The sequence below is a fragment of the Pseudophryne corroboree genome (assembly GCF_028390025.1).
Source record: "Pseudophryne corroboree isolate aPseCor3 chromosome 3 unlocalized genomic scaffold, aPseCor3.hap2 SUPER_3_unloc_3, whole genome shotgun sequence".
Taxonomy (NCBI): Eukaryota; Metazoa; Chordata; class Amphibia; order Anura; family Myobatrachidae; genus Pseudophryne; species Pseudophryne corroboree.
In genome coordinates, this window is record NW_026967519.1 from 2,811,386 (window position 1) to 2,883,474 (window position 72,089).

Consider the following 72,089-nt stretch of genomic DNA (forward strand, 5'->3'; position numbering starts at 1 on the left):
AAAAATGGGGTTTTCGTGTCTTGCAGAAGTCACGGCCTAGCCGATCTGCACAAGGTTCCAGCCAATTGAAGCAGAACATAAACACACAACGGGAAAAAGCAAAATAATATAAGGAAAATAAACGGGGGGGGGGGGGGGTATAAAATGGGAACAAACATGTAAGAACTCAGCTGGAGGTGAAAGCGTAAAAACCTGCTGAGGGACTTTGATTTGAACTGATCAGCCGAATTGTAGATTAGAATTCAGTCCGTCAAGTCAGGCAAAAAATCGCAAAAGAACTCCAGACCCCCACTGTCAGCAGCTGCGAGTAGCTAATCCCTGAGTAGGATAAACAGGGGAGACAAACAGACACACTACACAAGGACGTTCTGAACTTTACGACATGAACTTATACAACTACAATTAAACAGAACCGTTAGTCAAACAAACAAATCATGTAACGGGGCGAATATATCGTCTGTAACTCGACGACTTCCATCGCCCCACGGCCTGGATTTCCGCCACGGAAAGCCCTGCCGTCACAGCCCCGATGCGGAAGGAATGTGTCCCGAAAGCAGCGGGTGGAAGCCCAAGCTCGCCAGACAGCGACCCAGCATCCAACGAAACTGATATTTCGTCAAGGGCAGACCGTCATAATGCAGCAACCACGACCCCCGCCCACCGGGCCGAACTGCCGCATATTTCGATGCCAACCTCACCGGGCAAATGCTCTCCTCCAGCGACGAAACCAAGGTGACCCATCGACCTCTACCTACTTGGTCCGTCTTAGAGCAACGCAATCTGCACAGCAAGGACCTCTCACCCACTACCACGTCCTCGAGAAGCATGCGCGAATCTGCCCGCTTAGATGGCGCTACCAGCTCCGAAACCCGAAAGGCTCCGTGGTAAGCCATGGAGAACGCCAACCGGAACAGAAGCGATTCAAAAATAGACGACGCGATACCGCCAACCGCCTTGATGTCAGCCGGTAGCAAGGCCGCATTGATGGGCCGCCGCCTATCAGGCGGCATTGGCGCCATGCGTGCCCACCCCTTCATCGCCTTAAGCAGAAGCCCGCTCTTAGTCACGTCAGGGACACCTTTGATTTTATTAAAGAACGAAATTCCGGCTAAGTACCGGGACACCACCGCTCTGGACCTACCCGTAACAAACAGCTGCCAAATAAAAGAAAGCATCATCCGATGCCCGCTCTTACCTGCTTGACTTCGTCCTCGGACAAACTCCTCCCACTCGCTCCAAGCTTGTCCGTAAGCCTTGAGCGTGTTCGGAGCCACTGACCGCATCGCTAGACCCTCCAGTCCGGTCCGATCACCTGCCAGACATAACCGGGACATTGAAACCCCTGCTCATCGGCCTCTAGTGCCAACAAACGAAATCTCTCCCACTGACCTCTGGACAACGCGTTGGCAATTCCGTTCTCCAGACCAGGCACATGCTGCACGCGGAACCATACATTCTTATGTAAGCATGTGAGCAGCAACCGCCCCAGCACCCTCAGAACCACCAGCGCCTTCGCCCTCTGGTTATTGATCGCATGCACCACGCCCAGATTGTCACATCTAAACAAGATGCTGCGATGAGCCAGACGATCGCCCCAAACCTCCAGCGCCACCATAATGGGGAAAAGCTCCAGCAGCAAAAGGTCCTTAGTTAAACCCTCGCGATGCCATTCCTCCGGCCACGAGGCTACGTCCCAAGATCCCTCAAGGTAGCAACCGAACCCAGAGGAACCCGCCGCGTCGGTAAACAGCTGCAGCCGAGCGCTGTCGACCGTTGGGGCCTGCCAGATATGCACCCCGTTGAAGTCCCCCAGGAACGAGGCCCATACGGCCAAATCCCTCTTAATCTCGGAAGACAAGCGAATGAAATGATGCGGCCTGGCACACCCCGCAGTCGCCCTCTCCAGCTTCCGGCAGAACACCCTGCCCATCGGGATTACCCGACAAGCAAAGTTCAAAAGGCCCAGCAAGGACTGCGCCTGCCGCAGTGTGACTTTGCGCGACCTTACGAACTGGCAGATAGCCTCGCGGAGCTTCGCAACCTTGGCCTGAGGCAGGCGACACGATCCCGCTACCGTGTCGATTTCGATCCCCAAGAATGACAAACGGGAAACCGGCCCCTCCGTTTTATCCTCGGTCACAGGAACGCCAAAGTGAAAAAACAGAGCTCGGATGCTGAACAGCAAGTCGCTGCAGCGTGGCGAATTCGCTGGACCCACACACAGGAAATCATCGAGGTAATGCGCAACTCCATGACCCCCTGACGAAGACTCCGCACACCAATGTAAAAATATGCTAAACCGTTCAAAAAGCGAGCAGGAAACGGAACAACCCATCGGCAAACATTTGTCGATGAAATACTCCGCTCCGATCCGAAAACCCATAAAACGGAATGAGTCTGGATGCAACGGGAGCAACCGAAACGCGGATTCCACATCGATCTTAGCCATCAGGGCCCCAGGGCCGTAACTACGGACCAACTCTAGCGCCTCATCAAACGACTGGTACACCACCGAGCAATGAGCCGGTGGTATCGCGTCGTTGACCGATGACCCTGACGGGTAAGAAAGATGCTGAATGAGCCGAAAGGCACCTGGAGTCTTCTTGGGGACTACCCCCACTGGGGAGATGACCAAGTCATCCACCGGGGGTGAGCTAAACGGGCCCTCCATCCTACCCAGCCGTACCTCCTTATCCACTTTCTCGCACAGAACCGACGGCAAGGTGCGAGCAGACTGGAGGTTCCGGTGAGCCCGGACCGATACCTCGCTCGCAACAGGCAAGCGAAAACCAAACTGAAAACCCTGAAACAAAAACTGAGCATCTGCACTATTTGGATACCAATCCAAATTAATTGGCGTTGGTGCCCTGCAGAGCGCTCGCGCCGGGTCTTGCGTAACTTTGCTTACCCCGCACAGCCTGGCAACTGCCTTTAAAACAGGTAGAGGCTGGGTGGGAGCCGCCACATTGCAAGCACAAATGTCGAAACCGACACTGCTTGCCGAAGGAACAGGACGCATTGTTAAATGCGAAGCACTTCCCCTTCGCGGCGGCCTCCCCCCCCCCCCCCACGGACGGCCAATCCACCTGTCTTGCCCGATCCGCCGTCCGCGCCGTTCCCTTGGGCGGACGATCCTGCGCGGTGCTCGTCCGCCCCCGGATTCCGGGGCTCCCTAGCGGGTTGAGAAGTCCGGGTGACCTGGAGCCAGACTTCCACATCCTTGCAACCAAAGTCAATCACCAGCAAGCAGTCCTGTTTCTCCCGGAATTTCTCATCATATATCCGCCATTCGATGCCTGATGATGTGCGCTGCATATCGTGTATTTAGTGCAGGTATCTAATGACGTTCATATGTTCGTCAGGCCTATCTTCTAGGTAACAAGCCGCAAAGACGCAAAAACCGGCCAGCCAGTTGTCGAAGGTATGGAAGCCTCAGCTCCGATGCCCTTCTTAGCTGCCGCTGACTTATAGTCCTTCTTTGCGTCCTTCGTCAGGACGAACATATCAACGTAATCACCCCTGCAGATCTTCCTACGGCAGCTATCCCGCAACCCCCGCAGCACGGCAGTCTAATCGCAGTGGACTACCCCAGGCAAATCGCGGCGCTTCTTGGCCCTGCGAGCGTCCTCGCTAAGCCGCTTACGTCTTTTCCACCTCTCCTGCTGCCCCGCCGCCCTCTTGGCGTATTTTGTTGCGCGCTTTTTCGCCCTAGTTGTGCTACTGACTTCGGATGCCGGCGACGACAGGGAAGAAGAAGAGGAAGAACTGAGAGAACTGGAGCGCGTGCTAGAGCCAGACACCGACTGCTCAACCTCACCTAATGCTGTCGACTACGTGGACTGGGAATCCTCCGGTGTGGAAACTGCGAAATCCTCCTCGTCGCTCCCAACCACCTCAACTTCACCGCGATCACCTGAAGAAGAAGACGGAGCAAAGGACGCAGAAACTACTCGGGGCGCATGCCTAGCACTCTGGGGCGAAGGTGTCCCCACCTTGCGCCCCCGCTCGTCCCGCACGGGACGGTGTCCCAGCTGCGCCGCGGCCGCCCCCAGATCACGGCAAGCGCAAGCAATTCGCTGAGCCGCCGACCCCGGCCGCGCACCGGACATGCCCACTACCGCGCGCGTGCCGGAACGCCTTGCCGCCCCCGGGGATGCGGCAGCGGCCAGCGGGCCCAATGCCGCCACCACCCCGTTGACAGGGCCGACGCCAACTCTCCGGAGGGGTCCTGACCCCCCCAAAAGTCACTGCCGGCACCCGCGGGAGCCCCCGCAGATGCCGGCGCGCGCCTCCTTGCCCGGCACCCGGCAGGCGCCAACACGGGGCCTGATGGCCGAAGCTCCGACTGGCCCCCTGGGGAACCGCTGGCGCCCCTGACCACAAGCGGCGCGGTCCCCCACCAGTCATTGCCCCCAACTTGTGCCTGCTGCTCGTAGCTGGCGCTGCTCCTGCCGCTATCGGCCCCCCCGCGCGCCCTCCCTCCGCAGGGAGGGCGCCTCGGCGGGGCTCCATGCTGCCTTGCTCGCCCCCGTTACGTCCCCCCCGCCGCCGCTCCCCGCCGGGCTCCGGCTGCAAGGGAGGCAGCAGGGGAGATGAGGATACCAGTGGCGCTGCTGCGCGCCCACGTGCGCGAACGGCGCCACCTGTTGAGAGCGCGGGCGTGCGCGCACCCTGTGTGCGCGGCCCGCCGCTTACCGCCACTAACCCTCCACTACTGGGCCCCGCTGAGAGGATCGTCGGACGAGACCCCGCGACAGGCCTCGTCCGACTCGCCGCCGCCGTCTGCCCGCTCCGCCCCCCTCGCCCGGCACCACCTCGCGGCCACGACAAGGGGGAATAGAGGGGAGGCGAACCGGCAGCGTCCCGAAACCAGCACCGGAGCCGCGAACACTGCACCCGGAGGTGAGGGCCGAAGCCCGGGCACCTCCGGGCGTCCTGCCCGTGCCCCCAGCCCTCCCCGCCGCCCGCGCCCGGCTGGTAACACTGGACCGGAAACCAGCGGCAAGGAAGACCGAGTCCGCCGAGCCACGGCCGCACTGGCGCCCGCATCGGCCCCGGAAGATGGGTAGCCGGCAGCAGGGCCAGCCAGCCCATCCTCGGGCCCAGCCCCACCGCCTGATGAGCGGTAGCGAGCTGGGGTCCCGGCGGCACAGCGAGAGCGAGAGGCGGCCATCTCAAGCAGTGTGTGAATTGAAGGAGGGTAAAAGAGAAAACAGTGCAATGCAAAGCTAAAGTAAAACTAGCTAAAAGTCTAGTGATTCTGCAATGCAGCACTCACCAGAGGCAATTCAGCAGCAAGAGAGACCAAGCTGGCCTAGCAGTCCCTATATATATACTGAACCCTCCCCTCTCTAACATGTGCTGTACTTTTCCTCACAGTTAGGTCCACCCCTCACAGGAGGTTTAACTCTCTCTATTCCTATGCAGTCATTTCGCTTTCCATCTGTATTTTGAAATTTTGGATATGGGAGACACAACCTGTATAGGCCTACCATAAAACATGCACATCTGGGTAAATCCAAGGAAATATTTAAAAAAAATAAGGGGGTAAATTTACTAACTGTTGGTTTGGTTTCTTAAACTGTAAGCCACAATCAGAATTATAACAAATAAAGACTTGAAATATCTCATTTTGCATGTAATGAGTCTCTATATAATATATTAGTTTCACCTTTTAAGTTGAATTACTGAAATAAATTAACTATTGCACAATATTCTAATTTTCTGAGTTCCACCTGTATATAGGAGACTCAACCTGTATAATGTTTTATATATACAATATTTTATAATATGTGTTCCTAAAGCTGACGGTAGTATCCGCCTTTGTGTAGACTTCAACAAGAAACCCTGGTTTCCATGTTTGATGTATCTTCTATGCCACTGGTAGATAAACCTCATGATCAGCTGGGCTCTGGCAGATATACTCTCACCCTTGATCTTACAAAAAGCTAAAGGCAGATTGAATAGATTGGGAAGACCAAGTGTACTATGACGTGTTTTACTTTTTACATTTGCATAATTTTGTAACTTAGCGCCTAATTCAGACCCCATCGCTTGAGGTGCGAAAATCACTATGAAGCGATTTATACACATCTGCGCATGTGCGTACGCCGGTACGTGCAAGGTCCTAAACCTTGGAGGGGGGGCGGGAACTGGGTGTTGACACTGCATTTTGTGTGTGTTTTGACGCTCTGTTTAAGTGGCGCAGTCCGGACAGCGGAGACTGTATGCACAACCCTTGGGATGCAGTCCCTGTGCGACTCTGTATACACACCCCGTGGGACGCAGTCCCCGTGCGACTCTGTATACACACCCCGTGGGACCCAGGCCCTGTGTGACTCTGTATGCACACCCCTTGGGATGCAGTCCCTGTGCGACTCTGTATACACACCCCGTGGGACCCAGGCCCTGTGTGACTCTGTATGCACACCCCGTGGGACCCAGGCCCTGTGTGACTCTGTATGCACACCCCGTGGGACCCAGGCCCTGTGTGACTCTGTATGCACACCCCATGGGACCCGGGCCCTGTGTGAAGTTTTAGCTGCTTATACACATGTGCACTTGAAAATCATTGATAATTTGCACAATTATTTGCATTGCGTCTGACCCAGAATCAGGCCCTGCAGATCGCCATTGCTTACCGCAAGTGATTGCTACGCCTCAGCTGGTGTCACAGTACCAGGTGCCGCTTCACCCAACAGTAGCACTGTGTCCTGTAGTAACGCCAAGCGATAAGTCAGGAATATTTGTGATGCCCAATACAAGGGTAACAGCAGTAGTAATGGCCAGTACAGTGCACAGTAGTAGTGGAGCTGAGTAATGTGTCAGTGATAACCGTAATAAGCTGTCTGCTAGATATAGAATATAGTCATCAGTGCCGCAGCTTCCCACTACCGGACTACGGACTTGATAAATCTGGGCCATAATGATATATAATTAAGGAGGTCACCCCCGATCTGATGATGATGATGAGTTGCTAAACAGACGACACATCCAGCAAGTCCAACACTTCCTCCTATCTGTTAGTGAAGGTTCTACGTCAGAGCTCAATGACAGAGTAGGTCAATGGTAAATACGTTTTATTAATTTTTTTTCACAAAAGAAATAAATGGTGTGGCAATAGCAGCAACAGTAATAGAAGGTGAGTACACAAGCAGGTAATGTGGAACCACTGGTAACAGTAGAAAACACAAGTAATATAACAGCAACATTTCTTTAATGCTATGTGTTAATGCTGGAGCACAGAACAGATTATATAGTATTACAAAAAACAAACAGAAGTAAATAAAAAGGCACGTTCAATCAAGATGCCAGGGTTGAAGACAAAAAGACAGCAAGAATTAATATGAGCATCAAGCATATAGGTCAATGACCCAAAAATAGCGGCATAAACATGGTAACGCTAAAATAGAATGCTTCAGATTATCACTTTTTCCAAACATTTCTTATCAAGCAAACTAACGGGGGAAACCAAGGAACATATTGGTGCTTCATGACAACATAAGAGGACAAGGAGTAAATGGACAAGCATTAGCAATACATATGCACTAAAAGGCCCTCTAAGTGATGGAGAAAGGGAGGTGGGTGGATAAGTAGTTTATTGTCCTCTATGATCAGTCATATGAATGTGTACGGAACCTTGTCAGTGGCTGAGTATAGGTTAGGACGCCAGTCCTTTAGGATGCTAGGGTGTCTAGTATATGAAGTGTCTAGTTATAAAGGGCCAGTTTAAAGTCAATAGTAACGTGTTATTAATTAGATCTTCAACTGATTAGTTATATCTTCATCTGTTATCGATTCTGAATTGATTCCTCCTCTCTCCTTCTCATCAACAAGTAAACGTATTCAGATCACTATTGCAGACTATCTCACCTGCTCGTACTGAAGTATTACTAGGCATATGTATTCAGATTGCTGTCACAGACTATCTCACCTGCTTGTACTGGAGTATTACTAGGTGTTTTGATCAATTACTCCTTTCATTGGGTTTAAGTGATCTGTGCTTTTATAGCATAGCAGTGATTACATTACATAGGAAGCATTTTAGGAAGCTGTTATAAGCACAAGTATCAGTTTTCCCATGTATGCATTGGGCCGTTGTTTGACTCGCCTTCCACAGTGTATCCTTCGTAGTGCACCCAACATGGCTGCCTCATCTGGGTCGCTTGTGGATGGGATGAAAAATACATGGACCTGACTTTTGTTGACCCTGTTCTGAGCGTTAGGATGCTGCAACTACCCCATTTTGTACCATCTCTTCTAGGTGTAGACTGTTTCACCCAGGGTAATCCTACACAGTGCACCCAAGATGGCTGACTCACCTGGTGCCTTGTAAGGGTGGAAAACACAACTTGTGGAAGTTATTACCCAAAATTCCTACACCAAATACTGCATTATGCTTTCTGTGCGCTCTAGGTTTACTTTTTAGGTCTGTGTGGCTTCCTCTATTGCTGTATTACATTGTTTTTGATGTCTGTAAAGTGCCTTGAGTCCTGTTGGAGTAAGAGCGCTATTTTAAATAAAACTATTATTAGTATTATTAGTGTAAAAATGTTGCACTCACAAGACAAAGTCTGCAATAGCCTGGCCTTCTCTCAATTGATTGGTAAAAAGCTTTGTAGTGCGCCTAGCTCAACAGGTAGTGCCAAGCTCATGTACGAAGTAGTATCAAAAAAGTCAAAAAGGATCTGACTTAAGATAATGTAAAAAAACAAAACCCTACAGTAAGTAAATTAGTACTGCTGAGGAAAGGGGACTATGCAGTCACAGGGGCGGCTACTTATCACTGGAAGTCCAACAGGCAATTTTCACTGATGGAGAAGAGAAATGCTATAGCTCTGGAACACCTCCAGGTCTTGAGCAGCTGGAAGAACCTCCCGTCAAAGCCCTTACATGAGCCGCCGCTCTGTCCATCTAGGACACAGGTTCTCAAACTCGGTCCTCAGGACCCCACGCGGTGCATGTTTTGCAGGTCTCACAGAATCACAAGTGACATAACTAGCTCCACCTGCAGACCTTTTAAAATGTGTCAGTGAGTAATTAATACGCCTGTGCACTTGCTGGGTTACCTGCAACACATGCACTGTGTGGGGACCTGAGGACCGAGTTTGAGAACCACTGATCTAGGATATCTGCCCATCAATAGTCAACAACAATGTTTTTATGGGGAAAAAAAGCGTGTGTGGGGGAGCAGGAAGATTGTGTAATCAACTTTGAGGGGGAGATAGCTAGCTTACATTTGGTCATATTAAGTTTGAAGTTGAATTGGGTAAATCAGGTGGGGTGGCAGAGGAGCAGTTGGACACATGGCTGCAAGAGAAGGAGAAAGGGCAAGGTATAGTAATCAGGTGGTGTAGCAGTGACCCACCAAAACCATTAAGGCCCATTATATTCTGACTCTACTAATGGCACCAGTATCCGATAAGTATCAGTGGTCATTTTACTAAGAAATGGACACTATAATATGATCTTGCCATGTATTTCTAAAATAAGTGAAGGAACAAGAGTATAGAGCCTGGACATATTCGTGTTCAGACCGATCTCCCTTCCCAGGATGCGAAACTGGTAGTGATTCTCTCAGCGGTAGGCAGGAAAGCTATACTTCAACAATGGATCCACGACTCACGTCCCACATTACCTTTAGTGACCTCTAGGCTCCTTTTCCTGTTCACAATGGACTGGTTGGAAACATCTCTCAATAAGGAAATACTGACTCCTGCACTATTTCAATGCTGGGGTCGATTCATACACAAGCTACCTACTCTGACAAAATTAGCTATTCAGCAGTGTTTCAGCTGCACCGCATGGTATGGCCTACAACTCCTGACTGATGACCCCCCGATCTCTCTCCCATAGCCACCTCGCTCCCTCTGCTCTCCCATCTTTCCCCCTTCTTCTTATCAACTTCTTATCCCTTTCACGCACTAGTCTCCACTACCCACCGTTGCCGTATACACCCCTCTTCTCATCCCGTTTTCTGTTTCTCCATCAACCTCATATTTTCTCTGGCTCTGATGATGTCTCCATGGATGGGTCGGCGGTCCCTTAGCCTAGGCAGGTACTATTTTATTTTATTTTAATTTTTCTGTTTGTTTACGGGTTGTTGTTTTTTTGTGTTCCCTGACGAGGACACATTAGAATGTTATACTGTTTGTATTTTTGTTCTATTCTTATATCTGATGGGCGATTGTTTATACTGCAAAGTAATTTTTATACGATTTGTATAATTTTATTGTCCACAATTTTGGTATGTTGTATCAGAAAATGGAAAATGTGAGGTTTTACCTCGGGCTCCACCATTTTTGCTTATGGTTAATCTATGGTGTAACTGGGATTGGTGTATTGACTGGACCCCATGCTATTTTTTGCTACTTCCTTTTTCTTTCTCTGTACTTTGCAAACCTCAATAAAATATATATTGGGGGGGGGGGGGGGGGGGAAGAGTATAGAGCCTGGATGAAGCTTCTTCTGAAGAGGCCGGGTGATAACCTTGGTCAGTGTATTAAGTCCTTCATCTGATTGAAAATAGCATGTCATTTGTTGGGCTATAATCATGTAGCCTGGAACAGACCACTGTGACTGTTGACATCTTGATCTGTAAGTCTATACATTATCCAAATAATCAGAGAGCCAGAAACCCCTGGGTGTTTTCAGATGAGGCTTCTTCTTTTCCTGGGACAATGGCAGAATCTTATTCCTGTCTCTGAAATTAGAGAGTAATAAGATTCTGGTGACCTGGATGATGTTCTCAGAGCAAAGATAAGCTGGCCACACTCAGCCCAAACCTGCCTCTCTGGACAGCTACAGTATCCAATGTGGCCCAACAAGTAGAACATCTGGTGGTTCGGCAGATGCAGAGAATGTTTCTCTGGTGACCACCTGAATTTTAGACATGAACATCACATCACCAGGTAAGTCTATGGGGTGTCTAATACGCACAGATTTTTGGGAATCTTTTCATCTAAATTCATGGTAATAATTCAACAAGGCTCAATACAGAAACATCTACTTCTGCAGATTTTAACCTAATATGGAGAGAAAATTACCCAGATTCCATGTTAAATACGGGGAATACAATAGCCTCAGCCTCGCAGGACTTCAGACTGCAGTTATATAGCTGATGTTTATTGTGTGACTAGCCAGATGTCAGAAGACAGCTAAAGCTCCCTGGGAACCACACCTTATTCAACAAAGCTGAATGAGATGTATTGTCTGAATAGTATATGTAGCTAAGTATTACTCTGCTTCTAAGAATACATAAAGTGTAAGCTGATTTTATTCATTCCACTGGTCACATGTATCTCTATTCACTTCAATAAAGAAAGTCCCACCATTAACAAGATCACTCAACCTCTTCTCCATAGTGAGTCTTCATGTGAGCCTTGAGAAAGCAATTCCGTCGGAAACTTTGACCACACTCAGAACATGGGAACGGCTTTTCCCCCGTGTGAAGTGTTTGGTGTAACTGAAGATTGAATTTATTGGCAAAATAATTCCCGCACTCTAAACACAAGTAAGGTTTGTGCCCTATGTGCGTTTTCTGGTGCTGACGTAAACCTATCTGATCGTGGAAGCATTTTCCACACTCAGAACAAGAAACCGGTTTCTCTCCTGTGTGAATTAATTTGTGACGTTGTAGAGTTGAGTTGTCTGTAAAACATTTCCCACACTCAGGACATGAGTACGGTTTCTCACCAGTGTGGGTCTTTTTATGCCGGTTAAGATGGGACATACAGTTGAAAGCCTTCATGCACTCCGAACACTCAAATGGTTTCTCTCCAGTGTGAGTCCTCTCATGCCGAATGAGATTTGATGTCATACTGAAGCACTTCCCACATTCAGAGCATGAATATGGCTTCTCGCCTGTGTGAGTTTTTCTGTGCGCATACAGACATGACCGAGAAGGGAATGATTTCCCACATTCTGAGCATATAATTGTTTTACCAGTATGAACTGCTTGATGCACTAAAAGCTGAGGACGGCTGGAAAATCGCTCCTCACACTCAGAGCATGGAAACGGCTTCTCACCTGTATGTGTTCTTAAATGTCTGTCAAGGTTTGGTCTATGATTGAATGTTTTTCCACACTCAGAACATGAAAACAGATTTCTCCCAGTGTGATATGCATGATGTCTCGTGAGGGTTTTTTTGCTGGTAAAATACTTCCCACACTCAGAACATGGAAATGGCTTCTCTCCGGTGTGACTTCTTCCATGCTCCACCAATGTCTGACTACTAGTAAACTGTTTCCCACATTCCGCACATGAGTAAGGCTTCTCGCCCGTGTGGCTTCTCTCATGCCGGATTAGAGAGCATTTCCTGGGAAAACACTTTTTGCATTCAGAGCACTGAAATGGCTTCTCGCCTGTGTGGGATCTCTGATGTCTTATTAGATAGGCCTTACCGGAAAAACATCTCCCACATTCAGGACATTTGATCTTTCTGTTGTGGTGTCGCTCATGTCTGGTCAACTTTGTTTTTGAATCAAAGCATTTCCCGCAGTGACTACACTTATACGCACCTCCGGCTCTGTGACTCTGCTTATGTCTGACAAGGTCGGAGTTGCTAGGAAACCTTACATCACAGTCAGGACACGCGTACCCTCTCTCTGTGCCCGGTCTTGCTTTATCAGCAGTCCTCTTTCTCTGCTTAGTTACGGATGTGTCTTTGGTAGCAGCCTCTCGGGGGTTTCCTTCTTCAGAAGACTCTCCATTTGATGCTGTTGGACTTCCACCTTCGTATGACCATTCTGTATCCAAATCTGTGGGATTTTCATCTCCACATGACTCTTCTGTATCAGAGCCTGGGAGATTTCCATCTTCAGGAGAAGACATGTCTGTGAGATCTTCTACGTATGTTTCTGTGACGGCAGAATCTCCGCCGTCCGATACGTGTTCTGAATCAGAGAGACCTGGGTCTTTATGTGATATTGAATCCCCGTTTTTATTTTCCTCACACTTTCTTGTTCATGCTTTATACTGTATTTACTATGTGACTTTAGATCTGAACTGTTGGATCAGACTATTGATGACACTCAATGAAGAAATAGCGGCGGGAAATGTTTTGGGTTTATTCCTGATCTCCGATAAATCTGTTGGGAGAAACAATCATTAAGCAATCATGTTAGTGACTATATTCCATCACAGCAAAGTCACACAGCCGTCTGCCACTGTCACTATTATACCGACAGCGCCATCCCATCTGCTGGAATCTCAGCAGTGAATCCCCTCGCTGGCTCAATGTGCTCGCCATGCATCAGGCCACAAGATCTATTCTCATTCGGTTGGTGGCGTGGGCCCACCAACTGAGTGGGAATACAGAGTGTTTGTCGGGATTCTGGGCGTCGGTATTTCACTGGCTGACGGTATTCCGGTGTTGGTCTCCTGAATGCCGGGATCCCAACAGCCGGTGTATTGACTGCATCCCCTGTTATGCATGGGTACAGAACAGAGATGAAGGAATGTCAGTTTTACGGATTGTGCTGACAAACTCTACTGAGGCACATAAAATGGATATAGAAGGTAATTTACCAGAAGTGCAGTGATACGCATTAAAAATAAGATTTTACTCACCGGTAAATCTATTTCTCGTAGTCCGTAGTGGATGCTGGGAACTCCGTAAGGACTATGGGGAATAGACGGGCTCCGCAGGAGACTGGGCACTCTAAAGAAAGATTTAAGACTATCTGGTGTGCACTGGCTCCTCCCCCTATGACCCTCCTCCAAGCCTCAGTTAGGATACTGTGCCTGGAAGAGCTGACACAATAAGGAAGGATTTTGAATCCCGGGTAAGACTCATACCAGCCACACCAATCACACCATATAACACGTGATAGGAACCCCGGTTAACAGTATGATAACAATGGAGCCTCTGAATATATGGCTCGCAATAACAACCCGATTTTTGTAACAATAACTATGTACAAGTATTGCAGACAATCCATACTTGGGATGGGCACCCAGCATCCACTACGGACTACGAGAAATAGATTTACTGGTGAGTAAAATCTTATTTTCTCTGACATCCTAGTGGATGCTGGGGACTCCGTAAGGACCATGGGGATTATACCAAAGCTCCCAAACGGGCGGGAGAGTGCGGATGACTCTGCAGCACCGAATGAGAGAACTCCAGGTCCTCCTCAGCCAGGGTATCAAATTTGTAGAATTTTGCAAACGTGTTTGCCCCTGACCAAGTAGCTGCTTGGCAAAGTTGTAAAGCCGAGACCCCTCGGGCAGCCGCCCAAGATGAGCCCACCTTCCTTGTGGAAAGGGCTTTTTATTGATTTAGGCTGCGGTAATCCCACCGCAGAATGCGCCAGCTGAATAGTGCTACAAATCCAGCGCGTAATAGACTGCTTAGAAGCAGGAGCACCCAGCTTGTTGGGTGCATACAGGATAAACAGCGAGTCAGTCTTTCTGACTCCAGCCGTCCTGGAAACATAAATTTTCAGGGCCCTGACTACGTCCAGTAACTTGGAATCCTCCAAGACCCTAGTAGCCGCAGGCACCACAATAGGATGGTTCAAGTGAAAAGCTGAGACCACCTTCGGGAGAAACTGAGGACGAGTCCTCAACTCTGCCCTATCCATATGGAAAATCAGATAAGGACTTTTACAAGACAAAGCCGCCAATTCTGATACCCATCTGGCCGAAGCCAGGGCCAACAACATGACCACTTTCCACGTGAGATATTTTAAATTCACGGTCTTAAGTGGCTCGAACCAATGTGATTTCAGGAATTCCAAAACCACATTTTGATCCCAAGGTGCCACTGGGGGCACAAAAGGAGGCTGACTATGCAGAACTCCTTTGACAAAGTCTGAACTACAGGCAGTGAAGCCAGTTCTTTCTGGAAGAAAATTGACAGAGCCGAAATCTGGACCTTAATGGACCCCAATTTGAGGCCCAACGTCACTCCTGTTTGCAGGAATTGTAGGAATCGACCCAGCTGAAATTCCTCCGTCGGGGCCTTCTTGGCCTCACACCACGCAACATTTTGTCGGCAAATGCGGTGATAATGTTTTGCGGTGACATCCTTCCTGGCTTTGATCAGGGTAGGGATGACTTCCTCCGGAATGCCCTTTAGGATCCGGTGTTCAACCGTCATGCCGTCCAACGTAGCCGCGGAAAGTCTTGGAACAGACAGGGTCCCAGCTGCAGCAGGTCTTGTCTGAGCGGCAGAGGCCAAGGGTCCTCTGCAAGCATCTCTTGAAGTTCCGGGTACCAATCTCTTCTTGGCCAATCCGGAACCACGAGTATAGTTTTCACTCCCCGCTTTCTTATTATTCTCAGTACCTTGGGAATGAGAGGCAGAGGAGGAAACACATAAACCGACTGGTACACCCACGGTGTCACTAGAGCGTCCACAGCGATCGTCTGAGGGTCCCTTGACCTGGCGCAATATCTTTTCAACTTTTTGTTGAGGCGGGACGCCATCATGTCCACCTGTGGTCATTCCCAACAGTTTACCCGTATATGGAAAACTTCTGGATGAAGTCCCCATTCTCCCGGGTGGAGGTCGCCCGTCGGAGAATCCTTGTGGCTTCTGCCATCGCCATCCTGCTTCTTGTGCCGCCCTGTCTGTTTACATGGGCAACCGCCGTGATGTTGTCTGATTGGATCAGTACCGGCTGGTTTTTAAGCAGGGGCCTTGCTTGGCTTAGGGCATTGTAAATGGCCCTTAGCTCCAGAATATTTATGTGAAGCGAAATCTCCTGATTTGACCACAGTCCTTGGAAATTTCTTCCCTGTGTGACTGCACCCCAGCCCCAAAGGCTGGCATCCGTGGTCACCAGGACCCAGTTCTGTATTCCGAATCTGCGGCCCTCTAGTAGATGAGCCCTCTGCAGCCACCACAGCAGCGACACCCAGGTTCTTGTCGACAGGGTTATCTGCTGTTGCATCTGGAGATGGGACCTGGACCCTCTGTCCAACAGGTCCCACTGGAACGTCCTTGCGTGGAACCTACCGAATGGAATTTGCTTCGTACGAAGCTACCATTTTTCCCAGGACTCGTGTGCATTGATGTACCGACACCTGTCCTGGTTTGAGGATGTCTCTGACTAGAGATGACAACTCCTCTGCTTTTTCCACTGGAAGAAACACTCTTTTCTGGTCTGTGTCCAGAATCATTCCCAGGAACAGAAGACGTGTCGTCGGGATCAGCTGTGACTTTGGAATATTTGAGAATCCAGCCCTGCTGTTGTAGCACTTCCCGAGAAAGTGCCACCCCCACTACCAACTGTTCTTTGGACCTCGCCTTTATCAGGAGATCGTCCAAGTATGGGAAAATTAAAACTCCCTTCTTGCGAAGGAGTAACATCATTTCGGCCATTACCTTGGTAAAGACCCTCGGTGCCGTGGATAACTCAAACGGCAACGTCTAGGAACTGATAGTGACAGTCCTGTACCACACATCTGAGGTACTCCTGGTTCGGAGGGTAAATAGGGACATGCAGGTACGCATCCTTGATGTCCAGGGAGACCATGTAATCCCCCTCGTCCAGGCTCGCAATAACCGCCCTGAGCGATTCCATCTTGAACCTTTTGATATAAGTGTTCAAGGCTTTTAAATTTAAGATGGGTCTCACCGAACCGTCCGGTTTCGGTACCACAAACGTTGTGGAATAGTAACCCTTTTCCTGTTGAAGGAGGAGTACCTTGACAATCACTTGCTGTGAATAAAGTTTTTGAATAGCCACCAACACTTCCTCCCTGGCAGAGGGAGTTGCCGGTAAGGCAGATTTTAAAAAACGGCGGGGGAGAGACGTCTCGAATTCCAGCCTGTACCCCTGAGATACTACTTGAAGGACCCAGGGATCCACCTGTGAGAGAGCCCACTGTGCGCTGAAATGTCTGAGACGGGCCCCCACCGTTCCCGGGTCTGCCTGAGCAGCCCCAGCATCATGCCGTGGACTTACCGGACGCAGGGGAGGACTTCTGCTCTTGGGAACTAGCTGTGTGCTGCAGCTTTGTCCCTCTACCTCTGCTTCTCGGCAGAAAGGATGAGCCTGTAGCCCTCTTGCTTTTCTGGGGCCGAAAGGACTGCACCTGATAATACAGTGCTTTCTTTTGTTGTGGGGTAGCCTGTGGCAAAAAAGTCGATTTCCCAGCAGTAGCTGTGGAAACGAGGTCTGAAAGACCATCCCCAAAAAGTTCCACCCCTTTATATGGCAAAACTTCCATGTGCCGATTCGAGTCGGCATCGCCTGACCATTGCAGAGTCCAAACTCCCGTCTGGCGGCAATGGACACAGCGCTTATTTTTTATGCCAGCCGGCAAATATCCCTCTGTGCATCACGCATTATAAGACTGCGTCTTTTATATGCTCTATTGTCAGCAAAATATTGTCCCTATCCATAGTATCAATATTATCCGACAGGGAATCTGACCACGCATCGGGAGCACTGCACATCCATGCCGAAGCAATGGCTTTGGTCGCAATATAATGCCCGTGTGTGTGTATATAGCTTTTAGGGTAGCCTCCTGCTTTTTATCAGCAGGTTCCTTCAGGGCGGCCGTATCCGGAGACGGTAGTGCCACCTTTTTTGATAAGCGTGTAAGCGCTTTATCTACCCTATGGGGTGTTTCCCAACGTGACCTATCCTCTGGCGGAAAAGGGTACGCTGCCAATAACCGTTTAGAAATGATCAATTTCTTATCGGGGGAAGTCCACGCTTCCTCACACACCTCATTTAATTCCTCAGATGCAGGAAAAACTACTGGTAGATTTTTCTCACCAAACATAATACCCTTTATTGTGGTACTTGGGGTATTATCAGAAATGTGTAATACATTTTTTATTGCCTCAATCATGTAACAGGTGGACCTATTGGAGGGTACACTAGTCTCATCGACGTCGACACTGGAGTCGATATCCGTGTCGACATTTGTGTCTGCCATCTGAGATAGCGGGCGTTTTAAAGCCCCTGATGACATATGAGACGCTGGAACAGGCACAAGCTGAGTAGCCGGCTGTCCTATGTCGTCAATCTTTTGTGTAAGGAGTCGACACTTTTACGTAACTCCTTCCATAAGTCCAACCACACAGGTGTCGACCCCGCAGGGGGTGACATCACATTCACAGGCATTCGCTCCGCCTCCACATCATTTTCCTCATCATACATGTCGACACAGCAGTACCGACACACAGCACACACACAGGGAATGCTCTGACAGAGGACAGGACCCCACAAAGCCCTTTGGGGAGACAGAGGGAGAGTATGCCAGCACACACCAGAGCGCTATATACCACAGGGATATCACTATACAGAGTGTTTTCCCTTATAGCTGCATATATATATATACTATACTGCGCCTAAATGTGTGCCCCTCCTCTCTTTTTAACCCTTTCTGTAGTGCAGGACTGCATGGGAGAGCTAGGGAGCGATCCCTCCAGCGGAGCTGTGAGGGAAAATGGCGCCAGTGTGCTGAGGGAGATGGCTCCGCCCCTTTCTCGGCGGGCTTTCTCCCGCTTTTTTAGTAATTCTGGCAGGGGTATTTTTACACCTATATAGCCCCTGGGGTTATATATGGTGTTATTTTTTGCCAGCCAAGGTGTAAATATTGCTGCTTAGGGCGCTCCCCCCCCCCCCCCCCCCCCCGCGCCCTGCACCCATCAGTGACCGGAGTGTGTGGTGTGCATGAGGAGCAATGGCGCACAGCTGCAGTGCTGTGCGCTACCTTGGAGAAGACAGAAGTCTTCAGCCGCCGATTTTCCGGACCTTCGTGCTTCTGGCTCTGTAAGGGGGATGGCGGCGCGGCTCCGGGAACGGACGACGAGGTCGGGTCCTGTGTTCGATCCCTCTGGAGCTAATGGTGTCCAGTAGCCTAAGAAGCCCAAGCTACCACCAGTTAGGTAGGTTCGCTTCTTCTCCCCTTAGTCCCTCGCTGCAGTGAGCCTGTTGCCAGCAGGTCTCACTGTAAAATAAAAAACCTAAACTATACTTTCTTTCTAGGAGCTCAGGAGAGCCCCTAGTGTGCAACCAGCTCGGCCGGGCACAGAAATCTCACTGAGGCTTGGAGGAGGGTCATAGGGGGAGGAGCCAGTGCACACCAGATAGTCCTAAATCTTTCTTTAGAGTGCCCAGTCTCCTGCGGAGCCTGTCTATTCCCCATGGTCCTTACGGAGTCCCCAGCATCCACTAGGACGTCAGAGAAATAATGATTTAATTGAGACTGGGGTAACTTTAGTACCATGGGGTATAGATTGGGTCCATTGGAGCCTGGGCACTTTAAGAAAATCAGTAGTGACAAGGAAGTGGAGCCAGAGGAGGAATTATATTTTAATGTAAAACCCAAATCCTCTGCCATGTTTCCTGTCTCTAAGGAATTGGATACCCTTGCTAAAGGAGCGTGGGTTAATCCTGATAAAAAGTTTCAAACCCCTAAACGTTTATTGAATTCCTGTCCTTTCCCTCTCGAGTATAGGAAAGTGTGGTAACATCCCCCGTCTGCAGACCCCTCTGTTTCCAGGTTGTCACGTAAAATTGTACTACCTGTACCTGGGGCTCTCTCTCTCAAAGACCCAGCTGACCGCAAAATTGAGACTACACTCAAGTCAATTTATACTGCAGTAGGAGTGGCACATAGGCCCACTATAGGTTGCGGCTAGATCTCCAGAGCCATAGTAAATTGGTCTGAGAATATTATATGGGGATTTGACACACTGCCTCAAGATGAGATCATGACGCTTCTGCATCATATACAAGATGCTGTAAATTTTATGAGTGAGGCTGTTAAGGACTTATGTCTCATCAATGGCCGTACTACAGCTATGGCTGTTTCAGCCCTCTGGGCTCTATGGCTATGACAATGGTCAGTGGATGCTGACTCAAAGAATGGGGTGGAAAATCTTCCCTTTACAGGAGAGGCCTTGTTCGGCGATTAACTGAACAATTGGATGTCCCAGGCAACAGCGGGTAAGTCTACATAGCTACCATCCGTTGCGCCTTTTGCTAGACTTTCCTACACTGGGCCTTCTCTGCAGTCCTTTCGTGCGGCCAGATTCAGAGGCAGAGCCAGAGGTGCCTCAAATGCTGCTAGAGGAAATTGCAGTAAGTACCGTAGACCAGCGGCTGCTGAATATCCTGAATCAGGCTTCTGGATCCTCCTCCACTAAGCCCTCTGCATGACGGCCTCAGCAGCAAGGCAACTTTCAGGTAGGTGCTCGCCTTCATCACTTCGCCCACGTGTAGGCACAGTCCTGTCAGGATCCTTGGGTGAGAGACCCAAGGATCCCAGGGTTACCGATTAGAATTTTAAGCACCACCTCCTCACAGATTCCTCAAGTCAAGCTTACCAGCTTCGCCCTTAACAAGGGCTACCTTGCAGGTCGCCATTCAAAAACTGGTACAAACGGGGGTTGTGGTCCTAGTGCCTCCTCCATTGCATCGCAGGGGTTCCTACTCCAGTCTGTTCGTTGTACTGAAACCGGATGGTTCGGTGCAGCCCATTTTGAGCCTAAAATCTCTGAACCCGTATCTACGGTTGTTCAAGTTCAAGATGGAGTCCCTAAGAGCCCTGATCTCCGGTTTGGAGGAGGGGGAATTCCTGGTGTCTCTGGATATCAAGGACGCTTACCTACATATCCCGATATGGCCTCCTCATCAGGCTTACCTCTGGTTTGCCATAATGGACCACCACTTACAGTTCCAAGTCTTGCCCTTTGGTCTCTCAACAGCTCCGAGGGTGTTCACGAAGGTCATGGCAGAGATGATGCTGCAATTATGCAGGATTGGCGTTAACATAGTCCCCTACTTGGACGATCTCCTGATGAAGGCGGTGTCCAGGGAGCGTCTGTTACACAGCATCGACTTGGCTACCCGCCTTCTTACAGAACATGGGTGAATCCTACATTTTCAGAAATCGCACATGGAACCGTCTCAGAGAATTCAGTTCCTGGGAATGATCTTGGACACGGTGTCTCAGAAGATCTGCTTTCCACTGGACAAGGCCCTGAAAATCCAGGCCATGGTCCGATCCGTACTCAGACCCCGCAGGGTCTCAATTCATTTCTGCATCCACCTACTGTTCAAGATGGTAGCCTCTTATGAGGCAATCCAGTACGACAGATTCCATGCATGTCCGTTCCAACTGGATCTGCTGCACAACTGCTTCGGGGTCTCACCTGCACATGAATCAGAGTGTTACTCTGTCGCCAAAAGCAGAGATCTCCCTGCTATGGTGGCTACAAGTCTCTCACCTCGTGGAGGGTCGGAGTTTTGCTTCCCACTCTTGGGTTTTACTAACAACGGATGCCAGCCTCCGAGGTTGGGGGACTGTGACACAGGGGGCTCAGTTCCAGGGAACGTGGTCGAGTCAGGAATCTGCAGTCCAGATAAATGTTCTGGAACTCGGGGTGATTTGCAATGCTCTTCGGCAAGCCTCCTATCTTGTCCGAGGTCAAGCCATCCAGGTGCAGTCGGACAACGCCACGGCTGTGGTGCACATAAACTGACAAGGAGGAACAAAAAGCAGGGCCACCATGCGAGAAGTGTTGCGGTGTCTCCTCTGGGTAGAAGCCAACGGAAGGGCCATCTCCGCCATATTCATTCCAGGAGTGGACAACTGGGAAGCGGACCTCCTCTGCAGGCCCGTCCGCCATCCGGGGTAATCACTGTCAGGTGTTTCAACGGTTCACCAGTGGGGATGTCCGCAGATCGATCTCATGGCTTCTCGTCTCAACAAGCTTCGCCGTAGCTGTTCCAGAATGAGAGATCCGCAGGCTGCAGCAGTGGACGCTCTGACGGCACCATGGTCTTACCAGTTCGTATACCTGTTTCCTCCAATCCCTCTCATTCCAAGAGTTCTAAACAGACTCAAAAGGGAAAGCGTTCAAGCAATTCTAATTGACCCGGATAGGCCTCGACGGGCTTGGTACGCAGACCTCCTGGCCCTGCCTCTGGAGGATCCCTGGCCTCTGCCGCTTCGCAAGGACCTTCTGCAGCAGGGACCGTTCGTCTATCCAGACTTACTGCTGCTACGTTTGATGACTTGGAAGTTGAGAGGGAGATTTTAGCCAGAAAAAGTCTCCCGTCTCGGGTTATTTCCACTATGGTCCAGGCCCGTAAGGTGGTTACATCTAAGCATTACCACTGCATCTGGAAGAAATATGTTTCTTGGTGTAAGGGTAAAAAATATCCTCCTGTGGAGTTTCAACTTGGCCGGTTTCTGCTCTTCCTGCAAGCAGGTGTGGATACGGGCCTACAGTTAGGCTCCATCAAGGTTCAGATTTCGGCTTTCTCCATCTTCTTCCAGAGACAACTGGCGGTTCTACCGGAAGTACAGACTTTCCTGAAGGGGGTTCTTCGCATTCAACCGCACTTTGTCCCTCCCACGGCTCCATGGGATCTCTCTGTGGTCTTGACCTTTCTCCAGTCAGACTGGTTTGAACCTTTACACAAGGTGGACTTGAAGTATCTTACCTGGAAGACTGTCATGCTGCTGTCTCTAGCTTCTGCGTCAGAATTGGGGCCTTATCTTGTAAGAGCCCATATTTGATAATTCATGAGGATAGGGCGGAGCTCAGGACTAGCCCGCGGTTTTTGCCGAAGGTGGTTTCGGCCTTTCACATCGATCAACCGATAGTGGTTTGGATCAATCGGTTGCTCTAAACGTGGTGAGGGCTTTCAGGATTTACGTCAAAAGGACAGCTCATCACAGGAAGTCTGACTCGCTGTTTGTCCTTTATGATGCTACCAAAATTGGATGTCCTGCTTCTAAGCAGTCCATTGCTCATTGGCTCAGATTGACTATCCAACAAGCCTATTTCTCGGCAGCGTTGCCACTGCCGACTTCTGTTCAGGCCCACTCCACAAGGTCGGTGGGTTCTTCCTGGGAATCTGCCCAGGGCGTCACGGCCTTACAGTTGTGCCGTGCAGCTACTTGGTCTGGTTCGAACATGTTCGTTAAGTTCTGTGGGTTCGACACCTTGGCCAAAGATGACCTTCAGCTTGGTCAGGCGGTTTTGCAGGGGTCTCTGCACTCTCCCACCCATTCTGGGAGCTTTGGGACTTCCCCATGGTACTAAAGTTACCCCAGTATCCACTAGGACAGTAGAGAAAATAGGAATTTAATACCCACCAGTAATTCCTTTTCTCGTAGTCCGTAGTGGATACTGGGCGCCAACCTCAGTGCTTCGTTTTCCTGCTTACTTGGCTATAAGTGTTCTTGGTTGGGTCTGCTATTGCGGTCCCAGTTCCATGCTTGATTAACGTTGTTATCCTTGTATGGTTAGCGTTGCTCTCCTCTGTTCTGGTGTGCTTTGCTATCATTTTCACTGTTGTGTGTTGGTTCGTTGCCTCACCGCTTTCATGTTATTCCTTCTCTCATGGTATGTCCGTCTCATCGGGCACAGTGTAGTCTAGACTGAGTCTGCTAGGAGGGGCATAGAGGGAGGAGCCAGCACACACTATTGATTTCTTAAAGTGCCCAGGCTCCAATGGACCCAATCTATACCCCATGGTACTAAAGCTACCCCAGTATCCGCTACGGACTGCGAGAAAAGGAATTACCGGTAGGTATTAAATGACTATTTTTTTATATAACACTGAAATAAAACTACTGCATTGGTAATTGTATGATATTGATGTTGAAGTGTGACGAGCGCCAAAGTTGAAAAATGGGCTCAGCACAGGACTATTCCCACTTGTGGACCCCCACTAGTGGGAATAGCCCTTGGCCCTCTGCCAGCATTCTGGCTACATCTACAGTGATTATGCCCTTTTGTATCATATAGTGGTGCCCATTATGTTGGAATCTTATCTCCAGACACAGTACAGCAGGGAGTCTTAGTATACGTGAGAGATGAGACATACCAGAAGATACGGGGCTACCAGTGGAGATAAATACTATCATCTAATGCCTTCCCAACACCCGCTCACATAACTCTGGGAACCGAGCTGGGCCTCCAAGAACAGCTGCTCAGACACAATGCAGTGAAGACGGACGGTCCTGACTGAGAGTTACTGCTCCCAATTGGACTGTCAAGAGCTGTCTACTTATCCCTCCTGGGCTGCTGCCATAGACGTGTGCAGCTAATTTTATTAGGGGGTGCACCGCAGGAGTGGCGTACTTAGCACCGCAGGAGGGGAGTGCTTAGCACCGCAGGAAGGGCGTGTTTAGCACCGCAGGAAGGGCGTGTTTAGCACCGCAGGAAGGGCGTGTTTAACACCACAGGAAGGGCGTGTTTAACACTGCAGGAGGGCGTGTTTAGCACCACAGGAAGGGCGTGTTTAGCACCGCAGGAAGGGCGTGTTTAGCACCGCAGGAAGGGCGTGTTTAACACCACAGGAAGGGCGTGTTTAGCACCACAGGAAGGGCGTGTTTAACACTGCAGGAAGGGCGTGCTTAGCACCACAGGAGGGCGTGTTTAGCACCACAGGAAGGGCGTGTTTAGCACCGCATGAAGGGCGTGTTTAACACTGCAGGAAGGGCGTGTTTAGCACTGCAGGAAGGGCGTGTCTAGCACTGCAGGAGAGGCGTGTCTAGCACGATTTTACATTCAGTAACATCACATGGCTTTCTCCCTAGTTCCTAATGAAAAAGTAGATATAATACCCCCCAGAGAAATATAATAATAATAATAATAATTTTATTTATATAGCGCTCTTTCTCCAACAGGACTCAAGGCAATGAACATAATGGTGCGACCACCGGCCAGCACTGACTGTCTGCACCCTATTCCTGTTTTCACTTCCCCAACCTATCCCTGACCCAGTGGCGGTACTAAAGAGTGCTATGTACATGTGCATCCCCCCCACCACACACACACACACACACACACACACACACAAGCCACCCCTTGCACTCCCAAGCACCAACACCCTGATTTTGAGTGGGCCACTCTGAAAAGTATGGGAGATTTAGTGGGCCGTATATTTGAGTTTTACTATAACACAAGTAAAATGTACACATGTGCCATCAGAGCCACATCTGCCTCTTTCTATGCCATCAGACTTCTCCTCTGCAGGACACCAGCATTTGTCACACTTGTACCCATGCTCACCAACTGCTGACAGAAGTGACCCTTATTCACATTACGCCACACCGTATGAGCCGAAATTCACATTACCCCAAAGCATGAGCTGAAATTCTCATTATGCCACACTGAGCTGAAGCTTACATTATGGCGCACAGTATGCTGCCAACAGGGCCAGATAAAAGTAATGCCCCCAGTGGTGCCGGATACACATAATGCCCCCAGTGATGCCAGATACACTTAATTCCTCCGGCAGTGCAAGACACATGTAATACCCCCAGCATTGCTAGATACACGTAATACCCCCAGCGGTGCCAGATACACGTAATACCCCCAGCGGTGCCAGATACACATAATGCACCCAGAGGTGCCAGATATACGAAATGCCCCCAGCGGTGCCAGATACATGTAATACCCCCTCCAATGAATGCCAGATACATGTAATACCCCCTCCAATGAATGCCAGATACACGTAATACCCCCAGCAGTGCCAGATACACTTAATACTCCCAGCAGTGCCAGATACATGTAACACCCCCAGCGGTGCCAGATACATGTAATACCCCCAGCGGTGCCAGCTACAGGTAATGCTCTCAGCTGTTGGGCTGCTGGGCTTCTGGCTGCTGCTACCACTGCTGGTCCTGTATGAGGGGAGGAGAGTGCAGCGCACATCTCTCCTGAGTCCTGCCCCTCACTGAAGTCCTCTGGTGGTGGTGGCCATTTGAAACATGGCGCTAGCTCGTGAACCGATCAAAGCTCACAGTCCAGCAGCAGCAGATCCTATTTGGCTGCCAGACCGCGAGCAATTTTGAAATGGCCAGGCACAGCATTGGGTTTGGAATCAATTGGCACGCAAGGGAGGGTTGGACATTAGCGGGTGCTTGTGCACACCAAGAACCCTCCGTACGCATGGGTGTGTATCGCGTTATCGGCATCCTGGATCCCGGGGGTCAGAATCCCGACGCCGGGATCTCAGCCGCAGAATGCCTGTGTGGGGATGGGGCAAAACAAGCCCCTTGCAGGCTTGCTACGCTCGCCACACAATGGGCTCTGTGGTGACCTGTGGTCACCACGGGTTCTATTCCCACTCTCTATGGGTGTTGTAGACACCCACCAGTGGGAATAGTCCCTGTTGGTTGGCATGCCGACCGTCAGGATTGTGAGGGGGCGGGATGTAGGGAGTAGTCATGTGACCGGCAGTCTCCTGACCGCCGGTCACATAACTACATCCCGTTCGCCCGCCTATGGCTTCTACAAGTGAAAACTCGTGTTTGCAAGTACATGCCTCATGCAGAGTGACACTGGGCTTAGCCACTGGCAGAGAGAGTGGAAGTGATTGTCAGGAGAAATGTAGATATTATATTTCTATAATGTAGTCCTGTTTGTAGCACATTCTCTTTAGGGGTGCAGTTATTTGTGGCGTAGACTGACATCAATTTGGTAAAAGTATTATGGACACTTGGTGATAATTGTTAATAAGATTATACCATATATAGTTTAGCATATATATTTGCCGGGATGCCGTCAGGATACCGGCTGTCAGGATTTTGACAGCGGGATCCCAATGGTCAAAATACCAATTGTAAGTACAGTGGTTAGGGTTAGGCTGCGGGGCCGCTTAGGGTTAGGCTGCAGAGGGGTGGCGGGCGGTTAGGGTTAGCCTGGAGAAGTAGGTTAGGCCTAGGGTTAAAATACTTAATGGAATCCATTGGGGGTTTTGACCATCGGGATGCCTCTGCCGGCATTCTGAAAGTTGGGATAGTGACTCCAAGAATTTCAATACCAGTCCCTATTTTTGGGTGGTCTTCAGTATGCCGGCTGTCGGGATCCCGGCGCACAGTATACCGGCGCCGGGATCCCGGCAGCCGGCATACCGACACTTATTCTCCCTCATGACCCCCCTGGAGGGAGAATAAAATAGTGTCGCGCGCCACCGTGCCCGCAGCGTGGCGAGCGCAGCGAGCCCGCAAGGGGCTTATTTGCGCTCGCCACACTGTCGGTATGCCGGCGGTCGGGTTCCCGGCACCGGTATGCTGGTCGCCGGGAGGCCGGCCGCCGGCATACCATACTACACCCCTATTTTTTGTCACCATCTAATGCATACTTGCCTACCTGACCCTCTCCATGAGGGAGAAAATGCTCTGTTCCTGGACTTTCCTGGTAATGTATGATTGCCATCACCTGTGGTGAGCTAGTTAATTGATAAGAAAGGTGTTTCACCACAGGTGATGGCAATCATACATTACCAGGAAAGTCCAGGAACAGAGCATTTTCTCCCTCATGGAGAGGGTCAGGTAGGCAAGTATGATCTAATGCATAGGTCTGCAAACTCGTGCTCATTACACCACACAGTGCATGTTTTCCAGGTCTCCTCACAGAATCACTAGTGACATAATTAACTCCACCTGCGGATCTTTTAAAATGTGTCTGTGAGTAATTAATACACCTGTGCACCTGCTGGGTGACCTGCAAAATATGCTCTGTGTGGGGTAATGAGGACCGAGTTTGCAGACCTATGATCTAATGCAGTGGTTCACGTTTTCCATGTCTCCCAGCAGCTGCACTGTGTATCACCAACTGTCACATTTTAAAAATCTACAGGTGACCTGCAAAACATGAACCGTGTGGGGTCCTGAGGACCGAGTTTGAGAACCACTGATCTAATATCTACGTTCACATGCATTAATGTTAATTAAACGCCATCTAGTGGTCAACCCAGAATTAGCTGGATTCTGAACTTCACAGCGATAAGTAGCAGATTTTGCAGTCCTTAGGGTGGCATACTGGGGGCCGCCCATCGCAGGGTAAGGCCGCCCAATATGCTACCTTGTGTCTTTTGCAGCAGTTGCATCTGTGACTTTCTGATAATGCCGCACTCCCCTGGTGTATATCCGTGCGTACGAATATGCAAGGACTGAGTATGCAAGGACTGAGAAGCCCACTGTCAATGTCTATACTGTAAAGCTCTGAGCGTTATTAAAGTGTAGATCATCCAACTGAGTATGGCCTCCAATGTGAGCATTTCTGCGTCTTTGTACACAACCCGAGTCACTACAATAACACTGTACCTCTGTAACTACCCAGAAATGCCTAACACATTCCTAATACACTTTTTCGTGTGTGCATCCACCATCAGGGGGCATGCACGGTGCAACTCAAACACATGTGCAGATGAAAAACATTGCACATGAAGAACTAACAAACATTGGCCCCCACAGGGAAAATAAAACAACACAGTGGCCCCCACAGGTAAAAAAAAAAGCACACAATGGGCGGAATTCAAATGTTTATCCCTCGGCAGCCACTATATGGCGGCCAAACAGAGCTATTCAGTTGCAACTCCGTTCGGGCGTAATGGCTGCCAGCGTCTGCATTTCAGCTCGCACAGGCACGCAACTGCCCGCAAACTCTATGAAACAGTGAGGTCTGAGCATGGCGCACCGCACAATGGGACGGACAATCAGAATATGTGCATTTTGTGCACTGTGCAAGACCACGGCGGCAGCTGGAGGGACCCGCTGTTAAAGCTGCAGTGGGTCCTAGTGCCAGCCTGCTCTCTCTAATCTGACGGAGACAGCAGCAGAGTGCTGCTGCTCACCTTTAAAAAAAATAACAGGGGGGCATGAGCCCACGTGCACCCCTCCCCCGGTCCATCACTGTCTGTTTATATTGTAACTGTATTGTACTGTTTTTATTTACACTTGTACCAATTTCTTCAACTATATATTAAACATTGTTCTTCAGATCATGGCATCTGCTTGGGATTATTGTACAGTAGAAGTGGTTATTGTACAGTAAGAAGTGGATATTGTACAGTAGGGGTGGATATTGTACAGTAGGAGTGGTTATTGTACAGTAGGAGTGGATATTGTAAAGTAGGAGCGGTAATTTTACAGTAAGAGTGGAAATTGTACAGTAGGAGCAGTTATTGTACAGTAAGGAGTGGTTATTGTACAGTAGGAGTGGATATTGTACAGTAGGAGTGGATATTGTACAGTAGGAGCGGTTATTGTACTGTAAGTGGATATTGTACAGTAGGAGTGATTATTGTACAGTAAGGAGTGGATATTGTACAGGAGTGGTTATTGTACAGTAGGAGCGGTTATTGTAAAGTAAGGAGTGGTTATTGTACAGTAGGGTGGATATGGTACAGTAGGAGCGGTTATTTTACAGCAGGAGAACTTTTTGTTGCCTAAACTCAATAACGCCAAAGGGAAAATTTTAGCGAGCACAGAACAAGTGCCATGTGTTGGTGGCGATACATGTACATAGGCATCAATAATGAGTAGAAAGGACTTGGCAGCATAGGTAGATGTTGGAAATGTCATCAGTTACCTGTGAGGCCCTCTTCCATGGTTGGGACAGACCAAGAAGTCTTCAGGGACCCTGCTATTGGGAGAAGGATGACCAAGTAGTCTCTCCGCTACTTAACCCATTAGTGTATTTTGGGATATACCAATACTCTTACTCCACTATGTATGGAGAAATAGACAGCGACACCTTCACACCATAGACACACACAATGATACAGTCATCACCCAGGCACATCCCCTGGTGTTACTGTATAATGCCCCATTCCCAGCAGTCACCTCTCCAGTCATCACCCAGATACATCCCCTGGTGTTACTGTATAATGTCCCATTCCCAGCAGTCACCTCTCCAGTCATCACCCAGACACATTCCCTGGTGTTACTGTATAATGTCCCATTCCCAGCAGTCACCTCTCCAGTCATCACCCAGACACATCCCCTGGTGTCACTGTATAATGTCCCATTCCCAGCAGTTACCTTTCCAGTCATCACCCAGACACATCCCCTGGTGTTACTGTATAATGCCCCATTCCCAGCAGTCACCTCTCCAGACATCACCCAGACACATCCCCTGGTGTTACTGTATAATGTCCCATTCCCAGCAGTCACCTCTCCAGTCATCACCCAGACACATCCCCTGGTGTTACTGTATAATGTCCCATTCCCAGCAGTTACCTTTCCAGTCATCACCCAGACACATCCCCTGGTGTTACTGTATAATGTCCCATTCCCCGCAGTCACCTCTCCAGTCATCACCCATACACATCCCCTGGTGTTACTGTATAATGTCCCATTCCCAGCAGTCACCTCTCCAGTCATCACCCAGACACATCTCCTGGTGTTACTGTATAATGTCCCATTCCCAGCAGTCACCTCTCCAGTCATCACCCAGACACATCCCCTGGTGTTACTGTATAATGTCCCATTCCCAGCAGTCACCTCTCCAGTCATCACCCAGACCCATCCCCTGGTGTTACAGTATAATGTCCCATTCCCAGCAGTCACCTCTCCAGTCAGCAGATGAATGATCTTGTTGGTGAGTTCCAGGATCTTCTGGTCATTGTGCCTCTCATGTATCAGTGAGTGAGGTGGAGGCACCGTGATGGGGCTCTTAGTCCTGCTCAGTCCTCCTGACACGCGGGGATGTCTGCTATCACATAATCAGTAAATGGTTTCTTTACAACTGAATTCCTGAGTAAGAGAGAACTATATGTATTACACAAATAAGTCTCATTGTCAATATAGTTACTTATATATATATATATATATATATATATATATATATATATATATATATTCCTTATATATATATATATATATATATATATATCTTCCTGGCTAATGTTTGCTCCGTGGCTAATAAGTTGGATCAACTGCTGCTCAGGATCTCCAATAACGGAGAATCAAGCATGCATTGAGAAAGTTCATTTCACTATTTGGCAACTTATCACACAAAAAAATCTAAAATAGAAACAATTACAAACTATTAATACCATATTGGCCCCGTCAGTGCCGGAACTAGACATTTTAGCGCTGTGTGCAAGAAACAGCATTGGTGTCGACCCCCCGTACTTAAAATAAGGCCAGTGTGCGCCATAGGCGTGCGTCAAAAGTACAGGGGTGTGGCTTCATGGTGAAGGGGCGTGGCCACAAAATAATAACAATTCGTATTACGCTGCACAGTAGTCTCCATTATTCAAATTACACTGCACAGTAGTGCCACTTACACACATTACACCAGATAGGGCCCCTGTCACACATTATGGCAGGCAGAGCTCCCTTTTACACAGTACGGCAGGTAGAGGCCCCTTTTACACATTACGGCAGGCAGAGCTCCTTTTTACACAGTACAGCAGGTAGAAACCCCTTTTACACATTACGGCAGGCAGAGCTCCCTTTTACACATTACGGAAGGCAGAGCTCCCTTTTACACATTACGGCAGGCAGAGCTCCCTTTTACACATTATGGCAGGCTGAGCCCCCTTTTACACAGTACGGTAGGCAGACCTCCCTTTTACACATTACGGCAGACCGAGACCCCTTTTACACAGTATGGCAGGCAGACCTCCCTTTTACACATTACGGCAGGTAGAGTCCCCTTTAACACAGTAACATAGTAACATAGTAATTGAGGTTGAATAGAGGCAAAATGCCCATTGTGTTCAACCTGTATTAAGTTGTGTTGATTATAATGTACCTGCTGAAGTAATGTTTTATGACTAGTTAACAACTATAAATCATGATACACCCAGATTAACAACGTCAATATTTTAAATGTTATAACCTTGGATATCATTTTCAATCAGAAATGTATCCAATCCTTTTTTAAATGCATTTACAGAATCCGCCATTACTACCTTCCCTGGCAGTGAATTCCAAATCCTTATTGCCTAACATTAAAGAACCCTTTCCTGCGTATGGAATTTCCTCTCCTCCAGCCTCAGCGAGTGCCCACGTGTCCTAAACAGTGTTCTTTTAATAAATAATTCCTCTGATAACTCTTTGTAATGTCCCTTTACATATTTGAAGATATTAATAATATCTCCTCTTAGGCGCCTCTTTTCCAGTGTATACATATTCAACCTAGTAAGTCTTTCCTTATAGTCCAGTCCTTCTAGCCCTTTAATCAATTTAGTAGCTTGCCTTTGAACCTTTTAGAGTTCACCTATATCTTTTTTTATACAGTGGTGCCCAAAATTGAACACAATATTCCAGGTGCGGATGTACCAATGATTTGTACAGCGACAGAATTACATCCTCCTCCCTTGTCTCAATTCCCCGTTTTATGCACGCTAGGACCTTACTTGCCTTCTTTACTGCGTTTTGACATTGTGTACGGTTATTAAGCCTATTATCAATGAGTACCCCCAAATCTTTTTCCAATCCTGTTACCCCCTAGACTTTCCCCATTTAATATGTAGATGCAAGCTTGTTTTTAGTCCCAAAATGCATAACCTTGTATTTTTCTATATTTAACCTCATTCTCCATTTAGTCGCCCAGGTTTCAAGTTTAGATAAATCATTCTGCAGAGACTCCACATCTATTTCCGAACTAATTACCTTACACAGTTTAGTATCATCTGCAAAGATTGACACTGTGCTTTCCAGGCCTATTTCTAGGTCATTGATAAATATGTTGAACAGTAGTGGTCCAAGTACGGACCCTTGTGGTATTCCACTGACTACTGGGGTCCAGCTTGAGGACTTCCCGTTGACCACTACTCGTTGTACCCTGCTATCCAACCAGTTGCTTATCCATGTGCAAATAGTTTTTCCTAGGCCAATCTCCTTTAATATGATGATTAATCTCCTGTGAGGCACTGTGTCGAAGGCTTTTGCAAACATCTAAGTAGACCACATCCACTGCTTTTCCCTGGTCAAGATTGTCGCTCACTTCCTCCTAGAAGCTAATTAAGTTAGTCTGACATGACCTGTCCCTCACAAACCCATGCTGGTTCTTGCTAATAATCCTGTAGATACTCCTGTATGCTGTCCCTTCTCTCTTCACACAGGTTTTACACTGGCTCCCCCACTCCTCACTGCGATCCTCGGTCATGGCACATGTAAGGCTACATAGAGCAGGGTGAGAAGATAGAGGCGCTACCCATTGCCACCCGCGTCCACTCCAGTAACCTGTAACAGCCCCGTCTCTTTTTTACCTCCCCTCTCTCTGTCTCCACTCTCTTCTGTATCGTTTGGGCTGCTGCTGCCGGCCCTGTGAATCTCCTCCACCCAGCAACCGCACACATAATCCCCGTTTTGGCGGCTGCACAATACAAATTAGCGGGGGCTGGTCACCAGGGGCAGTGACGATGCTGCAGGTACCGGAGGTGCGAAGGGGTGCACAGCCGCAGTACTGCGGGTCCCATCGGGGTACACATGATGCAATTGGTGAGCCATATGTGTGCTTTGGCCGGGAGCCCGCCTGGTAGCGCTGCAGCTGCTGGTGGCCAATCAGGGTGGATGCGGATGGTGCGCCCACACCTAGTTACGCTACTGGGTCACGTGACCATTTACTAATGCATAGTAACTAGACCTGCTGAGATGTTCAAAAGTAGGCTTACCATACAATCCCTTTCATCCAGGATACATATGAATTACACATGTTCTCTATCTGGGTAAAACCAGGTGACATGCAGGCTTGAAGTCATTCAGCCACGGAACCTGTGTAATTCATAAGTGTCCCGGTTTAACCACTTAACTGATTAATTATTTTCACAAAAAAGTTCAGAATTATTATTATTATTATTTTTTTTTATGAATTAGGTATAGAATGTGTATTAGACCTTATTAAAAAGTATTTTTGTTAAAAAAAAAAAAACATTTTTTTTTATATATTTGAACATTGAACATTTTTTTCCAAACATTGGAACACCTGTCACCGCAAATGCGAAACGATCGTTAGGGATCGGACGCACTTACTATGTGTCCTTTTTAAAACTTAGCTTAGCCACTGTACAATTTATGTTGCCTAGCTTGTTTATATAAATATCTGTGCCTCAAGAGTATTTGCTGCTGCCGCGGGTCCTCCTGTGTGCATATCGCACGGGAGATAGACGCTATATAGTACACCCAGCCACGCGGGTGGTCTCACACGGGAGAGCCGCGGTCAGCGGCTTCCCGCTGACACACGCTGCGGGAGGGAACAGAGGGTACAGCTGCACTGGGACTTTCAAGTATAAGATCCCAGTGTGCCGGCCCTGTAATATAATAGCGGCTAAACATTGAAGGGACACATTGTGGTCCCAGCTACATTGTAGCTTGTTCCCGCTGATACGCGCTGCGGGAGGGAGCCGATGATATTGCTGCACTGGGGTTTCTAAGTATAAGATCCCAGTGTGCCGGCCCTGTAACGTCTAATGTAATAGCGGCTAAATATTGAGGGGATATATAGTGGTCCCAGCTACAGTGTGGATGAACCTGCATGCATTATACGCTATTAGAAATAAAGAAAATACATGTGCTGTATATAATACTGAATAATCAACTATCCTATTATGAATTAATGCTGTGTGGTAAATGTGACATAAGGAAATATTATAATATATATGGGTGATTGCCTAATGAGCACTTTGGTTGCGATATTAAAGAAATAATTGCTCCAGTATTAAGTATAAATATTAGGTATTTGGCAAAACTCTACAATATACCACACACGTGCATAATAGATGTTAAGTAGAACCTGATAATAAACAGTGGCTGTATGGTAAACGCACAAAAAATTCTACAACATATTATGTGCAATTGATGTAGATATAGGATTTATAAATTTGACTCACAGCCATATAGTAAAGAGTATTATCAATGATACATATGTGTAGAGAATGATATCAAGCCCCACCTGTCTGAGAATTTTCTGTTAGACAGTAATAAGGGCAGTTCAAGGAGAGAATTAACACACATAAGGCACCATATAATTATTTAGGACAGTAGCACAGGGACATCAATCCCCCAAGCAGCAAATACATTATTCAGAGGAGGCAACATTATATCATGGCCCACCATTTAAATACAGTGTATTGTAGTCAGTGATGCGCACACTGAAAACACAAAGTCAAAATTAGAATAGTGGTGGTATCACTAAATTACATGAAGGAGTTGTTCACTCCCAGATACAAATGTATCATTGCAAGACATTTGGCAACTTAAGTTGTTACTAATACTGAAACACTGTTTAAAACATTAGAGACAGTGAAGAAATACACCATTACAGTGGCTAAGCTTTTTAATTCACTTTATTTAATTCGTTCACAATTATTCACAATTCACATGCACTATATTTCGCTCATGTTTTAGTAATAATATTAAAAGTTATATTTTAGAATCTGTGGTCTTCTATCGTAACAGATATTTGACTTTAAGAAAGTACACTTGTCCGCGTGTGCCCATTACAGGGAATCTTCCTCTTTTGAATCTCTATACTTACGCTATTCCTTGGAGCACCTCCCAATAGATAAAAGGTACATACCTAGATTATTGAACATAAGGGAAAGGACATATATCACATATATAAAAAATATTAAACGCAAATAAGCGTCTGTGCGACTCTTCCTTTACCTAGTAAACACCTGTCACCACTACAGGAAACATTGTAACCATCGGAAACATCATGACCATCGCGGCTTTCATTTTGAAAGACGGGACGGCCACCAGGTACACAGGGGGGGCCTTAGGGGGGTTCATTTACACTTGCCCCAGCGGCTGCCATTGTCTGCAGCCGCTGGGTAGGGGAACCTGCTGTGCTGACCAATCAGCAGTGATCAGCAGCACGGGCAAACTCTGGGGGACAGTGTGGGGTAGCAGAGGGACCTACCTCTAGCAGCAGCAGCAGAGGGCGCTGCAGACACTCTCCATCTGATTGGCCGCATCCTGTGTGACCAGTTCAGATAAGACACTTGCTGGTGTGGTCGCATCTGATGCCACCATGCCAGGCAATTGGTTAAAGGGATAGTATGGTTAGCCTATATACACACACACAGCTCTGGAACTTGTCATTTTCAGCACTATGCTTAAAATATACTCATTAGAAGTTCAATATGACCCCGTTCCTTCCCACACTGCCGAGACGTCCGCTCACCCCTTCGAAGGAATAGCAGAGTTGTTGACAATGAGGAAATGCTCTGTGACACATTGATATACATTATATCTATATTAGAGATCAGTGGAACCAGAACCACCTGAACATAGGGGATCCGGGGTGATCCGAGCCAATTCTCGGATCTCTCTGCCCACCCCGGATCCCAAAGCGAGCCAAAACCTCAGGATCCCGCTGTTGGATTCTGAGATTTTGGCTCGGACGCCAATCCCCATGACAATCTATGGAAGACCGCAGATTGGCTGAGAGAGCCATCTGTCACGGATCTCAGCCAATCAGCATGTCCACATAGGCTACAAGGTGGTAAGATGGATGCTCCCACCGCGATAATGGTGGCGCCGCCTGCACTGCCGACACTCCCACACTGCTGACACTCTTACACTGCTGGCTCCCCTGCACTGAGGACATTGACGCCACTCCTGTACGGATGACACAGCCAGCATCCCCGCACTGCCAACTTCTCCATAGAGAGGACACAGTCTACAATGCCGACACAGCTGGCTCCACCGTACAGAGGACACCAGCAACACCAGTGCTTTGACAGCACCCTTGCACTGATGACACCTCCGGCACTCCCGCATTGCCGGCACTGCTGGCACCCCTGCACTGAGGACATTGCAGGCACTCCACACTGAGGACACAACCCACACTGCCGACACAGATGGCTCCACCTTACAGAGGACACCAGCGGCACCCACATACTGCCGACACCCCCACAAATATGGCACCACTGGCACCCCTGCACTGCTGACATTGTTGGCAGCCCCCCCACAAAAGACAACGAATGGCACCCCCGCACAGAGGACACCACTGGGACACCCCCACTGCCGACACCCCTGCAGTGAGGACACCGTCGGAACCATGCACAGAGGACACCACTGGGACACCCGCACTGCTGACACCGTCAACACCACAGCACTGAGGACACCACTGGGACACCTGCACTGCCAATACTGTCGGCACCTCTGCAATTAAGACACCATCGGCACCCCTGCAATAAGGACACCACTGGTACACCCGCATTGTGGACAACACCGTTATCCCCTGCCACAGTACCTGTACCCCCACTGCCAACAGCACCAGCATACCCACATTGAAGACACCGCAGACAAAGCTAGCACCCCCGTATTAAGGACACCGCCGGCACCCCACATTGCCGACACCACCAACAGCATTGCACTGAGGACACAGCCATCTCTCCCCACTGTCGACATCGCCGGCATACCCACATTGAGGACAACGCCGGCAACCTCACACTGCTGATACCGCTGGCAAACCTGCATTAAGGACAACACCGTCATCCCCTGCCACAGTAAGTGCACCATTGTTGTATCTGACCTGCACTGTATCTCGCACTGTATCCAACACACGCTGTATCTGACCTTGCACTATAGCCAACCCACACTGTATCCAACCTGCACTGTATCCAACCTGCACTGTATCCGACCCAAACTGTAAACTTCACTGCATCCAACCCACACTATGGGGGTAATTCTGAGTTGATCGCTCACTAGCAACTTATATATATCTATAATGCAATCAGGGAATGGCTCAGGAGGCCCTGGCTAGTACCAGAGCCAGATTTACACACAATATATGAGCCAAAGGGTGCGTGTGGGCATTATACACAGGTGCAGTGGTATATACATGTAGGCATTATACACAGGTGCAGCAGTAAACACATGTGAGCATTATACACAGGTGCAGCAGTAAACACATGTGGGTATTGTACACAGGTGCAGCGGTATATACATGTGAGCATTATACACAGGTGCAGCAGTAAACACATGTGGGTATTATACACAGGTGCAGCAGTATATACATGTGGGCATTATACACAAGTGCAGCAGTATATACATGTGGGCATTATAAACATATGGGCAATATACACAGGTGCAGTGGTATATACATATGGGCATTATACATAGGTGCAGCGGTATATACATGTGGGCATTATACACAGGTGCAGCGGTATATACATGTGGGCATTATACATAGGTGCAGCGGTATATACATGTGGGCATTATACACAGGTGCAGCGGTATATACATGTGGGCATTATACACAGGTGCAGCAGTAAACACATGTGGGTATTATACACAGGTGCAGCAGTAAACACATGTGGGTATTATACACAGGTGCAGCAGTATACACATGTGGGTATTATACACAGGTGCAGCAGTATACACATAAGGGCATTATACACAGGTGCAGCAGTATACACATAAGGGCATTATACACAAGTGCAGCAGTATATACATGTGGGCATTTTACACAGGTGCAGCAGTATATATGTGTGGGTATTATACACATATGGGCATTATACACAGGTGCATCGGTATATACATGTGGGCATTATACACTGGAGCAGCAGTATACACATGTGGGCATTATACACAGGTGCAGCGGTAAATACATGTAGGCATTATACACAGGTGCAGCAGTATATACATGTGTGCAGTATACACATGTGGGCATTATACACAGGTGCAGCGGTATATACATGTGAACATTATACACAGGTGCAGCAGTATATACATGTGGGCATTATACACAGTTGCAGCAGTATATACATGTGTGCAGTATACACATGTGGGCATTATACACAGGTGCAGCGGTATATACATGTGGGCATTATACAAAGGTGCAGCATTAAACACATGTGGGCATTATACACAGGTGCAGCAGTAACACGTGTGGGTATTATACACAGGTGCAGCGGTATATACATGTGAGCATTATACACAGGTGCAGCAGTAAACACATGTGGGCATTATACACAGGTGCAGCAGTATATACATGTGGGCATTATACACAGGTGCAGCAGTAACACGTGTGGGTATTATACACAGGTGCAGCGGTATATACATGTGAGCATTATACACAGGTGCAGCAGTAAACACGTGGGCATTATACACAGGTGCAGCAGTATATACATGTGGGCATTATACACAGGTGCAGCAGTAAACACATGTGGGTATTATACACAGGTGCAGCAGTATATACATGTGGGCATTATACACAAGTGCAGCAGTATATACATGTGAGCATTTTATACAGGTGCAGCAGTATATACATGTGGGCATTATAAACATATGGGCATTATACACAGGTGCAGCAGTATATATATATGTGGGTAATATACACAGGTGCAGCGGTATATACATATGGACATTATACATAGGTGCAGCAGTATATACATGTGGGCATTATACACAGGTGCAGCGGTTTATACATGTGGGCATTATACACAGGTGCAGCGGTATATACATGTGGGCATTATAAACATATGGGCATTATACACAGGTGCAACAGTATATACATGTGGGCAATATACACAGGTGCAGCGGTATATACATATGGGCATTATACATAGGTGCAGCAGTATATACATATGGGCATTATACACAGGTGAAGCAGTATATACTGCTTGAAATTTGGTGAATTCTGATCAGAGATGTGCAGAAAAGATATTCAGGTGAGGCCATAGACATTTTACTCCAGAGTTTTGACTATAAAAATGATTAGAATAAAACAAAGAAGATATTTCTAACGTATTTTTTATATACTTTATTTAGTCAAAAACTCTGGCTTATACATTAGTATGACAGGAAAGGCTCTGCCTCACCCCACCGCATGTCAATGATACAGGTTGAGTATCCCATATCCAAATATTCCAAAATATGGATTTTTTTGAGTGAGATAGTGAAACCTTTGTTTTCTGATGGCTCCGTGTACACAAACTTTGTTTAATGTACAAACTTATAAATAATATTGTATTAAATGACCTTCAGGCTGTATGTATAAGGTGTATATGAAACATAAATGCATCCTGTACTTAGACTTGGGTCCCATAGCCATGATATCTCATTATGGTATGTAATTGTTCCAAAATACTGAAAAATCCGATATCCAAAATACTTCTGGTCCGAAGCACTTTGGATAAGTGATACTCAACCTGTATATACACACAGCTATACAGGAAGGCTGAACGATATATACAGTATATATATATATATATATATATATATATATACACATACATGGCTATACAGGAAGGCCGAACGAGATATACAGTGTATATATATATATATATATATATATATATATATATACACACATACATGGCTATACAGGAAGGTTGAACGATATATACGGTGTATATATATATATATATATACACACACACATATACACACACACACAACTATACAGGGGGGATGACTAACAGTGACAGAGAATAGTTATTACTTACTGTACGTTCTGTTCTCAGGCGTCTCTGTACAGTGACTGTGAGAATGAGAGATGCAGCTGCCATGATAGTCAGGGGGTGGCCACACCTCCTCCCCTCATGCTGATTGGTCAGTGCTACACCCCCGTCTCCTCCTATGCTAGGATGTTACCACCCTGTATAGCTGTGAGCTCTGTGTGCTCAGGATCATAGTTGCCAATCCAGTTTATAACAAGCGGAATTGGGCTTGTTTTTTCTTCTGGTTGTTTATTTTTTTGGGTGGTTGCTTGTTTTTGGGCTTATAATTTTTTTTGCTGCTTGTTTTTGGGCTTCTTTTGTTTTTAGGTATCACTGACACCGACTTTCAGAGATAATTAGTCACTCATCCATATAACACAGATCCTCACACAGACAGTTGTGGATGAATAGAGTCTTAAAGAAATGATGGGGAGTCATTCATTATGTCTATTGTTACAGACTGCCGGTTGTGTGTATTCAGTAGGGCTAATTTGTATTTAACAATGATAACAACAAAGACACTGACCAGACACACAACAGTGCAGCAATTCAGGACACTTTATGTGCTATTCTTTATGTCAGATATGGTGTAAAGGCCAGTACTCACCAGCCGATGTCAGAGAGATGTGTGCTGAGCGAACCGCTCAGCACACATCTCTCCCGGCGCTCAGCACAGCGCGATCTGTGCTGAGCGTGCGGGGGGAGACGGGGGGGCCGCTCACTTCACCCAGCGGGTGAAGTTAGCGACCCGCTAGATTGGCCTGCATGCAGGCCAATCTAGCAGCAGCGATAGCGATGCGCGGGGCTGCGCATCGCTATCGCTGAGGGGGCTACACACGGAGCGATCGTGCTTAAAATCTAAGCAATCTAGTCAGATTGCTTAGATTTTAAGCAGCGATCGCTCCGTCAGTACCCCCTTAAGACGCCTGGGTATTTGTTGCAAGGATTTTAAACCAACTACCAATATGCTACAGCGCTTCAGCTCAGGAATGTATAACATGGAAGCTTCTATATACGATGGAGACAGCTCAGATGAATTTGCTTATATCCATTTTACATAAAACCTTTGTAATTCAGTGTGCGAAGGGAGCATAGGCGCCAAAATGGCGCTGCAGCGATATAGGGGAGAGGGGGGGCACACGCGGCCGCGGGCCAAACGGGGGAAAGGGAGGGACGGGGGCAGGTATACCCGTCCTCCCCGTCACACCTAGGAGATCAGGGCTGCCAGTAGGCTAGCAGGGGGAGGAAAGAGCCATGAGGGGGTTAAAAGGCTGAGGCAGAGGGGGGAGGCTGCATTCCAGGCTAGAGCTGCAAACAGATAGCAGCACCATGCAGCATCCAGCAGGCCAGTCTCTGGAGAACAAAGGGCGGGCCCAGAGCCACCTGTAGCCTGTAGTCTCAGCAGGCAGAGCAGATCTCCTACTACAAGTTGCGGGTGTGGTTCGTTTTATCGACAGTGTCTGTCTAGGTCGACAATGTTTAGGCCGACCACTATAGGTCGACAGTCACTAGGTCGACATGGATGGAAGGTCGACAGGGTTTCTAGGTCGACATGTGCTAGGTCGACAGGTCTAAAGGTCGACATGAGGTTTTTGTTTTTGGTGTCGTTTTCTTCGCTCGCCATGCTTCGGGCATGGTGCCTTCACTCTGCTACCGCTTCGCTCGGCACACTTTACCGTTCCTAACGTAGTCCACGTGGATCGTTAAGAATGAAAAAACAAAAAAAAAGTGAAAAACTCATGTCGCCCTTTAGACCTGTCGACCTAGCACATGTCGACCTAGAAACCCTGTCGACCTTCCATCCATGTCGACCTATAGTGGTCGACCTAAACATTGTCGACCTATACACTGTCGATCTTCAGACCGGATCCCCCCAGCTGCAGCAGGAGCACGCAAGCATGGAGAGCCAGCAGGGAGATCCAGCAGAAAGATGCAGCATTCCCTCCCAGCGACAGTAGCCCAGTCTCACGGGAGCAAAGAGCCAGGGAGATCCAGCAGAAAGCAAATTATCCCACAGAGTGTCCAGGAGGAGGTGGGGGAGGAAGTCATACCGAACGAAGATTTCCACAGGGAGAAGAGGCTGCAACTGCAGGAGCAGAGTGGATTTCAGGCAGAGGGAGTTGACCCTGGTGGCCAGACCCCGGCTGGAACAAAGAAGAGGAAGGGGGAATTTACAGCGGCAAGGAGGCAGAGGCACCCAACAGCACGGAGCAGCAGCACGGTGTGGTCGATTTAGCGGCCAGATATGAAGGCATGCCCGCGGCCACAGAATCAGATGGTCCAGAAGCCGGGATAGAGGAGCCAGGTACATCGGGAGCAGCGTAACCATGCAGGCCCTTCTCTCAGTGCAGACGGCATCGGTCACAGTCCCATGGGAGAGCATCGCCAGCGGCAAGCAGCGGACGTCACTTTTCACCGACAAGGGCTTACAGCAGGCAACGCTGGGTATCGATGGTGCAGCTGTTTCAGGCATGTGGAGAGGCAGGAGCAGTGATACCAGCATCAGGAGCAGCGGTCCGAACATCGTGGAGGCAGCGGTCAGCATCGTAGTCCAAAGAGGTGTTGGACCAACAGCACAGCGCAACGGGAGCGCCTGCACGCATTGGCAGTTTTCATCACGCTGAACAGGACAGCGCAGGGGAGCAACGCAAATCACGATCCACGCTACAACAAGCCGCGGAGAGGCAGGAGCAGCGGTATCGGCATCAGGAGCGGGAGCAGCGGACTGAGTATCGTGGAGGCAGCATCGTAGTCCACAGGGTGTTGGACCAACAGCACAGCGGAAGCGTCAGCACGTGTCGGCAGCCATCGCAGTGAGGTAGAGAGTCAACGCAGACGACGCACGGTGAGGGATCGCGGTCACCGTCATAAACCACCCCGTTACCTTTCACCCGCAAGAAGCAGCCGCCATTACTCAAGGTCGAATGGGAGCCGAGCAGGTCGACTGGAATAACCTTACCGCGCCAGGGAACAAGTTCATCACGAAGAATACAGCGGCACAGGCAGGTGTCATGGCAGCCCGCAGAGATCTTGTTTGGGGAGCATGAGGCAGTGGGAGCAGGGAGCAAGGGCTTTCATTAGCGCAGACTCAACACCGCAACGGAGCTACCCTAATCGCGAGCAGCAGTTTATCACGCCGCGGAGAGAGCATCACGAGAGGCGTCCGAGCGGCAGGGATCAGAGGCAAGGAGGCGAGAGCACGGGCTACGCTTTGTTCAGTGTTGCGCCACCACTTCCAACGTTTCACGCGGAGCACACCCATGTGTCGGGGTCATCTCTTTGTGCCAAGGTCGGCGCAGGATACGCAGCACCCAGAGGGACAGCGGCTGGGTCATCTCCTTGGGCCAGGGTCGGCACAGGACACGCAGTACCCGGAGGGACAAACGATCGATGACGCGGCGCTTGGGATCGGTAAGAACAATGTCGACAATAATGATTCGCATAATGTTTGTATGACCCCCAATAGTTGTCAGAATGTGCAAATTATATGCAGCGAGTTGTGCAACGCAGCAGGGGGGTTGAGTAATAACAGTTTGCATAAAATGTGTGTTATGCCAGGAAGCGCGCAGGAGGTACAGTGTCAGCATCCCCGCGGCGGATGCAACCGGGAAAAAACGGGATTGGTACAGCATGATAAGGCGACAGCCTTTGTGCAAGGAACCGCAGGCCTGGTATGCGCTTTCAGATCAGTTGAGGCCCATTTGCCGGCGCTGACTAGAAAGGAGATTGAAAAAGGGGCTTTTATAGATATATGTTCACTCCAGGAAATGTGCGGAATGTACAGAATGTTAGCAATACTGCCAGAGCTATATCTGTGGGGAGTTTGTATGTTCTCCCTGCGTTTGCCTGGTTTTCCTCTGAGGGACACCGGCCCTCATTCCGAGTTGTTCGCTCGCAAGCCGATTTTAGCAGCATTGCACACGCTAAGCCGCCGCCTACTGGGAGTGAATCTTAGCTTCTAAATATTGCGAACGAAAGATTCGCAACATTGCGATAAGACATCTCTGTGCAGTTTCTGAGTAGCTCGAGACTTACTCTGCCAGTGCGATCAGTTCAGTGCTTGTCGTTCCTGGTTTGACGTCACAAACACACCCAGCGTTCGCTCAGACACTCCTCCGTTTCTCCAGCCAATCCCGCGTTTTTCCCAGAAACGGTAGCGTTTTTTCCCACACGCCCATAAAACGGCCTGTTTCCGCCCAGTAACACCCACTTCCTGTCAATCTCACTCCGATCGCCTAAGCGATGAAAAAGCCGTGAGTAAAAATCCAAACTTCTTAGCAAATTTACTTGGCGCAGTCGCAGTGCGGACATTGCGCATGCGCACTAAGTGGCAAATCGCTGCGATGCGAAGAAATTTACCGAGCGAACAACTCGGAATGAGGGCCACTGTTTTTACACAGAGGCAGCCATGAGCATGTTAAAATACACCAATTTCATGTATCCTGTGTACAAGGAACACAGGGGAAAGGTGTGGTGAAAATATGATGAGGTTGTCAGCGCAAAGGCCGTGGGGCATAAAGCCCATTGACTTTGGCACTAGAGACTTAGACATCTGGCTCAAAGCGCAGGCGGCGGCCATAGCTAAATGGGGCGCAGCGCCACAAAAAATCCAGGGCAGGGCATGCAAAGCAAGAAATTAGACACTGGGTTTTTCTGCATTATGCGTGCATCCGCACCCAGTGCAACTACAAGCACGCATGCACGTTCTGTAGCGTGAACCACTCCGTCAAGGAGTGCGACAGAGAGAGGGGTAGTCACCCGCAAAAGGGGCCCACACCAGCTGGGCCTAGGAAAAGCGAATAGTCCTGTGGAGTTGGGCTTGGGCCTGGCAGGGCTGCCCAGGTATCCCAGGTTTAAAGGAAGCCAATTCTCTGCGGGGGGGAGGGCTTCAAGGATGGTTTTAGGGTACCTATAACCAGAGAGGCACGCCAACAGTACCTCCAGGGACATAAGGTCCGCAAGGAGGCAGCTGGGGGCGGTACGCGAGAAAATCGATAAGGAAATAGCGTTAGCAGGACGGTGGGGCCATTTGCAGTCCCGCCATTTGCCAGGATGGGTAATTTCACCTTTGGGGAGGGAGGTCAGGCACATCCAGCACCTGTCCTACCCCGAAGGGGCGTTGGTGACCGACGCATTAGGCAAGGAACTATGCTCAGGGCAGTATCAGCCAGTGAGGTGGCCATTAGGACGGTCCGAGCACAAGGGAGGGTGAGCAGGTCAGTCTTAAGCCCTGTTATCCACTCGAAAGAAACCCCCCCCTTACTGGTGGGGGTTTTAACCCTTTTTCAAAGGCAAGAGAATTTGAAGACACAGGGGTAAATTTACTAAGGTGGGATATTTTTAGAACTGGTGATGTTGCCCATAGCAACCAATCAGATTGTATCTATTATCTTCTAGAAGCAGCTAGACAAATGTTAAGTAGAATATGATTGGTTGCTATGGGCAACATCACCACTTCTAAAAATCTCCCACCTTCGTAAATTTACCCCACAGTGTGTTGAGCCTGCTTTTCCAGTTATACACACTCAAAAAGTCAAAAGCATTTGTGTTTGAAGCTCAGAGATTGGGTTTCCTGTCCATCCTACAGCAATTTTATAGCTGTCATTCAGGAAGCAGCCTTATCAGATACTCCTCTTGCGAGGTGTGATGACCCCTGGGAAGAGGCGGAGTCTGGAAGCCAGGTATCAGGCTTTCTGAGCTGTCTCACATTACAGCCCCCACCCCCTGTGGTGAAAAATAAACATCCTGTTCTTTTACAATCCAGCAAAGGGGAATTGCAACTGTCCTCTATGTTAATTACAATGCAGTTTAAGAAATGTCATTTATAAAATAGGGAATAGTATGATACTACATGTCAGACAGTATATACACAATATCATATGTCAGGATCCGATCACGTTATGGAGCCTGACATTGGGAGCCCTAAGGGCAAAGCTGGACTTAGAGTCAGCCTATTAAGGCTGCTTCCCTTTGCATCAGGAGAGTTTCAGTCTCATGGGACGAAGCTGCGGTGGAGAATTTTTCAGGGGAAAATGTATTGCCGATGGGCTGCGCCATTTCGGGTGCTGTCTGCGGAGCATTCAACTCTTACCTGCAGTGGTGCCGGCAGGGGCGCACAGGGTCAAGAGCCACAGCACACCACCTAGATGATCTCCTGGGGGCAGGGCCACAAGCTGCAGCACAGCCAATTGCTGCGCGAACTACAGGTCATGCTGGGGGTATTCAGCGTGCCTATTGCACCAGAGAAACTGAGGGCCCAAGACAGTTTTAGCATCCGAGGGTTCAAAGCATCGATGTTGGCATACAATAGGAGGTTAGGAAGGTTTTTCCTAACTTACTGCTTTGAAGCGTTGGCCCACGGGCTGCCGGCAACGGAGATGCAGAGAGTCAGCTGGTTCCCGAGGGTTCGTAACCATGGAGGTTTGCATTTAGCGTGCTACTGGTGTTGTTAGCAGAAGTTAATGGAAATGCAGCAGGATCCAATAGGGGGCAACCATTGATGTTGGCATCAGATGTTAGGAGGATAGAACGGTTTGCCTCTTCTACCTATTTTTCGTGAGTTAGGCCCGGGCGTGGGCAAGGGAGATAAGCTGCGGCAGCATGGTCGGGAACAGTGCAAGGCACGTTCAGAAACAGCCAGGGCACCTGGTCAGGTTTGGCAGTTTTGTGACAGGTGAAGCACAGGCAGCTGGCAGAGATGGTGGAATCAGGGAGTGCCCAGCAGGGGCCAAAGCAGTTGTCTGGCCAAGAAGCTGGCCAGGAGAAAGGTGGCATGATGGTGGCCGCCAACAAGCGGGCTAGGGGCATAAGGGCCCACAGACTGGCCAGTTTGTATGTCCAAGCCAGACAGAGGAACAAGGGAGCCACGTGCCAGCAAGCGAAGAGGGGTCTGGCGGCAGGGCGCCGGCGCAGCAGCATCAAGTTCAGTGCGAAGCAAATACTTGAACTGGCAGGTTTCGGGCTGGGGCAGTCGGGGTGTGTGCCCCCCCCTCCTTCCTGGGTGAAGGAAACGGGACTCCCGCAGGAGAGAGCGCGGCGGTGCCAAGTAGTGGGAAGCGCTAGGCAGCATGCCAGGAGGACCAGCAGCTTCTTTATCGCTGATGGAATAGAGGTGAAAGGTGCCAGCCAGCAAGGTGGGTGGTACCTGGTCAGTGGGGGGCACTGTGCAAGAGTAGCGGCCCAACACAACAGTCATTCATTCGGGAGGTAACGATGTGGGGGACACGAAGTCCCTTGATATGTTAAGAAGGATTGGGATTGGCACTGACCTAGCATGGGCAAAGGGGCAGTGGCAAGCAGCCAGCATCGTGTGCTCTAGCATCATCTCCTGGCTGACCTGACGCGGCGTGCGAAAGGGGGCTGCCATAGGGAGGATCAGGAAGACGGTCAATGTGGCAGTAAGTGCGTGAGGGCACTGGGAGGAAAGGTCCCCAGTCAGAAGATCAAGGGCATGTTCGGGGCTGACGGAGGCATCTGTCGGAGGTTAGCAGTGACTTGATCAACGACTCATTGCAAAAGGCAGGGGAAGTCTAGGGAAGGGCGGATTGCAGGGTGGGGGGGGGTTTCGGTACCCGGGCAGGCCCGAGAACCTCAGTGGCGGGAAGAAGCGGTGCGCAAGGCAGGTGGAGCAGGGGAGCCAGCTGAGGTTGCAGATTCACAGTCGGCGAGGTGCCGCACGCCAGGCTCCAGCTGTCGTCGGCGGGCCGTCGGCTGCGCACCAGGCCAGAGTGGTCTGTGGGGGCTGGCTCCATAGCGGGGGCGTTGCTGAGGGCCTACGGCGTAGGTATGTGGCACGCCCCGTTATAAATCAAGGAGGAGCATGGCTCCATAGCGGGGGCGTTGCTGAGGGCCTACGGCGTAGGTATGTGGCACACCCCGTCATAAATCAATGATAGGCATTGATAGGGTTTTGTGTCTTGCCCACCGTTCTCTGTCCCTACCCTGCAAAATGTAAAATGTAAATAAGGTAATGTTTAATAAAACTGTGGCCAATGATTAAATCCCAGATCTTGTCTCCGAGTATGATTTCAGTAGAGGAGATATTGGGGTTGGTTTAGCAGAGACGCAGCAGGCCACTCTCTCTCCCTTATGTACATTACCTCACAGTATGCCATCTGCAATGCACTTTACTTCACACAGTGTGCCATGCACTTTACCTCACAGTATGCCATCTGCAGTGCACTTTACTTCACACAGTGTGCCATGCACTTTACCTCACAGTATGCCATCTGCAGTGCACTTTACTTCACACAGTGTGCCATGCACTTTACCTCACAGTATGCCATCTGCAGTGCACTTTACTTCACACAGTGTGCCATGCACTTTACCTCACAGTATGCCATCTGCAGTGCACTTTACTTCACACAGTGTGCCATGCACTTTACCTCACAGTATGCCATCTGCAGTGCACTTTACTTCACACAGTGTGCCATGCACTTTACCTCACAGTATGCCATCTGCAGTGCACTTTACTTCACACAGTGTGCCATGCACTTTACCTCGCAGTATGCCATCTGCACTGCACTTTACTTCACACAGTGTGCCATGCACTTTACCTCACAGTATGCCATCTGCAGTGCACTTTACTTCACACAGTGTGCCATGTACTTTACCTCGCAGTATGCCATCCGCAGTGCACTTTACTTCACACAGTGTGCCATGCACTTTACCTCGCAGTATGCCATCCGCAGTGCACTTTACTTCACACAGTGTGCCATGCACTTTACCTCACAGTATGCCATCTGCAATGCACTTTACTTCACACAGTGTGCCATGCACTTTACCTCACAGTATGCCATCTGCAATGCACTTTACTTCACACAGTGTGCCATGCACTTTACCTCACAGTATGCCATCTGCAATGCACTTTACTTCACACAGTGTGCTATGCACTTTACCTCACAGTATGCCATCTGCAGTGCACTTTACTTCACACAGTGTGCCATGCACTTTACCTCACAGTATGCCATCTGCAGTGCACTTTACTTCACACAGTGTGCCATGCACTTTACCTCGCAGTATGCCATCCGCAGTGCACTTTACTTCACACAGTGTGCCATGTACTTTACCTCGCAGTATGCCATCCGCAGTGCACTTTACTTCACACAGTGTGCCATGCACTTTACCTCGCAGTATGCCATCCGCAGTGCACTTTACTTCACACAGTGTGCCATGCACTTTACCTCACAGTATGCCATCTGCAGTGCACTTTACTTCACACAGTGTGCCATGCACTTTACCTCGCAGTATGCCATCCGCAGTGCACTTTACTTCACACAGTGTGCCATGTACTTTACCTCACAGTATGCCATCTGCAGTGCACTTTACTTCACACAGTGTGCCATGCACTTTACCTCGCAGTATGCCATCCGCAGTGCACTTTACTTCACACAGTGTGCCATGCACTTTACCTCACAGTATGCCATCTGCAGTGCACTTTACTTCACACAGTGTGCCATGTACTTTACCTCGCAGTATGCCATCTGCAGTGCACTTTACTTCACACAGTGTGCCATGTACTTTACCTCGCAGTATGCCATCTGCAGTGCACTTTACTTCACACAGTGTGCCATGCACTTTACCTCGCAGTATGCCATCCGCAGTGCACTTTACTTCACACAGTGTGCCATGTACTTTACCTCACAGTATGCCATCTGCAGTGCACTTTACTTCACACAGTGTGCCATGCACTTTACCTCGCAGTATGCCATCCGCAGTGCACTTTACTTCACACAGTGTGCCATGCACTTTACCTCACAGTATGCCATCTGCAGTGCACTTTACTTCACACAGTGTGCCATGTACTTTACCTCGCAGTATGCCATCTGCAGTGCACTTTACTTCACACAGTGTGCCATGTACTTTACCTCGCAGTATGCCATCTGCAGTGCACTTTACTTCACACAGTGTGCCATGTACTTTACCTCGCAGTATGCCATCTGCAGTGCACTTTACTTCACACAGTGTGCCATGCACTTTACCTCACAGTATGCCATCTGCAATGCACTTTACTTCACACAGTGTGCCATGCACTTTACCTCACAGTATGCCATCTGCAATGCACTTTACTTCACACAGTGTGCCATGCACTTTACCTCACAGTATGCCATCTGCAATGCACTTTACTTCACACAGTGTGCTATGCACTTTACCTCACAGTATGCCATCTGCAGTGCACTTTACTTCACACAGTGTGCCATGTACTTTACCTCGCAGTATGCCATCTGCAGTGCACTTTACTTCACACAGTGTGCCATGCACTTTACCTCGCAGTATGCCATCCGCAGTGCACTTTACTTCACACAGTGTGCCATGCACTTTACCTCACAGTATGCCATCTGCAGTGCACTTTACTTCACACAGTGTGCCATGCACTTTACCTCGCAGTATGCCATCCGCAGTGCACTTTACTTCACACAGTGTGCCATGTACTTTACCTCACAGTATGCCATCTGCAGTGCACTTTACTTCACACAGTGTGCCATGCACTTTACCTCGCAGTATGCCATCCGCAGTGCACTTTACTTCACACAGTGTGCCATGCACTTTACCTCACAGTATGCCATCTGCAGTGCACTTTACTTCACACAGTGTGCCATGTACTTTACCTCGCAGTATGCCATCTGCAGTGCACTTTACTTCACACAGTGTGCCATGTACTTTACCTCGCAGTATGCCATCTGCAGTGCACTTTACTTCACACAGTGTGCCATGCACTTTACCTCGCAGTATGCCATCCGCAGTGCACTTTACTTCACACAGTGTGCCATGTACTTTACCTCACAGTATGCCATCTGCAGTGCACTTTACTTCACACAGTGTGCCATGCACTTTACCTCGCAGTATGCCATCCGCAGTGCACTTTACTTCACACAGTGTGCCATGCACTTTACCTCACAGTATGCCATCTGCAGTGCACTTTACTTCACACAGTGTGCCATGTACTTTACCTCGCAGTATGCCATCTGCAGTGCACTTTACTTCACACAGTGTGCCATGTACTTTACCTCGCAGTATGCCATCTGCAGTGCACTTTACTTCACACAGTGTGCCATGTACTTTACCTCGCAGTATGCCATCTGCAATGTACTTTACTTCACACAGTGTGCCATGCACTTTACCTCGCAGTATGCCATCTGCAATGCACTTTACTTCACACAGTGTGCCATGCACTTTACCTCGCAGTATGCCATCTGCAATGCACTTTACTTCACACAGTGTGCCATGTACTTTACCTCGCAGTATGCCATCTGCAGTGCACTTTACTTCACACAGTGTGCCATGCACTTTACCTCGCAGTATGCCATCTGCAGTGCACTTTACTTCACACAGTGTGCCATGCACTTTACCTCACAGTATGCCATCTGCAGTGCACTTTACTTCACACAGTATGCCATGTACTTTACCTCGCAGTATGCCATCTGCAATGTACTTTACTTCACACAGTGTGCCATGCACTTTACCTCACAGTATGCCATCTGCAGTGCACTTTACTTCACACAGTGTGCCATGCACTTTACCTCACAGTATGCCATCTGCAATGTACTTTACTTCACACAGTGTGCCATGTACTTTACCTCACAGTATGCCATCTGCAGTGCACTTTTCTTCACACAGTGTGCCATGCACTTTACCTCGCAGTATGCCATCTGCAGTGCACTTTACTTTACACAGTGTGCCATGTACTTTACCTCACAGTATGCCATCTGCAGTGCACTTTACTTCACACAGTATGCCATGTACTTTACCTCGCAGTATGCCATCTGCAGTGCACTTTACTTCACACAGTGTGCCATGTACTTTACCTCGCAGTATGCCATCTGCAGTGCACTTTACTTCACACAGTGTGCCATGTACTTTACCTCGCAGTATGCCATCTGCAGTGCACTTTACTTCACACAGTGTGCCATGTACTTTACCTCGCAGTATGCCATCTGCACTGCACTTTACTTCACACAGTGTGCCATGTACTTTACCTCGCAGTATGCCATCTGCAGTGCACTTTACTTTACACAGTGTGCCATACACTTTACCTCGCAGTATGCCATCTGCAGTGCACTTTTCTTCACACAGTGTGCCATGCACTTTACCTCGCAGTATGCCATCTGCAGTGCACTTTACTTTACACAGTGTGCCATGAACTTTACCTCGCAGTATGCCATCTGCAGTGCACTTTACTTCACACAGTGTGCCATGCACTTTACCTCACAGTATGCCATCTGCAGTGCACTTTTCTTCACACAGTGTGCCATGCACTTTACCTCGCAGTATGCCATCTGCAGTGCACTTTACTTTACACAGTGTGCCATGTACTTTACCTCACAGTATGCCATCTGCAGTGCACTTTACTTCACACAGTGTGCCATGCACTTTACCTCACAGTATGCCATCTGCAGTGCACTTTACTTCACACAGTGTGCCATGTACTTTACCTCACAGTATGCCATCTGCAATGCACTTTACTTCACACAGTGTGCCATGCACTTTACCTCGCAGTATGCCATCTGCAATGCACTTTACTTCACACAGTGTGCCATGCACTTTACCTCGCAGTATGCCATCTGCAATGTACTTTACTTCACACAGTGTGCCATGCACTTTACCTCGCAGTATGCCATCTGCAGTGCACTTTACTTCACACAGTGTGCCATGCACTTTACCTCGCAGTATGCCATCTGCAGTGCACTTTACTTCACACAGTGTGCCATGCACTTTACCTCGCAGTATGCCATCTGCAATGCACTTTACTTTGCACAGTGTGCCATGCACTTTACCTCACAGTATGCCATCTGCAATGTACTTTACTTCACACAGTGTGCCATGCACTTTACCTCACAGTATGCCATCTGCAATGTACTTTACTTCACACAGTGTGCCATGCACTTTACCTCGCAGTATGCCGTCTGCAATGCACTTTACTTTGCACAGTGTGCCATGCACTTTACCTCACAGTATGCCATCTGCAGTGCACTTTACTTCACACAGTGTGCCATGCACTTTACCTCACAGTATGCCATCTGCAATGCACTTTACTTCACACAGTATGCCATGTACTTTACCTCACAGTATGCCATCTGCAGTGCACCTTACTTCACACAGTGTGCCATGTACTTTACTTCACACAGTATGCCATCTGCAGTGCACTTTACTTCACACAGTGTGCCATACACTTTACCTCGCAGTATGCCATCTGCACTGCACTTTACTTCACACAGTGTGCCATGTACTTTACCTCGCAGTATGCCATCTGCAGTTGACTTTACTTCACACAGTGTGCCATGCACTTTACCTCACAGTATGCCATCTGCAATGCACTTTACTTCGCACAGTGTGCCATGCACTTTACTTCACAGTATGCCACCTGCAATGCACTTTACTTCACACAGTGTGCCATGAACTTTACCTCACAGTATGCCATCTGCAGTGCACTTTACTTCACACAGTGTGCCATGCACTTTACCTCACACTGTGCCATCTGCAGTGCACTTTACTTCACACAGTGTGCCATGCACTTTACCTCGCAGTGTGCCATCTGCAGTGCACTTTACTTCACACAGTGTGCCATGCACTTTACCTCGCAGTATGCCATCTGCACTGCACTTTACTTCACACAGTGTGCCATGCACTTTACCTCGCAGTATGCCATCTGCAGTGCACTTTACTTCACACAGTGTGCCATGCACTTTACCTCGCAGTATGCCATCTGCAGTGCACTTTACTTCACACAGTGTGCCATGCACTTTACCTCGCAGTATGCCATCCGCAGTGCACTTTACTTCACACAGTGTGCCATGCACTTTACCTCACAGTATGCCATCCGCAGTGCACTTTACTTCACACAGTGTGCCATGCACTTTACCTCGCAGTATGCCATCTGCAGTGCACTTTACCTCACACAGTGTGCCATGTACTTTACCTCACGGTATGCCATCTGCAATGCACTTTACTTCACACATTGTGCCATGCACTTTACCTCGCGGTATGCCATCCGCAGTGCACTTTACTTCACACAGTGTGCCATGCACTTTACCTCGCAGTATGCCATCTGCAGTGCACTTTACTTCACACAGTGTGCCATGCACTTTACCTCACAGTATGCCATCTGCAGTGCACTTTACTTCACACAGTGTGCCATGCACTTTACCTCACAGTATGCCATCTGCAGTGCACTTTACTTCACACAGTGTGCCATGCACTTTACCTCACAGTATGCCATCTGCAATGCACCTTACTTCACACAGTGTGCCATGCACTTTACCTCACAGTATGCCATCTGCAGTGCACTTTACTTCACACAGTGTGCCATGCACTTTACCTCGCAGTATGCCATCTGCAGTGCACTTTACTTCACACAGTGTGCCATGCACTTTACCTCACAGTATGCCATCTGCAATGCACTTTACTTCACACAGTGTGCCATGCACTTTACCTCACAGTGTGCCATCTGCAATGCACTTTACTTCACACAGTGTGCCATGCACTTTACCTCACAGTATGCCATCTGCAGTGCACTTTACTTCACACAGTGTGCCATGCACTTTACCTCACAGTATGCCATCTGCAATGCACCTTACTTCACACAGTGTGCCATGCACTTTACCTCACAGTATGCCATCTGCAGTGCACTTTACTTCACACAGTGTGCCATGCACTTTACCCATAGTTGCCTACCTTCTGGCAGCTCTCTCCGGGAGAGAGCTGCCAGGACGGCTCAGTGGAGGGGCTGGGCTGGGCAATGTCGAGAGGAGGGGGCGGGAGGAGGCGGAACGAGGGCGGGGTTATAGCGGACCCCGTTTAAACCACGCCCACCGCTCTGTAATGCCGCGATAACCGGCATTTTACAGCAGGGGGGCGTGACTATGATGACGCGATTCAACAAGAATCGCGTCATCTACTGTCCGGACCGCCCACTTTACTCTCAAAGTGGGCGGCCGGGCAGGGGGGGGACTTAAAAAAACGGGAGACTTGTCTGCTCTTCCGTGGGGCCGGGAGGGTCACCCGATTTTCGGGAGCCTCCCGGCCATTCCGGGAGAGTAGGCAAGTATGACTTTACCTCACAGTATGCCATCTGCAGTGCACTTTACTTTGCACAGTGTGCCATGCACTTTACCTCGCAGTATGCCATCTGCAGTGCACTTTACTTCACACAGTGTGCCATGTACTTTACCTCACAGTATGCCATCTGCAGTGCACTTTACTTCACACAGTGTGCCATGCACTTTACCTCACAGTATGCCATCTGCAGTGCACTTTACTTCACACAGTATGCCATGTACTTTACCTCGCAGTATGCCATCTGCAGTGCACTTTACTTCACACAGTGTGCCATGCACTTTACCTCGCAGTATGCCATCTGCAGTGCACTTTACTTCACACAGTGTGCCATGCACTTTACCTCACAGTATGCCATCTGCAGTGCACTTTACTTCACACAGTGTGCCATGCACTTTACCTCACAGTATGCCATCTGCAGTGCACTTTACTTCACACAGTGTGCCATGCACTTTACCTCACAGTATGCCATCTGCAATGCACTTTACTTCACACAGTGTGCCATGCACTTTACCTCACAGTATGCCATCTGCAGTGCACTTTACTTCACACAGTGTGCCATGCACTTTACCTCACAGTATGCCACCTGCAATGCACTTTACTTCACACAGTGTACCATGCACTTTACCTCGCAGTATGCCACCTGAAGTGCACTTTACTTCACACAGTGTGCCATGCACTTTACCTCACAGTATGCCACCTGCAATGCACTTTACTTCACACAGTGTGCCATGCACTTTACCTCACAGTATGCCATCTGCAGTGCACTTTACTTCACACAGTGTGCCATGCACTTTACCTCACAGTATGCCATCTGCAATGCACTTTACTTCACACAGTGTGCCATGCACTTTACCTCGCAGTATGCCATCTGCAGTGCACTTTACTTCACACAGTGTGCCATGCACTTTACCTCACAGTATGTTATCTGCAGTGCACTTTACTTTGCACAGTGTGCCATACACTTTACCACGCAGTATGCCATCTGCAGTGCACTTTACTTCACACAGTGTGCCATGCACTTTACCTCGCAGTATGCCATCTGCAGTGCACTTTACTTCGCACAGTGTGCCATGAACTTTACCTCACAGTATGCCATCTGCAGTGCACTTTTCTTCACACAGTGCCATGCACTTTACCTCACAGTATGCCATCTGCAGTGCACTTTACTTCGCACAGTGTGCCATGAACTTTACCTCGCAGTATGCCATCTGCAGTGCACTTTACTTTGCACAGTGTGCCATGCACTTTACCTCACAGTATGCCATCTGCAGTGCACTTTACTTCACACAGTGTGCCATGCACTTTACCTCACAGTATGCCATCTGCAGTGCACTTTACTTTGCACAGTGTGCCATACACTTTACCTCGCAGTATGCCATCTGCAGTGCACTTTACTTCACACAGTGTGCCATGCACTTTATCTCGCAGTATGCCATCTGCAATGCACTTTACTTCACACAGTGTGCCATGAACTTTACCTCACAGTATGCCATCTGCAATGCACTTTACTTCACACAGTGTGCCATGCACTTTACCTCACAGTGGTGGTCATTCCGAGTTGTTCGCTCTGTATTTTTCTTCGCATCGCATCAATTTTCCGCTCATTGCGCATGCGCAATGTTCGCACTGCGACTGAGCCAAGTAAATTTGCTATGCAGTTAGGTATTTTACTCACGACTTTTTCATCGTTCTGGTGATCGTAATGTGATTGACAGGAAGTTGGTGTTTCTGGGCGGAAACTGACCATTTTATGGGTGTGTGCGAAAAAACGCTACCGTTTCTGGGAAAAACGCGGGAGTGTCTGGAGAAACGGGGGAGTGTCTGGGCGAACGCTGGGTGTGTTTGTGACGTCAAACCAGGAACAACAAGCACTGAACTGATAGCAGATGCCGAGTAAGTCTGGAGCTACTCAGAAACTGCTAAGAGAGGTCTAATCGCAATATTGCGAATCCGTCGGTCGCAATTTTGATAAGCTAAGATTCACTCCCAGTAGGCGGAGGTTTAGCGTGTGCAAAGCTGCTAAAAGCAGCTTGCGAGCGAACAACTCGGAATGATGGCCCGTGTGCCATTTGCAGTGCACTTTACTTTGCACAGTGTGCCATGCACTTTACCTCACAGTATGCCATCTGCAGTGCACTTTACTTTGCACAGTGTGCCATGTACTTTACCTCGCAGTATGCCATCTGCAGTGCACTTTACTTCGCAGTGTGCCATGAACTTTACCTCACAGTATGCCATCTGCAGTGCACTTTTCTTCACACAGTGCCATGCACTTTACCTCACAGTATGCCATCTGCAGTGCACTTTACTTCGCACAGTGTGCCATGAACTTTACCTCGCAGTATGCCATCTGCAGTGCACTTTACTTTGCACAGTGTGCCATGCACTTTACCTCACAGTATGCCATCTGCAGTGCACTTTACTTCACACAGTGTGCCATGCACTTTACCTCACAGTATGCCATCTGCAGTGCACTTTACTTTGCACAGTGTGCCATACACTTTACCTCGCAGTATGCCATCTGCAGTGCACTTTACTTCACACAGTGTGCCATGCACTTTACCTCGCAGTATGCCATCTGCAATGCACTTTACTTCACACAGTGCGCCATGAACTTTACCTCACAGTATGCCATCTGCAATGCACTTTACTTCACACAGTGTGCCATGCACTTTACCTCACAGTGGTGGTCATTCCGAGTTGTTCGCTCTGTATTTTTCTTCGCATCGCATCAATTTTCCGCTCATTGCGCATGCGCAATGTTCGCACTGCGACTGAGCCAAGTAAATTTGCTATGCAGTTAGGTATTTTACTCACGACTTTTTCATCGTTCTGGTGATCGTAATGTGATTGACAGGAAGTTGGTGTTTCTGGGCGGAAACTGACCATTTTATGGGTGTGTGCGAAAAAACGCTACCGTTTCTGGGAAAAACGCGGGAGTGTCTGGAGAAACGGGGGAGTGTCTGGGCGAACGCTGGGTGTGTTTGTGACGTCAAACCAGGAACGACAAGCACTGAACTGATAGCAGATGCCGAGTAAGTCTGGAGCTACTCAGAAACTGCTAAGAGAGGTCTAATCGCAATATTGCGAATCCGTCGGTCGCAATTTTGATAAGCTAAGATTCACTCCCAGTAGGCGGTGGTTTAGCGTGTGCAAAGCTGCTAAAAGCAGCTTGCGAGCGAACAGCTCGGAATGATGGCCCGTGTGCCATTTGCAGTGCACTTTACTTTGCACAGTGTGCCATGCACTTTACCTCGCAGTATGCCATCTGCAGTGCACTTTACTTCGCACAGTGTGCCATGAACTTTACCTCACAGTATGCCATCTGCAGTGCACTTTACTTCACACAGTGCCATGCACTTTACCTCACAGTATGCCATCTGCAGTGCACTTTACTTCGCACAGTGTGCCATGAACTTTACCTCGCAGTATGCCATCTGCAGTGCACTTTACTTTGCACAGTGTGCCATGCACTTTACCTCACAGTATGCCATCTGCAGTGCACTTTACTTCACACAGTGTGCCATGCACTTTACCTCACAGTATGCCATCTGCAGTGCACTTTACTTCACACAGTGTACCATGCACATTCCTCACAGTATGCCATCTGCAATGCACTTTACTTCACACAGTGTGCCATGCACTTTACCTCACAGTATGCCATCTGCAATGCACTTTACCTCGCAGTAATTCCTTTGTTAGTTGTTATTGAATTGAGTTACTATTTAATATTTATATATGCATTTATTATTTTTAATTGTCTTAATAATACAAAAATGTTACCTACAATGTTTTAATAATAAAGTACTTTTATTTTGTTACCTTGATTTGGCCTCTTTATTTATTTAATAGTTGGATGTTGTAAGATTATTTGTTTTATCTTTCCATAGAATAAATATTTCACAGTGAATACAAACGACCACAGATACAGTATATACAGTTGGCAATTTTCACTTGAGATTTTTCTTTAGAGGAAACATGAAAGTATAGTATCTTAAATTCACAACTCTAACTATAATATTTATAAAAATTCCAGTATTCTTTAAAAGCCACTTTTGTGCTGATAAGTATCATTGTAAAGACTGAGAAGTTCGATAGACTTCTTGGAAAGCAGCCACTAACCCCTATTGCACACTGTAACTGAAGCCGCTGCAATAAATCCTTTACCTACGTACTCTGTCCCCAGTTAGCGTACACAGTCCCGTACTGTGCACACATTTTGCGTACACACGCCGGAATAGCGTGCAGCTTACACTCAGTGCATACACACAGACCGACACGCTGAGAGCACGAGGCAGCTCTAGGTGCGGCAATTACACTATACAAACGCTCAACAGAAACTGAATGCGACACCAGTATTTGATTGTAAGTTGTGGTCCAAAGCAGCAACAAGTAATAATATATTTGTAAAAGGGGATTACAATAAGTTAAAATATAAATGGTACAACACAATACAATTCAATCACAGAGAGAGAGTCACACCCAATGATACGTACGTTTGTTCGCCTGCGCAACCCGGATTCGGTCCTCTAGTCCAGGCCTGGCCAACCTGTGGCTCTCCAGCTGTTGTAAAACTACAAGTCCCATCATGCTTTGCCACAGTTTTGCTATTACGGAAGGCTCAAACTGTGGCAGGGCATGCTGGGATGTGTAGTTTCACAACATCTGGAGAGCCACAGGTTGGCCAGGCCTGCTCTAGTCGATCTGACAAGATGACCTTAGAGCAAGAGAGAGAGAGTGACCGGCCCAGGTGCAAGGTTTATATACTCTTGCCCAAAATACAATACAATGGGGTTGTATGTTCTCCACCGATTGGTTGGAGGGATGGTCGTTTACAGTACAGGAGAGGTCATTGGTCGGTTTGAAGAGATGGGCGATGCCTTGATCCAGGGGTGTGTACAGCTGGTCAGCTCTGGATTCCCACTGCATACCAAGTACATAATAAACACAAATATACCTTTAATCTGCCTTTGCAAATAACTATTCGCAACGACATGCGATCTTCTCCAAACCAACACCGGATTATTACTCATAATTATCCGAACACGTAGATACCATGCATGATGCTCTGATCAGTTACTGTCCCGTCGCATACTGTAAAGGTGTATAATTCCCTTGTTGTGCCTTGCAAATAAGTAAAAGTTGCATGAGGGGAAAGGGGAGACTATGGTGGTCATTCCGAGTTGTTCGCTCGCAAGCTGCTTTTAGCAGCTTTGCACACGCTAAGCCGCCGCCTACTGGGAGTGAATCTTAGCTTATCAAAATTGCAAACGAAAGATTAGCAAAATTGCGAATAGACACTTCTTAGCAGTTTCTGAGTAGCTCCACACTTACTCGGCATCTGCGATCAGTTCAGTGCTTGTCGTTCCTGGTTTGACGTCACAAACACACCCAGCGTTCACCCAGACACTTCCCCATTTCTTCAGACACTCCCGCGTTTTCCCCAGAAACGGTAGCGTTTTTTCGCACACACCCATAAAACGGCCAGTTTCCGCCCAGAAACACCCACTTCCTGTCAATCACATTACGATCACCAGAACAAAGAAAAAACCTCGTAATGTCTTGAGTAAAATACCTAACTGCATAGCATGCGCATTAGCGACTAATTGCTCCGTTGCGAAAGAAAAATAACGAGCGAACAACTCGGAATGAGGGCCTATGTGTAATGTGTGTTCTAAGTTTGGGAAATATGTAATGTGTGACAGATATTTCCATGTTCATTAGGTTACTTTGGTATGTTATGTCCAGGCAACAAGATCCTACACATGAAATGACCAACCATTCTTAAGATACACACACAAAAAAAAAAATATATATATATATATATATATATATATATATATATATATAATTCCAAGAGTTTTGACTATAAATGTTATACCTCTGATCTATAAATGTAAGTTGTCAGCTGTTAGTGATTTGTATCAGCAAGGCTTGCGTTCTTTGTATGGTATATTTGTCTCCTATTGTCCTGGTTTCTATTAAACAATGACAGTCTGGTTTTGCTTGTCTTCAGTATACACTCTGAAACAATAAGGATAACTAGAGATATTACTTTCCTCACAGATCAGGGTGCCTGTTTCATGATCACAAACCTTTGCGTAAACAAGACATGTCTTGATATATTCAAGACATTGTTTTAGAAGAATGTGTATGTGTGTGGTTTGATTAGCTTGTGTGTGAACAGTAAGTCAGGATAATAGCAGCAGCTGTAGGAAGGCCGGTTACAGGTTTCCCTGTCCTGGAAGCAGCATATATGTTATAGGCAATGTGGGGAATCCAGTGCTGCAGAGAGTGACCAGGCATATACGAGGCAATGCAGGAAATGATGGAACTGCCGCCAATAGGGGATAAATACGTCTTGCTCCTCAGCCGCCCTCACCGGTGCTCCCACATGTCCACCTGTTTCCATCTTCTTACAAAGTAGGAGACATCACAGTAGCAATAATATTAACCATAATCTTTTCCCCTAAACCCTGACCTTATTTCTCAGCCCCGCTTTAAGGAACCCTAACACTGCTTGTTTTCCTAATCCCGTCGACAGGCAATAGGTCAACAGGGTCATAAAGTCGACACAAGGTCAACACATGAAAAGGTCTACATATAAAAAGAAAAAATAAACCAGGCGTGCGCTTGACCATACACAATAAAAATATGACACGTTTAATAATAAGATTTTACTTACCGATAAATCTATTTCTCGTAGTCCGTAGTAGATGCTGGGGACTCCGTCAGGACCATGGGGAATAGCGGCTCCGCAGGAGACAGGGCACAAAAAGTAAGCTTTTAGGATCACATGGTGTGTACTGGCTCCTCCCCCTATGACCCTCCTCCAAGCCTCAGTTAGGTACTGTGCCCGGACGAGCGTACACAATAAGGAAGGATCTTGAATCCCGGGTAAGACTCATACCAGCCACACCAATCACACCGTACAACCTGTGATTTGAACCCAGTTAACAGTATGATAACAACGAAGGAGCCTCTGAAAAGATGGCCCACAACAATAACAACCCGATTTTTGTAACAATAATTATGTACAAGTAATGCAGACAATCCGCACTTGGGATGGGCGCCCAGCATCCACTACGGACTACGAGAAATAGATTTATCGGTAAGTAAAATCTTATTTTCTCTAACGTCCTAGTGGATGCTGGGGACTCCGTCAGGACCATGGGGATTATACCAAAGCTCCCAAACGGGCGGGAGAGTGCGGATGACTCTGCAGCACCGAATGAGAGAAACTCCAGGTCCTCCTCAGCCAGGGTATCAAATTTGTAGAATTTTACAAACGTGTTCCCCCCTGACCACGTAGCTGCTCGGCCAAGTTGGAAAGCCGAGACCCCTCGGGCAGCCGCCCAAGATGAGCCCACCTTCCTTGTGGAATGGGCATTTACAGATTTTGGCTGTGGCAGGCCTGCCACAGAATGTGCAAGCTGAATTGTACTACAAATCCAACGAGCAATAGTCTGCTTAGAAGCAGGAGCACCCAGCTTTTTGGGTGCATACAATATACACAGCAAGTCAGACTTTCTGACTCCAGCCGTCCTGGAATTATATATATATATATATATATATATATATATATATATATATTTTCAGGGCCCTGACAACGTCTAGCAACTTGGAGTCCTCCAAGTCCCTAGTAGCCGCAGGCACCACAATAGGTTGTTTCAGGTGAAACGCTGACACCACCTTAGGAAGAAACTGGGGACAAGTCCGCAGTTCTGCCCTGTCCGAATGGAAAATTAAATATGGGCTTTTGTAAGACAAAGCCGCCAATTCTGACAATCGCCTGGCCGAGGCCAGGGCCAACAGCATGGTCACTTTCCATGTGAGATATTTCAAATCCACAGATTTGAGGAATCCCAACACTACGTTGAGATCCCACGGTGCCACTGGAGGCACAAAAGGGGCTGTATATGCAATACTCCCTTGACAAACGTCTGGACTTCAGGAACCGAAGCCAATTCTTTCTGGAAGAAAATCTACAGGGCCGAAACTTGAACCTTAATGGACCCCAATTTGAGGCTCATAGACACTCCTGTTTGCAGGAAGTGCAGAAATCGACCTAGTTGAAATTTCTTCGTGGGGCCTTCCTGGCCTCACCCACGCAACATATTTTCACCACATGTGGTGATAACGTTGTGCGGTCACCTCCTTCCTGGCTTTGACCAGGGTAGGTATGACCTCTTCCGAAATGCCTTTTCCCTTAGGATCCGGCGTTCAACCGCCATGCCGTCAAACGCAGCCGCGGTAAGTCTTGGAACAGACATGGTACTTGCTGAAGCAAGTCCCTTCTTAGCTCCCGAGGCCATTAGTCCTCTGTGAGCATCTCTTGAAGTTCCGGGTACCAAGTCCCTCTTGGCCAATCCGGAGCCACGAGTATAGTTCTTACTCCTCTACGTCTTATAATTCTCAATACCTTGGTTATGAGAAGCAGAGGAGGGAACACATACACCGACTGTTACACCCCGGTGTTACCAGGACGTCCACAGCTATCGCCTGAAGGTCTCGTGACCTGGCGCAATACCTGTCCCGTTTTTTGTTCGGGCGGGACGCCATCATGTCCACCTTTGGTCTTTCCCAACGGTTCACAATCATGCGGAAAACTTCCCGATGAAGTTCCCACTCTCCCGGGTGGAGGTCGTGCCTGCTGAGGAAGTCTGCTTCCCAGTCGTCCACTCCCGGAATGAACACTGCTGACAGTGCTATCACATGATTTCTCTATCGTCCTAGTGGATGCTGGGGTTCCTGAAAGGACCATGGGGAATAGCGGCTCCGCAGGAGACAGGGCACAAAAAGTAAAGCTTTAGGATCAGGTGGTGTGCACTGGCTCCTCCCCCCATGACCCTCCTCCAAGCCTCAGTTAGATTTTTGTGCCCGGCCGAGAAGGGTGCAATCTAGGTGGCTCTCCTAAAGAGCTGCTTAGAAAAGTTTAGCTTAGGTTTTTTATTTTACAGTGAGTCCTGCTGGCAACAGGATCACTGCAACGAGGGACTTAGGGGAGAAGAAGTGAACTCACCTGCGTGCAGGATGGATTGGCTTCTTGGCTACTGGACATTAGCTCCAGAGGGACGATCACAGGTACAGCCTGGATGGTCACCGGAGCCTCGCCGCCGGCCCCCTTGCAGATGCTGAAACGAGAAGAGGTCCAGAATCGGCGGCAGAAGACTCCTCAGTCTTCTAAAGGTAGCGCACAGCACTGCAGCTGTGCGCCATTTTCCTCTCAGCACACTTCACACGGCAGTCACTGAGGGTGCAGGGCGCTGGGAGGGGGGCGCCCTGGGAGGCAAATGAAAACCTAATTTGGCTAAAAATACCTCACATATAGCCTCCGGAGGCTATATGGAGATATTTAACCCCTGCCAGAATCCGTTAAGAGCGGGAGACGAGGCCGCCGAAAAAGGGGCGGGGCCTATCTCCTCAGCACACAGCGCCATTTTCCCTCACAGAAAGGCTGGAGGGAAGGCTCCCAGGCTCTCCCCTGCACTGCACTACAGAAACAGGGTTAAAACAGAGAGGGGGGGCACTAATTTGGCGTTAGAAATATATAAAAAAGATGCTATAAGGGAAAACACTTATATAAGGTTGTCCCTATATAATTATAGCGTTTTGGTGTGTGCTGGCAAACTCTCCCTCTGTCTCTCCAAAGGGCTAGTAGGTCCTGTCCTCTATCAGAGCATTCCCTGTGTGTGTGCTGTGTGTCGGTACGTGTGTGTCGACATGTATGAGGACGATGTTGGTGAGGAGGCGGAGCAATTGCCTGTAATGGTGATGTCACTCTCTAGGGAGTCGACACCGGAATGGATGGCTTATTTAGGGAATTACGTGATAATGTCAACACGCGGCAAGGTCGGTTGACGACATGAGACGGCCGACAAACAATTAGTACCGGTCCAGACGTCTCAAAAACACCGTCAGGGGTTTTTAAAACGCCCGTTTACTTTAGTCGGTCGACACAGACACAGACAGGGACACTAAATCCAGTGTCGACGGTGAATAAACAAACGTATTCCTTATTAGGGCCACACGTTAAGGGCAATGAAGGAGGTGTTACATATTTCTGATACTACAAGTACCACAAAAGAGGGTATTATGTGGGATGTGAAAAAACTACCGTAGTTTTTCCTGAATCAGATAAATTAAATGGTGTGTGATGATGCGTGGGTTCCCCCCGATAGAAAATATGGGCGGTATACCCTTTCCCGCCAGAAGTTAGGGCGCGTTGGGAAACACCCCTTAGGGTGGATAAGGCGCTCACACGCTTATCAGAACAAGTGGCGGTACCGTCTATAGATAGGGCCGTCCTCAAGGAGCCAGCTGACAGGAGGCTGGAAAATATCATAAAAAGTATATACACACATACTGGTGTTATACTGCGACCAGCGATCGCCTCAGCCTGGATGTGCAGAGCTGGGGTGGCTTGGTCGGATTCCCTGACTAAAAATATTGATACCCTTGACAGGGACAGTATTTTATTGACTATAGAGCATTTAAAGGATGCATTTCTACATATGCGAGATGCACAGAGGGATATTTGCACTCTGGCATCAAGAGTAAGTGCGATGTCCATATCTGCCAGAAGATGTTTATGGACACGACAGTGGTCAGGTGATGCAGATTCCAAACGGCACAAAGGTGTATTGCCGTATAAAGGAAGAGGAGTTATTTGGGGTCGGTCCATCGGACCTGGTGGCCACGGCAACTGCTGGAAAATCCACCGTTTTTTACCCTAAGTCACATCTCTGCAGAAAAAGACACCGTCTTTTCAGCTTCAGTCCTTTCGTCCCTATAAGAGTCATATCTGCCCAGGGATAGAGGAAAGGGAAGAAGACTGCAGCAGGCAGCCCATTCCCAGGAACAGAAGCGTTCCACCGCTTCTGACAAGCTCTCAGCATGACGCTGAGACCGTACAGGACCCCTGGATCCTACAAGTAGTATCCCAGGGGTACAGATTGGAATGTCGAGACGTTTCCCCTGCGCAGGCTCCTGAAGTCTGCTTTACCAAGGTCTCCCTCCGACAAGGAGGCAGTATGGGAAAAATTCACAAGCTGTATTCCCAGCAGGTGATAATTAAATTACCCCTCCTACAACAAGAAAAGGGGTATTATTCCACACTATATTGTGGTACTGAAGCCAGAAGGCTAGGTGAGACCTATTCTAAATCTAAAAAAATTTTGAACACTTACAAAGGTTCAAATCAAGATGGAGTCACTCAGAGCAGTGATAACGAACCGGGAAGAAGGGGACTATATGGTGTCCCGAGACATCAGGGATGCTTACCTCCATGTCCCAAATTTGCCCTTATCACTAAGGGTACCTCAGGTTCGTGGTACAGAACTGTCACTATCAGTTTCAGACGCTGCCGTTTGGATTGTCCACGGCACCCCGGGTCTTTACCAAGGTAATGGCCGAAAGGATGGTTCTTCTTCGAAGAAAAGGCGTCTTAATTATCCCTTACTTGGACGATCTCCTGAGAAGGGCAAAGTCCAGGGAACAGTTGGAGGTCGGAGTAGCACTATCTCGGATACTGTTACAACAGCAGGGGTGGATTCTAAATATTCCAAAATCGCAGCTGATCCCGACAACAAGTCTCCTGTGCTTATGGATGATTCTGGACACAGTCCAGAAAAAGGTGTTTCTCCCGGAAGAGAAAGCCAGGGAGTTATCCGAGCTAGTCAGGAACCTCCTAAAATCAGTGCATCATTGCACAAGGGCCATGGTAAAAAAATGGTGACTTCCTTCGAAGCAATTCCAGTCGGCAGATTTCATGCAAGAACTTTTCAGTGGGATCTGCTGGACAAATGGTCCGGATCGCATCTTCAGATGCATCAGCGGATAACCCTATATCCAAGGACAAGGGTGTCTCTCCTGTGGTGGTTACAGAGTGCTCATCTTCTAGAGGGCCGCAGATTCGACATTCAGTTTTGGATTTTGGTGACCACGGAGGCCAGCCCGAGAGGCTGGGGAGCAGTCACACAAGGAAAAAATTTCCAGGGAGTGTGATCAAGTCTGGAGACTTTTCTCCACATAAATATAGCTAAGGGTAAATTTATAATGCTCTAAGCTTAGCAAGACCTCTGCTTCAAGGTCAGCCGGTATTGATCCAGTGGGATAAAACATCACGGCAGTCGCCCACGTAAATAGACAGGGCGGCACAAGAAGCAGGAGGGCAGTGGCAAAAACTGCAAGGACTTTTCGCTGGGCGGAAAATCATGTGATAGCACTGTCAGCAGTGTTTCATTCCGGGAATGGAAACTGGGAAGCAGACTTCCTCAGTAGGCACGACCTCCACCCGGCAGAGTGGGAACTTCATGGGGAAGTTTTCCACATGATTGTAAACCGTTGGGAATTACCAAAGGTGGACATGATGGCGTCCCGTCTGAACAAACAACGGGACAGGTATTGCGCCAGGTTAAGAGACCCTCAGGCAATAGCTGTGGACGTTCTGGTAACACCGTGGGTGTACCAGTCGGTGTATGTGTTCCATCCTCTGCTTTTGATACCTAAGGTACTGAGAATTATAAGACGTAGAGGAGTAAGAACTATACTCATGGCTCCGGATTGGCCAAGAAGGACTTGGTACCCGGAACTTCAAGAGATGCTCACAGAGGACTTATGGCCTCTGCCGCTAAGAAGGGACTTGTTTCAGCAAGTACCATGTCTGTTCCAAGACTTACCGCAGCTGCGTTTGACGGCATGGCGGTGGAACGCCGGATCCTAAGGGAAAAGGCATTCAGGAAGAGGTCATTCCTACCCTGGTCAAAGCCAGAAAGGAGGTGACCGCACAACATTATCACCACATGTGGCGAAAATATGTTGCGTGGTGTGAGGCCAGGAAGGCCCCACGAAGAAATTTCAACTCGGTCGATTCCTGCATTTCCTGCAAACAGGAGTGTCTATGGGCCTCAAATTGGGGTCCATTAAGGTTCAAATTTCGGCCCTGTCGATTTTTCTTCCAGAAAGAATTGGCTTCAGTTCCTGAAGTCCAGAAGTTTGTCAAGGGAGTATTGCATATACAACCCCCTTTTGTGCCTCCAGTGGCACTGTGGGATCTCAACGTAGTTCTGGGATTCCTCAAAACACATTGGTTTAAAACCAGTCAAATCTGTGGATTTGAAGCATCTCACATGAAAAGTGAACATGCTCTTGGACCTGGCCTGGACCAGGCGAGTGTCAAATTGGTGGGTTTTTTTCTCAAAAAAGCCCATATCGGTTTGTCCATTCGGACAGGGCAGAGCTGCGGACTCGTCCCCAGTTCTCTCCCTAAGGTGGTGTCAGTGTTTCACCTGAACCAGCTTATTGTGGTGTCTTGCGCCTACTAGGGACTTGGAGGACTCCAAGTTGCTAGATGTGGTCAGGGCCCTGAAAATATAGGTTCCAGGACGGCTGGAGTCAGGAAAACTGACTTGCTGTTATCCTGTATGCACCCAACAAACTGGGTGCTCTTGCTTTTAAGCAGACTTTTGCTAGTTGGATGTGTAATACAATTCAGCTTGCACATTCTGTGGCAGGCCTGCCACAGCCAAAATATGTAAATGCCCATTCCACAAGGAAGGTGGGCTCATCTTGGGCGGCTGCCCGAGGGGTCTCGGCTTTACAACTTTGCCGAGCGGCTATTTAGTCAGGGGCAAACACGTTTGTAAAATCCTACAAATTTGATACCCTGGCTAAGGAGGACCTGGAGTTCTCTCATTCGGTGCTGCAGAGTCATCCGCACTCTCCCGCCCGTTTGGGAGCTTTGGTATATTCCCCATGGTCCTTTCAGGAACCCCAGCATCCACTAGGACGATAGAGAAAATAAGAATTTACTTACCGATAATTCTATTTCTCGGAGTCCGTAGTGGATGCTGGGCGCCCATCCCAAGTGCGGATTATCTGCATTACTTGTACATAGTTACAAAAATCGGGTTATTATTGTTGTGAGCCATCTTTTCAGAGGCTCCGCTGTTATCATACTGTTAACTGGGTTCAGATCACAGGTTGTACAGTGTGATTGGTGTGGCTGGTATGAGTCTTACCCGGGATTCATAAATCCTTCCTTATTGTGTACGCTCGTCCGGGCACAGTACCTAACTGAGGCTTGGAGGAGGGTCATGGGGGGAGGAGCCAGTGCACACCACCTGATCCTAAAGCTTTACTTTTTGTGCCCTGTCTCCTGCGGAGCCGCTATTCCCCATGGTCCTTTCAGGAACCCCAGCATCCACTACGGACTCCGAGAAATAGAATTATCGGTAAGTAAATTCTTATTTTTCCGCCTAGCGAAAAATCCTTGCAGTTTTGCCCCTGCCCTCCTGCTTCTTGTGCCGCCCTTTCTGTTTACGTGGGCGACTGCCGTGATGTTATCCCACTGGATCAATACCGGCTGACCTTGAAGCAGAGGTCTTGCTAAGCTTAGAGCCTTATAAATTTGCTCTTAGCTCCAGTATATTTATGTGGAGAGAATTCTCCAGACTTGATCACACTCCCTGGAAATTTTTTCCCTGTGTGACTGCTCCCCAGCCTCTCAGGCTGGCCTCCGGAGTCACCAGCATCCAATCCTGAATGCCGAATCTGCGGCCCTCTAGAAGATGAGCACTCTGTAATCACCACAGGAGAGACACCCTTGTCCTTGGATATAGGGTTATCCGCTGATGCATCTGAAGATGCGATCCGGACCATTTGTCCAGCAGATCCCACTGAAGAGTTCTTGCGTGAAATCTGCCGAATGGAATCGCTTCGTAATAAGCCACCATTTTTACCAGGACTCTTGTGCAATGATGCACTGACACTTTTCCTGGTTTTAGGAGGATCCCGATTAGCTCGGATAACTCCCTGGCTTTCTCCTCTGGGAGAAACACCTTTTTCTGGACTGTGTCCAGAATCATCCCTAGGACCAGCAGACGTGTCGTCGGAACAACTGCGGTTTTGGAATATTTAGAATCCACCCGTGCTGTCGTAGAACTACTTGAGATAGTGCTACTCCGACCTCCAACTGTTCTCTGGACCTTGTTCTTATCAGGAGGTCGTCCATTTTCTTTGAAGACGAATCCTCATTTCGGTCATTACCTTGGTAAGGACCCGGGGTGCCTTGGACAATCCAACGGCATCGTCTGAAACTGATAGTGACAGTTCTGTACCACGAACCTGAGGTACCCTTGGTGAGAAAGGCAAATTTTGGGACATGGAGGTAAGCATCCCTGATGTCCCGGGACACCATATAGTCCCCTTCTTCCCGGTTCGCTATCACTGCTCTGAGTGACTGCATCTGGATTTGAACCTTTGTAAGTGTTCAAATATTTCAGATTTAGAATAGGTCTCACCTAGCCTTCTGGCTTCAGTACCACCATATAGTGTGGAATAATACCCCTTTCCTTGTTGTAGTAGGAGGGGTAATTTTATTATCACCTGCTGGGAATACAGCTTGTGAATTGTTTTCAATACTGCCTCCCTGTCGGAGGGAGACATTGGTACAGCAGACTACAGGAACCTGCGAGGGGGAAACGTCTCGACATTCCAATCTGTACCCCTTGGATACTACTTGTAGGATCCAGGGGTCCTGTACGGTCCCAGTGTGAGCGGCTAACAAGGATGTACCGCCTGCTGCTGTGCAGGTGTCGTCACTCCACCCACCTGTGCAACGCCGCCGCAGACGATTTCCAGGCACGCCAGAGACTTCACTCTCGAGACCACTCCTCCGGGCGGACACCACCTCACCGCGGACGACAGGGGTCTGGAAAGAGAGGAATATGTCGGTTGAGACGTACGCCCGACCTCCGCCTGGAGTACGGGACACGTCAGGGGTAGCCGCGACCTTAACCGGCTGGGCGGAAGGTCATCACTGGCCAATAGGCCTCAGCTACCCAATTCTCACACACTCGCACTCTCGCACGTTGTGTGGTGAGAGGGGGGTCCTCGCGTCCGCGAGCAAACCCTCCGGACCGGTATACAGGGGGGATGACCGACAGACAGACACAGGGTGATACTCACTTCCAACTTGCGGGTCACCTTGATTGTCGCACCTCTCCACTCCTGTTGGGACAAGAAGAACAACCTCCCTACCTGCAGGCTACTCTACGGCTAACAACGATACAGCCAACTACGCCTGCCTAACAAACTAACTCAAACAACTGGAGGCTACTGGTTCTGCCCCAATCAACGGAGACTGTACTAATTAACACGTGCACTACCCGGCAAGTCAGTGGAACACTTCCCCGGCCTAACAGTATACCCCGATTTACTAGTCCTACCTTCCGGATGTTGGACACCAGCCGGTGCCTTCGGTTCACAAGGGAGGGCGGGGGTCTGGAACAGACTGGCCCACTTCCGATGACCGGGGGATGGCGACGTGTGGGACGGGAACGTTACTCCACACTTCCAATCCCCTGGGTCATACACCGCGTGGGGCCGGTCGGCTTCAAACAGCAACCTCTGACCCCTCGAGAGCTGCTGCACAGCCCACTTCCAGCCGGAAGGGCGCAGGCAGGAGCCTGAAGGAGGGGCACAGGCCTGGGGCCTGGAGTGAGGGCACAGGCCTGGGGCCTGGAGTGAGGGCACAGGCCTGGGGCCTGGAGTGAGGGCACAGGCCTGGGGCCTGGAGTGAGGGCACAGGCTTGAGGCCTGGAGTGAGGGCACAGGCCTGGGGCCTGGGGTGAGGGCACAGGCCTGGGGCCTGGAGTGAGGGCACAGGCCTGGGGCCTGGAGTGAGGGCACAGGCCTGGGGCCTGGAGGGAGGGCACAGGCTTGAGGCCTGGAGGGAGGGCACAGGCCTGGGGCCTGGAGAGAGGGCACAGGCCTGGGGCCTGGAGGGAGGGCACAGGCCTGGGGCCTGGAGTGGGCACAGGCCGGAGGCCTGCCTAACGTGCACACAGGCCGACAGGGCCTGACTCTGCCCGCAGGCCTAGTGCCTGTCCCTGGTGCTTTAG

General features: G+C 48.8%; 1 protein-coding gene across 2 annotated transcripts; it reads right to left on the reverse strand.

The window, feature by feature from the left end:
* Nucleotides 1-7,062: 7,062 nt before the first annotated feature.
* On the reverse strand, nucleotides 7,063-40,272 carry LOC134983971 (gastrula zinc finger protein XlCGF26.1-like). Of its 2 annotated transcripts, XM_063949617.1 has the most exons (3): nucleotides 40,138-40,272; nucleotides 30,293-30,478; nucleotides 7,063-13,089 (listed from the first exon to the last, which is right to left on the reverse strand). In XM_063949617.1, exon 3 carries the CDS (start codon nucleotides 12,830-12,832, stop codon nucleotides 11,342-11,344), a length of 1,491 nt encoding a protein of 496 aa, XP_063805687.1. In that variant the 5' UTR covers nucleotides 12,833-13,089; nucleotides 30,293-30,478; nucleotides 40,138-40,272; the 3' UTR covers nucleotides 7,063-11,341. The 2 variants fall into 2 exon arrangements, with proteins under 2 accessions (XP_063805687.1, XP_063805688.1); XM_063949618.1 differs by lacking the exon at nucleotides 30,293-30,478.
* Between the last annotated feature and the right edge of the window lie 31,817 nt (nucleotides 40,273-72,089).

Excerpts from the sequence above, each read along its gene's own strand:
- LOC134983971 (XM_063949618.1), bottom strand. The coding sequence starts at position 12,832 with ATGTCTTCTCCTGAAGATGGAAATCTCCCAGGCTCTGATACAGAAGAG.